Below are 72,089 nucleotides of genomic sequence, written 5' to 3' on the forward strand. Positions count from 1 at the left end.
CCTTTTAAAGAAGGAGTGAAGCATTCGCATTTGATCATCCATCTTGAGTTTCATTTGTTCTAGGCATCTAGGGTAATTCAAGCAGAACTGCGCTCTTCTTCCTGTCGAGATACAAAGTCAGTCTTATGCATAGTCATACGTTCACATGCTCTAATGATGGCCCCCAATCCTACCACTAACATTATCTTGTCCTGGGAGAGTAAGATTTGATGGTGTGTGTGTGTGTGTGTGTGTGTGTGTGTGTGTGTGTAGCAGGGGAGGGCAGGAGCCTTAAGAAGAAAGTCTTGAATGACTGCTAGACCTTTGGATAGGCTCATACAGGTGGGGCACCTTGAAAAGGACCCCTGCATGGATTCATTTTGTGCACTTGATTTGTTGCTGCTGTTGTTATTGTTGTTGTTGTTGTTGTGTGTGTGTTGTGTGTGTGTGTGTGTGTGTGTGTGTGTGTGTGTGTTCTAATGATGAGTTAGCAACGTCCCTGAGACTTGGGGTAGGAGGATCACAGAGACTGTCCAGCAGCTGGAGCAGAAATGCAGACATCTGGCATGAAATCCTTGAGTCGAATCTGATGTTTCCTGAGTGTCCGGGAGGATACAAGACAAAGAAACATGAGCAACATGACTTCTGCAGAAAACAAGTTAAAATGCCTTACTGGTAACGGTGCCATGACTTTCCCAAAAGTTATATTGCTTCAGAATGCATATGCATTCTGAGCATTTTCCTCAGAGGTCGTCTTGTGCTCTGTGGTTTGATATTTTTTTTAATCTCATTTTTTCCCATGAATTACAGTGGGTTCTTTGCATTTCAAGGTCTTCTAATTCTATCACGTCTTTCCTTGACTTTGTCCCCTGGTTACCCTTCTATGGAGTTCTCATCTTTAGAGGGAGTGGCAGAGTCATGGCCTGCTAGATTGTACCCCTTATCTTTACACACACTCCTTCCTGTTCCCTGCCCTTGCCAAGCTCCATTCTTCACTCTGCCCTTCAGCCTCTGAGCTACCTTTGAACAGAGTCTTCTGCTGTGCACCCTGTGTGTCTGTATCCATTTTCCAAACAACAGTGCCTGTGAGTGCTCTTTACCCTGCCCGATTCCTTCTCTGTCTCCCTATTACCCAACCTCCCATGTTGTTGTCTTTTTGGCCTACATTTGTGTATTTCCTTTTAAATTATCTGAAGGAGGCATTCTTTATCTGCACTGGAGTCAGGCTATCTTACAGATAGATATTAAGCAAATATCAAAAGATAAAGTATAAATCCACATTGTTCTCTTTACAGTTGAGAAGTAATTCATTTAGCCTCTTCCTGAATACAAATAAAAATAATTAAAAAACGTCTCCAAATAATTAACAAAAGTCAAATAAGGTTTATGAAAAGTAAATTTTCTTCACTTCCTGATCAGAGGAGATCAGAAGAGGTCACTTGACAGACAAAATGGCTCCAACCCACAGGGACGACTTAGGCAGGATCAATGTTTCACTCTTACAGGCACTCATTTTGCAACATATGGAAGAAATGGATTATTTCTCATCAGTCGCGTACAACCTCTGGATTCATCTAGCTCAGCTTTTCTAATCTGATGACCTGACACCTAGTGTTAACTCTGAGTACTGCTAAATGTTCACATAAGTTTCTGTTTTAAAACATCCATTTTATTTTACTTTATTTTTTTTTAATTATTCTGTTGAGTTTCTTGACTTGCGAGATTTATGCTGGCTGCAATATGTTCTCAGCTTATATTTAGCTGAAGTGAACAATAGGACTTAGAGTCAGGAAGCTGGGCTGCAACCTGGCTGAATTAGCTCCCATGACCTTGTGCACAGAATTTTCTTCTTTCAGTCTGATGCCATCCATGGTAAAATTGAATGCATGTTCATTAGACGGACAGCTGCTGCGTTACTGTGGACACCTTGGAAAGTAGAGTTCTGTTTGTTTGTTTTGCTTTGCTTTGAGCAAGGAGCGATAAGGTATTCTTCATAAATTTGAGGCTTATTTGCCAACGTACTTGAGTTTCTCTCTGTATGGCGTGACTTCGATGGTACCGTTTCAGACTCGTCACGTTTTGGAGTGAACTCACCGTGCAAGCATGTTGGGATTTTTCGTATGGTTGCAGTCTCTCATGGTTCAGTTGTGAGATCTGATTCAATTAGATTGGGATAAAGACATTCTCTTTTTCTAGCTTACAAGCAGAAATCGACGAGTGTAAAAACATGAAGATCTGTTGTAATCTTGGTGGAGGCGAATTTCTTTTTTTTTTTTTTTTATTATTAACTTGAGTTTTTCTTATATACATTTCGAATGTTATTCCCTTTCCCGGTTTCCGGGCAAACATCCCCCTCCCCCCTCCCCTTCCTTATGGGTGTTCCCCTCCCACCTCTCCCCCCATTGCTGCCCTCTCCCCAACAGTCTAGTTCACTAGGGGTTCAGTCTTAGCAGGACCCAGGGCTTCCCCTTCCACTGGTGCTCTTACTAGGATATTCATTGCAACCTACGAGGTCAGAGTCCAGGGTCAGTCCATGTATAGTCTTTGGGTAGTGGCTTAGTCCTGGAAGCTCTGGTTGGTTGGCATTGCTGTACATATGGGGTCTCAGCTCCTTCAAGCTCTTCCAGTTCTTTCTCTGATTCCTTCAACAGGGTCCCGTTCTCAGTTCAGTGGTTTCCTGCTGGCATCGCCTCTGTATTTGCTGTATTCTGGCTGTGTCTCTCAAAACATTTTGATCATCCGTCTTGATTTTCATTTTTTCTATTCATCTATTGTAACTCAAGCATTTGGGCTAATAGCCACTTATCAATGAGTACATACCATGTATGTCTTTCTGTGATTGGGTTAGCTCACTCAGGATGATATTTTCCAGTTCCAACCATTTGGTGGAGGCGAATTTCAAAGCTCGCTTCCTAATTCTTTTCTAAGGTAGTAAGTATTCTATGGGTTTTCATCCATGAAAAGGTATAAAACTACATTACTCTCCATTTGTTATGTGGCACAGTATAGATTTACAATAGTTTTTATTTACTATAGTCTGTAGAAGATAAAAACGCCTAGATAGGCATTATCAAGCACTCTTACAATCCAGACTTTCCACCTGGTGGAGAAGAAAGATGAAGTTGAGAGAAACCGGAAACTGTAAACCAAGCACTATACAATGAACATACACGGATAAAAATTTGCAAAAAGTCTATATAGGTAACAGTAAAGGATTCTGAATAGAAACTTGACCTGATTTTATTACCTATTCACCATTCCTTATTGTTTATCACTAGGTATATTTTATTCCAAGTATAGTATTTGAGCACTCCTGGCTGAAATTAAACCCAATCATCTCAATCTTTCCTTAGGATGTATTCTGTTCCAATTTATTTTGTTGGTTTCACCATATACACACAGCCACAATACAGACACATGCACACATCTTTACATATACAAACATATACCCCCCCACACACACTCATCCACATTCTCACACACACATACACAGAATCCCCGAAGATTTAAGGCTACTAGGAGTGAGTTTCCAGAAGGGTGTTGAGAGTGTCTCTCTGAGAAGGATGCTTATGCACAGCAATATTTATATCAAACTAAGCAAGTGCTATTTACAAAGTCTAGTTATAATATATGTAATTAATGTTATCATTTCTACAGCTAAGTCTACTCAACTCCAAACTTTCGCCTCACTGTAATTATTGTAAACCTCCCAAAGAATGCAAGGCCTATGTGGACATGTCAAATACCCTAGCTAGTCACTCTGCGTGACCTTCCTTCCATTCAAAGGATTGACTGCTGTATCTAGTGGTTGAAAAGCTCAACTTGTGATGATTTTGAGAGCATTATTCTAAATAATAATTAAAATGGTGACCACAAGGCATTGCACAGCCCTTCAGTGTTTCCTGAAATAAAGATAAGGTTTTCATTAGAAATTCAGTATGTGAATGAGCTAGAGTCCTTAGAAAGTACTGAGTTCCATTTACTGTGTATAATTGTACCAAGGTTTTTAATGTATACATTCATAATATGTGGTTAGAGTGAACACCATATCCTATTGCTATTTTTGGGGAAGATAATATTCTCATATCTGTTTTTGCTCTATCATGTGAAGTTATAGGCTGTCTCTGTTCTCTGGAACCACAACTTGAAAATCATTTCATTGTTATAGCTCCAGTGGCTCTGTACTTACCAGAGTATAAACATAGCAAGTGGAAATGCACTTTCCTTTACACATAACCACTTCAAAAATGGAATATTGTTGTGCTTACAGATTCCTACCTTTTTTTTTCCTGATTTATTCAGGTTGTTGCCTTTCTTAGGTTGGGACTGGAACTGGAGGGATGAGGTGGGAGTAGTCATGGCAGGAGTACTGGGAGAGACAATTGGAGTTGGGGACATCTTGGGGATCAACTAGAAACCTAGGACAATGGAAACTCCCAGGGATCTATGTGGATGACCCTAGCTAAGACTCCTAGCAATGGGGAATATGGAGCCCAAACCAGCCATCTCCTGTAACCAGGCAAGACTTCCAGTGGAGGGACTGGGACACTAACTTAACCACAAACCCTTCACTGTACAACTGACTGTCTGCAAAATGCGGTGGGGTAAAGGCGTCACAGAAATTGTGGGAGTGGTCAACCAATATTGCATTAGGTATCAAGCTACCAGAGGGAGTCCATCCCTGACCCTTCCTGGAAGGCCAGGAACCCAGAGGGTAGATAGCCTAGAAGCCTAGAATAGAAGGAAACACAACAGGTAACAAACAACAGGGGGGGGGGAAGCAAAAAGCAAACCCAAAAATTGAGGAGTAGAGACTGAAGGAAAGGCCATCTAGAGACTGCCCTACCTGAGGATCCATCCCATATGCAGTCACCAAACCCAGACACTATTGTGGATGCCAAGAAGTGCTTGCTGACAGGAGTTTGATATAGTCAACTGAAATGCTCTGCTGGAGCCTGCCGGATGCTTGCAGCCAACCATTGGACTGAGAACAGGGTCCCCATTGGAGGAGTTAGAGAAAGGACTGAAGGAGCTGAGGGGATTTGCAACCCCATAGGAAGAACAACAATATCAACCAACCAGACACCCCAGAGCTCCCAGGGACTAAACCACCATCCAAAGAATATGCATGGAATGACCACATATGTAGGGAGGATGGCCTTGTCTGGCATCAATGGGAGGAAAGGCCCTTGGTCCTGTGAAGGTTTGATGCTCCAGTGTGGGAATGGCAGAGTGGGGAGGCAGGAGGGAGTGAGTAGGTGAGCGGGAGCACCTCATAGAAGCAGGGGGAAGGAGAATGGGATAGGGGATTGTGGGGAAAAGGGATAACATTTGTAATGTAAATAAAGAAAATATCCAATAAAAGGAAAAAAAAACCAAACCTAACCAACCAACCAACAATCAATTCAATGAAATGACTCCCCACGATATTCTGATAGATTTGTAGAATGGAGCCTAGCATAATTGCCACCAGAGAGGCTTCAGCAAGCAACTGATGGAAACAGACGCAGAGACCTACAGTCAAACATTAGGAGGAGCTTAGGGATTCCTGCGGAAGAGGAAGGATGGTAGGAGACAAAGAGGTCAAGGGCTCTACAAGAAAACTTACAGAATCAACTAACCTGGGCTCATAGGGCCTCATGACAGAGACTGAAACAACAATCAGGGGCCCGCATAGGTCTAACCTAGGCCCTCCGCAAACACATTATGGTCGAGTAGCTTGGCTTCTTAGGGACTCCTAACAGTGGGAGCAGGGGCTGTCTCTGACTCTTTTGCCTGCTTTTGGGACCCTTTTCTCCTGCTGGGCTTCCTTGTCCTACCTTGATGTGAGGATGTTTGCCTAATCTTAGTGTAACTTGTAATGCCTTGGTTGAGATCCCTGGGAGGCCTGTTCTCTTCTGAAGAGAAATGGAGGAGGAGTGGATCTGGGTGAGAGGGGAGTTAGGGAAAGGGGAACTGGAAGGAGCAGAGAGAAGGGGAAACTGAGGTCCGGAAGAGTAGCACTATTTGGAGCATGCTTCCTGTTTATGGGAGACACGGTCAAGGTCCCAGGGCTGCTCATTAGTTAGTTTTCTAGTTGTCCAGTAGATGGCAGTCTACGCACTGGTTTTTCATTGACCAACTTGCGTGCAGTCTTCATCATAAAAGGAAACACGCATTTGTTCTTTTCTGTCATTGTTTTTGGAAAAGATTTTGGCACAATAAAGTAAATCAAATAATTTACTTAAAGTATCTAAGATACTAGAATAATAATAGCAACAAACAACTGGTTTTTGTTTTGTTTTTGTAAATTTTATTTGTTAGGTATGATTGGCAGCCAAGATGCTGCCCTTTAAAAGTGACTCGGACAAGCTAGATGATGCTTTGTTCTCCAGGAAGCTTTTCTTTTACATTGAAAGCATAACTTAGGGGCAGATATGAAGTTTGGCTCCCAAAGGTCCAAGTTTCAGACTTCGTCTTCGGCTTGGCCCTATTGGAAGGAGTTAGTAGAACCTTTCGAAAGGGATTGTGGGATCGAGCTCCTTTGAATTTTGTTTCTGGTTGCTGTGTTAGTGCTTTTGCTCTATTTTGCATTTTTTATCACCACATGCTGTCATCAGCCCAAAGCAACGGGCCATCTGATCACAGACGGAAATCTCTTAAACTGTGAGCCGAAAAATTATTATTCTGAAATACCGAGAGGGAAGCTCTTAAAGGGGCTTGAGAAATGATTTGGAAAAGGAAAGGGAAGATGGAGAGGGAAGGAAGAAGGAAGGGAAGGAAAGAGACAAAGAGAATGAGACACAGAGACACGCAGTGAAAGAGGAATATATATATATGCATGCAGAGACAAAGAGGTTAGATGCTTTTCCCTAAGGAAGAGGAGGGTGCAAGATTTTCACCTTCATGGTGGTCTCGTGTTTTTCAAAGATTTTATATGGTTATAAAAGAACTCATGCTCGATGAAGGACTAAGGAGGTACCAGGCAACGTCACTGACTGTCGGAGCATGTGGCCTTGGGTACCAAAGCCTGTACTGGGCTGGCTGGTGGCGGCAGTGGATGTCTTTAATCCAAGCACTCAGTTCGAGGCCAGCCTGGGAGAAGAGATTGACTGAACATTTCTTCATATGCGCTGCAACTCAATCTGAATGTTCTTTGTCATTTCCCCAAGGTCATTATCTTTTATTACCGTTCCAGTCTTTAGGTCTCAAGCCCATAGCAAACATTTCCTTAATAGATACATGAGTATTCGATAATGCAAAAAAAAAATTTCAAGCTTAAGCATTTGCAGAGACAAAGGAGATGAACTTCTACAGTGATAGGGATAATGGAATAGAGTAGCTTTTCCGTGGGGAGGTCAGCAAATACTCACCACTCTGAAAAATGCTGTACAGACAAGGCCAATTGCAAGAAGCCACAGAGGTCAGGGAGAAAACACATAGAGGAAATGGGTACAAGGCACTTACTGTGTGCTCAAATGAACTGATAATAGCATATTTGCACCTTCATGTTGAGAGCATTATTTTCTATTGAAATTTTTCATACAATATATTTTGATGGTGATTTTCCCCACCTTCCAACTTTTCCCAGAATCTCCCACTTCTCTGCCCACCCAAGTTTATGCTATTTTAAAAGTTTCTTTCGAAACCAAATAAAGACAAGAAACAAAAACAAAAGCCCCGAGAAACATAATCCTACACAAAAAGACAAAAATGAAAATTAAAATCAAAAATAAAGAAAAGGACTAATAAGGCACAGTGTTTAATGAACAAGCCTGTCTCAAAAGAACAAATAGGACATGACTCCACTTCCATGAAATACCTGAGTAGACAAACCTGAGGAAGCGAAGCAGAACTGTGGCTGTTCAGGGTTGGGTTAGGGAGCAATGTGTGGAGCTGTTTAATGAAGTCAGAGTTTCCGTTGTGCAAGGTAAGAAGAACTGCGAAGACTGGTTATCAAACCATGTGAATGTGCTTGCCACTACATTACAGGGATATACTTAACGCTAAGAATTGTTTACGTAAAATGACTTACAAGATAAAATTACGTCATGTGTATTTTACCCTAATTAGAAAGAATGGAAAAGGAAGGAAGAAAAAGTTAGATTATGCTGGGTACGCTTTAGGTGACATCTAGGCTTTTCTTTTCCTCAGGTCTGAGGGCACAGCAGCTTTGTTGAGATCTGAGGGATAGATTTAGTCATACTACCAATGCTAGCTGGGTCTTGAACTCACAACATTTCCATCCTCCATACCCACTTTGTTAACGGAAGGCGTAGGTATTAGGTGTGTGAAGGGCCCTGCATTCCTCAGTAGACACTGACCCGAGGCGTCTAGCACTGAGGTACTGATTGCCATCACTGTCTCTTCTGTAACTCATAGTTTTACTCCGATCAGGGCCTAACCCAGGATTTAGGACCACCACGCTGAAGACTGGGCTTCTGGTAGGTCCTTGATTCTATCTACTGTGGAGGTGGAGACGGCAGACAGAGAGACTGTAGGCCCTAAAAGCATGGATGCAAACAATGAGAACAGCTTCTCGGATGCTCAACGCGCTTCCTACCAACTCCTCCAGCAGTGCGAAAGACGGGTGAGGCATAGTCGGTCAGGACCTGGTCATGGGTCTTTTGATTGATTTGTGACCTCTTCCCCACATGTCAAGCCTTACATGTGCACATGAGCCCGGGTGTGCCTGCCTCTGTACTTGTCCTTCGTAACCAGGTTGGATCAAAATCAAGTACTAGCCACTTTCAGAATTCCTGTCATATAACATCCAGTTTGTCTTAGAACAGACAGAACAAAGGAAAGCACCCATACTGTAACAAAACAAAACAGGGCCTCCTGCCCCCACTTTTCATCTGACTCCATGCATTTCGCCTGTGGGAAAGAGCCAGGAAGATGATCTTAATGTTTAGCTTTTTCGTGGTGTGGTGAGCACATACCATCTCCTCAGAGAAATAACGTGTGTGTGTGTGTGTGTGTGTGTGTGTGTGTAGATGAGTTATTTATAAGCCCATTAGCATGTAGGATATCCCTTTTGTTATTTTCTCAAAGTGCATCAACTATATACCTTAAAAGTAAGGTATCTACCTTTCTGTGAGCCATTCAATGATTGATTCGTTAGTGCCCGCTGTCTAGGGAGGGAGTTACTGGGGGAGAACAAATGGCTTCTGTGAACAATTCCTCATACTTCTGGGTTCCAGTGTTCCTGGGACACACATCTTCTAATGTCCCTGGAACCTGGCCAGCCGACAGTCACAGAAACCAGGTGTAACAATAGCCTAACTTTACATAATTTGACTTAGACTCCAAGTCCCACAAATGCAAAAGCTTCTCTCTCACTTTGTATTCAACTGGAAAAAGAATTTGTCGTTTTCATAGGTAACTGTTTTCTACGAAGGTAGAACATGAGTTGGTAGTTTCCTGGTGCTGAAAGACAGAAGGAAATTGCCTGATCTTTTCTCACTTGCTTGGCGGCTAGGAGAGGGATGATTTGAGCAGTGCAGATATGAAATGGTTGCAGCTCAGATTGGTTGTTAGTTGTGCTTCCCGCTCATCACTGAGTCAAGGATCAGTGATGGGCATGTGCTTTGTTGACTACAGCCCAATTTTTCATCCCTGTGAAAGGGTTTTACTGATACACAGCTACTGCCGTTTATATGCCTGCTGGCTATGCTGCCTATGGCTACTTCATGGCTGACCCTGACACAAGTCCTTACGTCCGATGTAACTCCCAAAGACTATCTGGCTTTGAAACCTTCCTGAGGTTTCAGCCTGAAGACATCTATTTACAGAATTTGGAGAGAATGGGTGGAAAAACATTCACTATCTCTTTAACCTCTTTGGGGGCTGAAGACAAATGTCAAACGGGCCGCCACTTGACTTCCACGTGGTCTCTTGCCGGTTCAGTTCAGTTCTGCAAAGACTGTTGCCAGCGACACACTAAGTTGATCTCTGGTCAGCACTAAAGCGCTTCTCATTTTTTCAAACACTCGTTTAAAAAAAACAAAGAAAAAAAAACCCGAGAAAACCAAGCTTATGATTTTTAGAACGCGATGGAAATTATAAAATAGGATAGGGTACCATCTGGGCTTGTGTACTAGGAAAAGAGGGCTTGCTAGGGGTCTCCTAGGGAACTTTTCCAGGGCTCTTGTCCTTTTATTCAGTCTGTAGGCATGCTTGCTGCCCCACCCCCACCTCTTTCTTCTAATATTTTTTTGGGAACTCTGCTATCCCCTTGAGTCTTATTGTTCCCATGTATTTTTTTAAAGCTAGTGACTCAGAGCTTTGCTACAATGAGAAAAACGTTTGGCCTCACAGGGCCTTGCCAAGGCTAGTGACTGTGCCAAGGAGCAGAGTTGGTGCTCCCCCATGCTATACTAAGTGCGAGCCTAGTGGTACGTTTACTTTGGGCTTGGGCATTTCTCTATGGAGAGGCTTTTTATGCTGCATGGGCCTCCTCCTCTCTCTTTGCCCTGTGCCCTTTGCGCTTTTCTGAGGAATCCTTCTCCTTTGGGTAGGGCCGATGAAGCATTCCTGAATTCCCGGAGGGCAACCGAAGCAATCTAAACTCTTCTGGAGAAGACCTGGGCCCCTTAAGAGACCGTGTTAGAGTGTCTTTCCACTTCCCAGGTCTCAAACTAACTCGCTGTGGATCTGGATGGCAGAGGCTTAGCAGCTAAGTGCTGATCTCACAGGAAAAGGACGTTCAGTTCAATTCTGTGTAGACATAAGTTGGGCAATCCAGCTTAGGGACTAAATCACGGCAATGTGCGTTTCCAGTGACACGAAAATCATGATGGCTTAAAGTCATTTGGACAAAGGATGGAAACAATACTATATTTAAATCAAGAGAAGACCGTCCAGCTGCTTTTAACATTTCTCACTTGCCTGAAGCTGGTGTGATTTGCCTTCCCAATGGTCTCCAAGAGACCTAATCTCCGGACTGTTCTCATTATTTATCTTTCCACCATTACTCCAGAAGTGGACACAGATCCCCGTCCTAAAGGAGGACAGATGCCCCAACTGAGTAGGGAAAATGCTGGCTTAGCAGTGACTCATTGTGTGACCATGGAAAATTCTAGTTATAAAGCATGGAAAAGTTAGATTTTCCCTGGAGAAGCATCTCCTAACGGTGCCTCCCACTCATCTGCTCACCCTATATGTCCAGAACTGCCTCTGCAGGAAGGAAAGGGAAGCAGGAACATCCTTGACTGTGGTGAGGAGAGGCAAGCTAGCTACAAACAGCTGGGGTAATCCACTTGGGCATTGCCCATATTGTGTTTGTCATGGGAGACTGTTCCATAATGTAAGGCCAGCTGCTGTAACAGAAAAACCCTGAAATTTTTGTAGACCAGCTCAGTGGAAATTATTACTCATAGAGGAGGCATTCTTGATGGGCGGAGATGGAGGGTTACGGCGCAGGCCACTACAGTCTTCTGAGGGCCTGCACTAAGATAGACATTGCCATTTCAGCACCGAAGTTACATAGAGTCTCTTGATTTCTGTTTCTAGCCAAGAGGCAGAGGGCGAGTGGTAGGTCATAGATGAGGTGCTGTGGTTCACATCTAGAAGGAGAACCCATGGTTTCTGTTTAAGTACTAGATCTGAGGAACATGGACAATGAAAGACATGAGGGCATAGGAAGCACTAGTGCGTGCCCAGAAGGAGAGCAGGACATCACAGAGGAACTAGTTGACTGGTTTCTGGCATGGTGGCCAAAGTGCATTTCCCAGATCGACAGGTATTAATAGAAGGCCCATCATAGGTGCTGGTCGCTGAGGAGTGGATAGTCTGGAATTAACTTGGGAGAACCAAACAGTGATATGAAGGTCAGAGCCAAAGTACCTAAATGAGTCTAACCAGGGAAGGCCATAATGGTTTCAGGAACAATAGGGTAAAAGCTCAGATAAAGATTTATTCCTTGGCCGATCCAACCAAATGGAAGGAGTTGTAGTCTGGGAAAGATGTTCTGGATGTGATGTGTAAAGCACAATGCCATCTCATCTGAGAACAAGGAGTTCCTAAGCTGGGAGCCGAATAAGCTGGGTTCTTTCAAGTGAGCGAGATTGAGAAGTACAGAATTACGTACAGCACTTCCTTCCTTCATGAATCCAGGAAGCACAGAGCCATCTTGGAGGGTCCATCTCACTTTATTTTTCACTGGGAAACCTGGTAACCTGTGGACCATGAATCTGCTATAGTGTGGGTGATAAGCAAGTATATATAACACTGGCAGGACTCCTTGGTAGCCTTGTGGAATCACCTGGTTCTTCTAATACCCTCCAATAGTGGGGCACTTCCTAGCTGAGAATGTAGGAGTGCATTTGGTTTGGCTATGTCAGTTCAGAGAGTAGAAATGGTCATGAGGGCCTGTGACCCACCAAGCTATGACCAGTTTGGCTATATTCTTCATTGGGGTGTTAGTGCCCCGAGACTTTCGCGTGGTATTGCCCGGCATGCTGTTGCATTTATGCCTCAAGATACATTATTGTTTCAAAGCCCATGTTTAGCATTCAAACATGTGATGATTTTGATCTCAAATGTGCCATCAACATGACTCAGAGCTTTCTGGGGAGAAGGATTACAGTTCCCATGTGTTCCTAGCAACAGGAGATGATCGCTGCTTACTAGAGGAACACAAAACTCACAGATGACCACATTTTCTTACATCTGTTCCCCAATTACACTTACTTGATCTAAGAAACTCTTCACAAGTCAAAAGGAGCAGAAGTGAACACAGCCCAGGAAAAGAGTGCAACGAGAATTCATGTTGTATTCAGCTATCTTGGAGGGATGTGGGTGCTGTGTGACAAAGAATGAGTTAAAAAATCCATCTCACACTTGGTCTCTACAAGTGTGGAGTGGAAGGTAGCCCTGCTTTGAATCACGGTCATAAAGTGGTTAGCAATTTGATTTTATTTTAAAACACAGGATGTGAGTAATGTTGCATTCCTTTCCTTTCTCTGAATAAATTGAACATGGTCCAAGGTATTATTCTGCCCATCTGGTGGGAAGGTCAAATATGACCATGACAGTGTCCTTCATTGTGTCACAGGAAGGTCCTACAAACCACAGTTGATGCGTGGTCTACAGAGCTATGTCTTCTCTAAGGATGCAGGCTGAGCTGCTCTCCTATACCATTTAAGGCACCGTAAAGGCTCTTAGGAGCTCCAGCTGAATATTCCCCATTAGGGTCGTATTACATTGTGAGTGTTACAAGAAAACAGGTATAGGCTGTCTGTGCCTGGGGTATCCATGCACTCTTGTTGTCTTCTCAGCCTTGGAAGACACTCCCAACATTGCTCTCTTGTCTTGCTTTTCCATTCCTTCTGTGCCTCAGAGAATCCTCTCTTTCCACCCTCCCAAGATTCCTTCCAAACACGCCTGTTGGAATAGTGATTGGGAAAAAGCAAGTCTACACCAACTACAGATATTATCCCTGCGGTGCAATCAACTTGTGTTGACACAAGCCAGGAAATCAGTGCATAGGAGACGCTTCTAGCTCTACCTCTGAAAGCTGTATGTAGGGTGCAAGTTTACAGAGGGATTGTTTGTGTGCATTCATTCATTCATTCATTCACTCATTCAAAAACATTCAAATAGGAATCACTGTGTGGCAATCATCACCCTATAATCTATTCCTTCTTTGTCTAAAATGGTAACCATAAACCACACTAGTTGAGCCAAATACAAATTAGTACAAATAAACGAACTTAATTTTTTTCTTGTCTTAGTTGTATTTCTCACATACAATAACCACATTTGTCAATAGCACTGACTCATGACTCAAAGGCAGAGACATAAGAAGCCATTGTTCTAGAAATTTGAACGTAGCTATAGTCACTACACCTAGTCACAAGGCTATAAAGAGACTAGATGTAGTGCCACTTAGAAGGACTTGTAATTGTGGTGTACCAACAGAAAACCTTTGTCATGTTGCAAAGTACATTCTGTGTAGTAGCTTCTTCAACAGAAGCTCAGATTAAGCCATTATTTTGACAAGTATTTAATGTGCGAGTTACTAGGATGAATTCTGTAGATACAAAGAGGCCTAAACATTGGTCTCTACCACCCACTTTCCCTAGTTAACAGTTCAATAGAGATGAGAATAAATGTCTCATGATCTTCAGGGCCAGAATAACTTTCTCTGCTTGGGAAAATTATCAGAGAAAAGCACAATTATGTCAATGTCTTCTGTCTTCTCAATCAACACCAACACTCGTTTCTTGAACAACAGAGAATACTTTAATAACTGTATTATGTAATGAGCAATTATTTTAATTTTGTATTGACAATCTCAAAGTATTGGGCTCTCTTTGCTCCAGTTTCTAAATGAGGGTGGCCCACTGGGTGGGAACTGTGACAACACACAAATTTGCTTAACAACATCAATCATAGGGCAGGCAATTAGGCCTCAGGCCAAGGATGTCTCTCACTGTGTTCTGTTGAGCAAAGCTGAATCTCTTTTCCTAGTCTCACTCTCATCAGAGGTCAGATGGAGGGGACATTTAGGCTACCGAGCAGTGACTTTTTTGTGGAAACTTCTCCTGTTCGATCTTGTCTCCCCTTAGTATTTCTATTTTAACTGATAATGAAACTGTTGTGTCCTTTACAGTGAGATGGCTCACTTAGATTGTAGGCAGTGGCTTATGGGTACTGTGTTTTTAAGACTTGTTTGAATGAAAAAAAAATACCTCTTGAGTTGTGAGGAGAAGGGGAGCTCTCCATTGCCACTTGGGTCTGCCCAAGGATTCAATCCTCAGAAGTAAAAATGTGGCTTTTGAGATACATGGCTATATTAAGACATTTTCTCACTTTAGTGAGCTTTCATAGCTCTTCCTTCTCTGTGGGCCCGAGCCCGCTTCTGCTGTTGATACAGATACTATATTACTGTACTCGCATATGCTTTGAAATTAATATGCAGCATCAATTAATAAGGAGAGAACAGCCAGCCAAAGGTCTTAACTTCCTCTCAATCACGACTTGCACTTAAAAAGTGCTAGTGGGAAGGTCTTTAACCTTAGTAGTTGTGTCTTCCTCTTGTAAAATTGGGCCGTATGCCTTCTTTCCCATTTTCCAGATTCTGGGGATTCATATGGGGGAGGATTTAGAAGATTCGTGTCTTACGGATATGTAACCTGTTAAGAAAGGTGTCTTCTAGTTTTTTTCTGCTACATCTCAATTTCTAACAAGCTTCCTTATCATCTGAAACTCAATGTCTGCACTTCCATAACTGAATGGAGATAGGGGGACACTAAATATGAGGTGTGTGCTATAATCTAGCTTGAACCAATAAGATGTCACCCTCTGTGAGTGCAGGAACAGAAATAGTAACTAAACTGATAAGACCTTTAGGTTAAAGGGCCAGGTATAGTTGGGAAATTGTTGACTTGGATCATAATGCACAATACACAAAGCAATGTATTCTATGTAGAAAGACCAGAGAAAGGCTTGGCTATGATAAGAAAGTCAAGTAAGTGGACTCTAGGGTTCTAGAAAAAGGAATTTAAATTGAAGCAGTGAGGGGCTGCCCGAATCTTCCATATTCTCATGAGATCTGAGTCTGCTTTAAGGATTTTTCAGCTTCGAAAGGAGAGAAGTTATTCAGTTGCATGACTTATTCAAAGTCATGCTTGGTTTTGAAATTAGTTGAGGATTTGATGATAGGTTTCTGCCTCCAATTTCAAAGCCTTTCCTGCTACACCAGTGGCTTGTTTTCTTCCCCTATTGTTTAAGGTTGAAAGTCAGATAAGATCTAAATAAACCAGTCAAGTCCAATGTACAAATCAGAAGGAAGCTGATAGTTTATTTGCACTTTGCTTGGGCAATAGTTTACAGTGTGTCAGAAATTTGTCTGAATGTCCATAACCTTGTTTTATGTTTGTCTCCTTCCCAGGTATATGAAAAATACGACCACGTTGTCCTGTTGGTCCCAGTCCGGTCATTACTCACTTCTGTTACAACAAGGGTGTGAGAGTTTGCAAGGCCATCCCACATTTTAACTGATTTTGCTACATGTTTCCTGTGCTTGGTCATGTACTCTGTTAAGACTGCTTTGAAAGAACGTTACATCTCAGGGATGGAGTCGTAATCCATCAGCAGTCATGGTTCTGCAGTAGAGAACTTGTAATGTCCTTGGAGAGGGTCCAGTTCGCTTCTCAGAACCCACCTCAAAACTTCTGGTACTCTGACTCCAAGGGACCCAGAACTCTTTCCTATGTTCCATAGGCTCTTGCACCTCATACGTATACACACAAATACATAATTAAAATAAAAGAAATTAAAAAATACTACCACCCATAAACTTAAATGGTAATTGCAAAAGCAAATATTTCCCTTTCTAAGTTCTAAGTCGGTATAATATGCATTTATTTCACCAATTCATACAGTAGCTTTAAGATTTTTCTCTGTGCTGAAGTGATTTAATGAAAGAACGTAAGGCTGAAAATCAATACAAGAAGAAAATCAAGTAGAACTTATTAGTAGAGAAGTGTCAGACCATCCTTCCGTGCTGATCCCTTCTCTAGCCTGTGTTTCTCAGGGATCCTAGAGGGCATAGTTTTGATGTCACTGTATTAAGCTATAAAACTTATTATAAACAATTTTTGTTTTACAAAAGCTATTCGTTTGGCAGAAGACAGCAAGCTATGAACCCATCCCATCTTGCCATTGCTGGGGTTGGTGCTTCACTAAGCACTCCAAGACTGCTGTCAGACTTTGACATGGAGCTATGCTTCTGCACGCTCTCCCAAGATCATAGAAGCTTTTCCATAAAGAAAATCTATAAAGCTGACTTTCATGGGTCTTAAATTAACTATCCGACCCAAATTAACTTATTGACCTTCACTGAGCTTTGATTTTTCTAATCTGTAAAATAGATCAGTGGCATTGACTTGACCTAAATAATACAAAACATAGGGCTATTAGTGATTTAAAAATGTTTTAACTACTATTATTAATTGTTATTATTTTGGATTTTTTGAGACTGGATTTCTCTGCTTAGCCTTTCCCTATGGCCATCTTGGAACTCACTCTGTGGATCACGCTGTCCTTGAACTCGGAGATTAGCCTGCTTCTGCCCCCAAGAGCTGGAATTAAAAGAATGCAGCACTGCTGCTCCACAGTGATATTTATCAAATATTTAGGATTCCGTCTAGTTTATACCATGTACTTAATAAATAAAAACTGCTATTTAGAGCAATAGAAAGGGCAGCAAGGCAGAGGAAAAGGTCTTTGCTGAGCTTAAAAATGTCACCCATCAGTGTGCATTCTGTTGTGCACATCACAGAATGCTTCCTTGTGTTACACAGTCAGCCCAGCCCGTTGACTTTTTGTTGGCACATGGTCGCAAGTCACCTTTTCCAAGAGGCAAGGCAATGTGATACGGGATTTAAGAAATATATCCTCGGAAGGAGTGTTGACGAATGCCTGGAATAGCTATTAACTCATTAATAGTTGGCATAACAAATACAGCCAAAGGCAAGAAATCGGCATCTTTATTGGAAGTTCGTAGAATGGCTCAGACTGGCAGCTGTTGACATTCTTTGAAGAAAAAAAAAGACTCTGCAAAAGTCCTACCCTTTCTACAGTTTCCAGCCCCCCAGCTCAGTTGTTCCATTAAAACACTTGGTAGGCAACCCTCCTTTTTATTTTTTTTTTTGAAAAAATATACTAAGCTTCTATAGTGTGCAATCCTTCTTTCAATCTGATTATTTTTCATTTTCTCCATGCCCAACTCTTCCCACTCTTCTCATCATGATTTAAAAGAAAAACCCACACTTCCTTAGTTGTAACTGTGTAGCTCTAGAAGTTAAAATGACTCATTGCATAGTGGAATTGATGAAGTCAACAGCTGCTGGAAAATATTTCTCCTTAATAGCCCTATCAACATGTGTTTGCTATTATTCCACTAAGAAAAATAGATACATCAAACATCCATGCTAGCCTTTCACTAGAGAAATCCATGCTTCCCAAATAATTTCAGCTTTGATTTTAATTTCAAATTTTATGTGTATGGCTGTTTGGTCTGCGTATCTATTTGTCCAGCATTTGCATGCCTTGTGCCCACAGAGGCTAACAAAGGATGTTGGATCTCCTGGACCTGAGTTACAGATGTTGGTGAGTCACCATGCTTGTGCTGGTAATGAAACTTGGGTCCTCTGGAAGAGCAGTGAGTACTCTTAACTGCTGAGCCATCTCTCCAGCCTTGAAATTCACATTTGGACACAGAACATTTGAATGGGGACTCTAGAAGGAGTTCTGATGGAGAAAAGCAACACGGAGAAATGAATGAAATAAAAAAGAAAAGAAATGACAGAGATCTTGCTGAAAATGCTGTAATTCTTTTAACAGTTGTTTAGGAGATGCCATGACTTTGCTAGCAATAAGGAGTAAACCTGAGAGTTCATGCCTTCATAGGCCTCCAGACAGTTTGTGAAAAAAATGTATCCAACAACTATTAACCATTATGGCAAAATGACTGTCTTCTGAACAGTCAGATGAAATAATTGAAGTATGCTGTGGAAGAGACAGGGGAGAGGTCAAGATAGAAATTATGAAGGAAGACTTACTTCAGGTATAGAAGACATGCATGACCTCTCTGGTGACTTTGAGGCTGGGCGCTGAAGGATAGGAAGGGGTAAGAGAGGCAGAGGAAACAATGATGTTTGGTCTTGTGACCAGACAGGGAATACCGTACTCTTAGAACTGAAGGAACGTAGGTGTAGGCGTGTCTGGAGCAAAGGCAGTGAGGACTTGGTACAAGATGAGGCCAGAGGGATGAATGGTCAGTGCCTGGACCATATAAGACTATTCAGGTCTAGGTAAAGGATTCCATTTTTATATAGAACATAATAAGAAACCATAGGAGACTGTGTGGTGTGTGAGAGATACACTGTGAGTGTGTGTGAGAGAGTGTGTGTGTGTGTGTGTGTGTGAGAGAGAGAGAGAGAGAGAGAGAGAGAGAGAGAGAGAGAGAGAGAGAGAGAGAACTTGGTAGTTAAACAACAGACTGTCAGTTCCAACTCTGCTTTTTCTAAAAGACATAATGTATGAGACCATAGAAGCCTTCCCTATGTACTACTCATGGGGTGCTGTCAATAGGGCAGTCTCTCTGAAGGACACTCCATTGTGTAACATGTAGCATGGAGAACTGTACTGTGAATATGACCATGCACAGCAGCCACAAAGGGAAAGACTGGAAATGAATTCTTCAGGCAAGAATGGTAATGCCATGTAAATATCTAGCAGAGGAAACTTTAAACTATGCAGATAACTCATCAAGTCTGTCTATCTATCTATCTATCTATCTATCTATCTATCTATCTATCTATCCATCCATCCATCTAACATTTATCATCTATCTATAGAATCTTCTATAGTTATGCACTGAGTCTTTCGAATTAATTGTTTAATTCGAAATTCTATTTTTCCAGAGCCCTATGCAAAAAACTACAGAGCTCAACCCTATACAAAGTATTACAGGCAGCTAAGGAATGCTGTGAGCAGGGGAAATAGCCTTCCCTGGAGAAGAGCTCATGAATTGGTTATCCAATACAAAATGGTCAGCCCCAAAACAAAATATGCAAGTAACATTATGTGGTGCCTCTCCTCCAACAGTGTCTGGGTGCTGCTGATATGGCATCTGGGAGGGAGAGGTGAGGAGAGAGAAGGCTTTCTTCTAGAGCCTTAGTGTTTTGGCTCCTTTAGGCAAAGGCCTTTCTGGATGATCTCTAATGAAGTAGCTTTCTGGATGTTCTTAGTTTCTTTGTATTTATTTATTGGGGATGGGCTTGAATCCCACCCTTTATTTGGGGTGTTATTTTGGGGAAGGGCATGGGAATATCCAGGAAGGAAAGCCTCATTAGCATGAAGAGGTATTCCAGGTACTGGGTACATAACTGACTGTGATCACCTAGTTGGAGGTCATGGTTATGTGCCCCAAAGCAAGTGTGGAAATAGGGAGAGAGTTAGTTCTATTCATGCTGGTCTCAAATCTCTGAGATTTCCAGGGTCTGAGTATGCTCCACCTCACCAGTCCCATACCCATTCCTCTGGTGGCACAGAGTTTTTTTGTTTGTTTGTTTGTTTGTTTTGTTTTGTTTTGTTTTGTGTGTGTATTTAATATATATGAATATATATTCTTAAATGCATATGTATGCTTATTGTTTTGAGAGAGAGTGTTTGGAGAGAGAAAAGTAAAGGGGAAATATAATTATAATCTCAAAAACCAGTAAAAATAAAATATAGATGGAACCTGGGTTATGTAGTACAGAGTTTAGAACCCAGAGCCTTGTACATGCTATCCCCGCACCTTGGTTATTTGAGATAGAGTCTCACTTTATACCCTGGGATGCCCCTGTATTCTAGATCTTTTTGTCTCAGTCTCCTGAGGTCTAAAGACTGTGCAAATCATGCAGGACAAAATGCCATATTTTTAAATAAGTATGTTCTGAGTAGAACATCTTCAATGTTTAATAGCCAACCTGAACTCCATATTTAATGCAGTCACTGTTCTAGACCTGGGTTTGGTGATGACTTCATAGATGGATGATAACTAAGCAACAAAATAAGAAATGTCAGGTGAACTGACATCTGAACTCAAAAGGAAAGCTAAAAGCCTATTCAGCTTAAATATACAGTGTGACTGGGGCTAATTTTAATGCTATTTGAATAATGTCCAAAGGTATTTCTTTGAGAAATTTAGCTGTAAAGAAAGTAGATAGAACAGTTAATAGGTGCAAGTGGCTTTCAACCCTCCTAACGCTATGACCCTTTAATACAGTTCCTCATGCTGTAGTAACCCCTTTCCATAAAATTATTTAAATTGCTACTTCACAACTGTAATTTGATACTGCTATGAATCACAATGCAAATATTTTTGGAGACATGTTTGCTAAAGGGGTCATGATCCACAGGTTGAAAACTACTGGGTTAGAGCAAGACCTGAGTTCAAGGGAGGTTTTGAAGTGAGAAGAATATATGATGAGAACAGTCTAGAAAAAAATATAGTGGAATTCAAGGAGACAGGTCGTTAAGGAACTAAGATTCTGAGAATCTAAACTAAGCTGTATGGCAAGGTAGATAGCATTGTGAACTCTTTTTTTTAATTGCATTTTTATTTTACATTTTAAATGTTATCCCATTTCCTTATTTTCCTTCCAGAAACCCACTATCCCCACCCCTGCTTCTATGAGGGTGCTGCCTCACTCGCCCACCTACTCACTCCCACTGCCCCGCTGTGGCATTCCCCTATACTGCAGCATTGAGCCTTGACAGGACCAAGGGCCTCTCCTCCCATTAATTTCTGACAAGGCTATCCCACATATACAGATGGAGCCATAGGTCCATTCTTGTGTTCTCCTGGGATGGTGGTTTAGTCCCTGGGAGCTTTGGGGGGGGTGGTCTGGATGCTTGATACTGTGTTCTTCTTTTGGAGTTGCAAACCCAAGTGTCTTTTTTTTTTTTTTTTATTTTTTTTATTTAATTTTTTTCTTTTTTTTTTTAATTTCTCTCTTCCTTCCTTTCTTTTTTCAGATAGGTTTCTCTGTGTAGGCCTGGCTGTCCTGGAACTTTCAGTAGACCAGGTTGGCCTCAAACTCAGAGAGCTCCCTTTCTCTGCCTCTCCAGTGCTGGAATGAAAGGTATGATTTAGCTCAGTGGTAGAACACTTACGTAGCAATAGCAAGGCAAGAGACTCAGGCCCAGCTCTTTAAAAAAGCAAGCAAGCAAACAAACAAACAAACGAACAAACAAACAAAAATTGAATCAAACAAACAAAAATCAAGATAGCTGGTGAAAACTTATTTTTAAGACCTTATGATACCTAAAAAAAATTCACAGATCATGTAAAGCCCAAGAAGAAGGAAGACCAAAATGTGGATGATTCATTCCTTCTTAGAAGGGAGAACAAAATACTCACAGGAGGAAATACAGGGACGAAGAGTGGAGCAGGGACAGAAGAAAAGGTCATCCTGCGACTGCCTCACTTGGGGATCTATCCCATATGCAGCCACCAAACATAGTCACTATTGCTGATGACAAGTAGTGCTTGCTGACAGGAGCATGATATGGGTGTCTCCTGAGAGGCTCTGCTAGAGCCCTACTGATACAGATGAGGATGCTTGAAGGTACGCATTGGACTGAACAAGGGGACCCAAATGGAGGAGTTAGAGAAAAGACTGAAGGAGCTGAAGGGGTTTGCAACACCATAGGAAGAACAACAATATCAACCAACCAGACCTCACCAGAGCTCCCAAGGACTAAACCACCAACCAATAAGTATACATGGAAGAACCCATGATCCCAGCCACATAGGTAGCAGAGGATGCCATTGTCCAGCATCAATAGGAGGAAAAGCACTTGGTCCCGTGAAGACTAATTTCCCCACTGCAGGGTAATGCCAGGGCGTTGAGGTGGGAGTGAGTGGGTAGGAGTGGGAGCATCCTCAGAGAAGCAGGAGTAGTGGGGAGGAGGTATGGGAGAGGGGAAAAGGGGATAGCATTTAAAATGTAAATACATAAAATATACAAGAAAGAAAAAAGACCTTATGGTGAGACTTAGGCTCTATCTACTGATTTTAAGCCCTTAAAAATGATTTTGATAGATTTATAGGCTCAGTTTTACTTTTATATTTAGATGCAAAGTACTTTATTTGTATTTTGTTGAAGCCTGAAGTGTTAACCAGTACTTGTTCTTCACGTAGATCCACCTTACTTTCAGTTTCTCACCATTATCAGTTGCTACCTGTGTGAATTCATGTCATTGTTTAGTGAGCAGCTCTGGGAGATCCATGTGTTCATAATCTTGACTTTGTAAGTTACTAGCTGCGTGAATCTGGATCAATTGCTTGACTCTTCAGAGTCACATCTCAAAGTCTCTATAATTGAGATGATATGATAGAACGCACTGTGGAAGGCTGTTAGAAGTGTGCAAACGAATGCAATTGAAGTATATAGATGTGATACATAGGGATCATTGTATTTTTAACTACTGTTTACTTGAACTCTACTCATTTGATAAATTCTTTTAAAACTATATTCAAAATAGACAGAAAGATTCTTCAAGATCATGGGAGCAGGAAGCCTTAGGCCTCTGACAGCACAGAGCAGGAAGGAGGACTGGAGGGAACAGAAGTTTGTTGGGTGAACACAGGGTAGGAGCAATATTACAGGACATTAGCTATGGAGACTATAGACGCACCATACTTTGTAGATCTTATTATAAAATGGAAACAGTTTTATAGACTGTTCTAGTTTCCAATATTTTATGTATGTAATAAAAATAAGTATCCGATAGAAATCAAAAGTAATATAATATTTTAATTAAATGCTCCCTTTCTGTTTTTAATTCAAAATTACCAGAAAACTTCACAAAATAATTAAATATACCTTGTACATTTTAAGTTTTATTATTATCATGTGTATGTAAATTTTTATGCCTTTAAAATTGTCATGTTCATAATCTTAATTTAGGAAATTATATTGAATTTATATTTCAAGTATATTATAATCTAAGGACTGCATATTTTAAATATGCAACAAATCTCTTTGCCATTTATTTTGAATGTTTCTGATATATAGAAATTTAATGCTGTATATATTTAGTACCTCATGCATTCATAAAGCAAATCTTTCCTTTTGTGGCCTTACTCCTTTGTCATATTAAGGCTATAGTCCTTCATTTCTTATACCCTCAAAATATGGACAATTTGAAAGATAAAATATTTGAAAATCAGTACTTATGTCAGGGAAGGTATGAGTGAGCTATTCAGATTGAGCCCAAGTTCCCTGCATCAAACTGTATTTCTAGATATGGAAATGTATAAATGTGTGATATATGAATCTGCTTATTGTCAATATGGACCCAAAATCTTCCAAGCTGTGTAGCTGTGTGTATACTCAGTGATTGACCTGTTTCATGGCTGTGGCTGAACCAAGCTACAGTGTGATTTTCTCATATGTAAAGAATGAGACATTCATATCATAAACAGAAAGACACTGTCTAAGGACACTTCACTTGTTCTCCTTTAAGTGAAGTCTCACTTCTGCCTGGATCAAATGGTGATGATCAGGGTGTGTGCATGGAAACAAATAGATGCGTAAATTTATTTTCTATGCAGAACTGGCAGCTGAGAAGCTCCCATGCTTTCTGAGAAAAGAGAGGAACCAGGTAATGTTCATGCATTTTTCTTAACTGAAAGAAATTAGAGATTTTTAAAAACTAGATTGAATTTGGAAGCTAGCTGTACTGGTTCATTTCATTTGTCAAATTGACTGTACCTTGAAATGTCCGGATATCTGGTCAACCATTATGTCATGGTTCCTTCAAGAACAGTTTGAATGGCATTGCTATTTCAATTGCTAGACTGAATAAAGCAAATTGCCCTCCTTCACATGAGTAGACCTCATTCAATCAGCTGAAAGTCTGAATAGAACAAGAAGTTGACATTTCCTCAAGTCAGATGGAGATCTTCCTGCTTGAATCCTTCTAAATGGTACATCAGTTCCTCCCACTATTTTCAATGGAAACCAGACAGTAGTTTTCAAGAAAACCAGACACTAGCTTTTCTTGAGCCTGGGTCTCATAGGCCCCTGAACTGGATCCATAGCTCACCTTCTAGAAATTGCCAGTATCCCAAATATAAAGCTAAGTTCTTTTGATAAATGCTTTCTCCATCTTTATCATTTCTATCTCTATCCTGTGGGCTTGAGTCTTTAGAACACTTTAATACAGAATTACAAATGTAAATTTAGGTGGAACCAGATGACAATATTAATATCCATGACATATGATTATTGGGACTCAGAGTAATAGATAATAAATCATTGTATAAATTACTAAGATGGCTTTAAATAGTTACCAGTTAAAACTAAACTATTTGACGTAATCCATGAATAGCAATCAATGACTTTTAGGAGAAGTATCCCACTTAAATTAATTTTTAATATTATGTTTGCTATCCCCAAACATAATACAAACATGCAAATACTCATTGTACACATACTTACTACGTACAGAGAGACAGACACACACACTAAAACTGCTTTACTGTTAAACAATTTTATTGTGCAGATTTGAAATCTTTATAGGACATGCAGCATAAAAAAGTGTAAAATATCAGTAAGCATATAAAATTTCAGTAACCTTTTGGATCAGCAATTGACTTGCATAAGACTGAGTATCTAGGAAGAACAGACATGTCTTGGAACACACAGTTTAAAGACTGAAATCGTAGAACCATTTCCCAAGTGATTTTCCTTATATAAAGATAAAGAATATCTCTACATTTAAACAGGTATACAATCTAGTACATTTTCAGTTGTGTACACAGTTTAAAAAGTCAAACTGTGGCCATGCCAGTGTCTGTTTCAAATGGGAACAATCAAAGTAGGTAGCGGGTTGGTAAAGTGTCAGCAAAACTGAAGGAGTACACAAGTCAAGCAGAGTTCCAATAAATGTATGAAAGTGAAAACAAAGGCCTATCTGGAATCTTAAAAATATCCCCAAGGGCAGAGCTGTCATGTGAGCAGGGGGAGTAAAAGCCTTTTGGGTGTCCCAGGCAGGCAGGATTCTGGAGACTCAGGTATACAGGTGAAATTCCTCAGTTTGGGTTCAGAAAGACTTGAACTTATTCCAGCAAGAACATTACCTCAAGCTTTTGTTACCACCCCTCCCCCATCTTCTCTCTGAACAAAATGGTGCTTGAGTTAGGCCAAAGGCTCCTGGCAGGGGGAGAGGTCAGGCTTCACAGCGTTACAGACTATTAGGAGTGCTATGCCTAGAAGGGGTTGCGTTTGCAACAGGTTTGGCAATCTTGCTTTGGCAGACTCCTTTTTGACACCCCTCCCTGAAGGCTCACTCATCAGCTGAAAAGGGAGCACAGGGTTGAGTCCCTAAACCATCCTGGTTGGTCACTAAGCCATCCTGGTTGGTCACTAAACCATCCTGGTGAGGGGTTAGCGTAAGAGTTGGGAATGTGTGATTATTCTTGAAAATAAGTGAAACTGAATAGACCCGAGGGCCTCATTCAGTGCTGAGTGACCAGGAAAGTTGGCTTCTATTTCTTCCAGGGAGGTCTCAGCCCCGTTTGTCTGCTTCGAATCATTTCACTGGGTTAATGTTGACCGGGCTTAGTATAGAGAAAGACGCTACAAAACCAAGCGCAGAGATCAACTTCAACAGGTTCTGTATCTCGGAGTCAGAAACAAGTACAGAGAAATAGCAAGTAGATTTTTGTGTGCTTTGTTTTCAGGAGAGCTTCTGGCAAAATGCAAGGAGATGACTTAGACCCTGTTTGAAAAGAAATCATGAGAAATCAGAAGGCACTTAGGTCTAATTCTAGGTATAACAAGTATTCGGTCACACAGAATAACAAGTTAAAATGTCAGGATGAATACATGAGCATGAAGATTAGAGTCTCCAAACTGATGTTGATCACTAGATCCCACTGGATTGTTAAGAGTGAGGACAGCAACCAACTCCTCAGACAGCTGGGATATATTTGTTTATAACCTGCCTTCATGCCCCCTACGCACATAGCCATATCCTGAAACTCTTCCCTTTCTATAACCTTATCGCCTAGAGCAGGCAGTCGAGGATGTTGGCACTCATCCTCCGCCTCCCAGTCTTCCTATTTTTTCTCAAAGTATCTTTCAACAACATGTTTATATTTTAGCCAATGAAACAATGATCCACATAGGAAAGGGAGAGCAGGAATGGGTTTAAACATTCCAGACTGTCAAAAATAGATGCAGTAGCTCAGGAGAGACAAGCAGTATACATGGAAATGGAGGGAATGAATTCTTTGTTCTTGACCAAGACAAACCATTCAGAAATCACGGCTGTGATAGCAACTTGGAATTGGCACCAAGGGAATAGTAAGGGGGAGAAAAGCCTTCCATCCCTGAAATGTCACTCATATCTCTTTCTGCGTGCTGATGCGGATATTGCTGAATATCTTGCCGATCGCTTCGAAGAGTGGATCACAGAAGGTGTGGACGTAGATGGAATAGACACGGCTGATGCACTGAATCTCAATCAGGAAGCTCTTGATGCACGGCACAACTGCCCAGATGTGCAGGAAAGAGAGGATGGCAAAGTAGATGCCCCAGATGAGCGCCATAGGGATGCCGAAGATGGTAGACAGCAAGCGGTAAAACCAATATTTTGTCACAGTGAAGGTGGTGAAGCTGGCCTTCCAGATGCCGTCGAAACTGTGTGTCCCTTCTGGTTCCGCAATCACATCTTCAAAGTCAATCTGAAAGAAAGAAGGGGCAAACCGTGAGTGCGAACAGAAGAAAAGGGAAAATATCACGTGACATGGTGACTTGTGTGCCAGCCCTGTGCAAGGCCTCTGCCTCCTTGGGCCTCACTGGGGACATGAACACATGGGTTCTCAGATCTGATCATTCTAGGCTGGAGCTGAGAAGCATTTTAACATACATGTCAGATACTTCTTGACTATGTCTTCAGTTGAGGATTACAGCTTTCAGGACAAATGGATGTGAGGTAAAGCGAAACTCAGAAACATGAGTAAGGACACCCAACACTCAGTAAGAGGTAAAGAGTGTGACCTAAGTTTTTACTGCCCTCAAAGACAATCATAATCCAGCGTTAAGTACGAGACACATTTCCAATCAGACAAATCCATTAATGACTTCTGTAACAGGATTAACAGAATCCTTTCAGGGAGTTAGGACACTATGGGCTGAGGCACGGAGATGACTGTAGGTGGTAAAGCAGAGCTTTGGAAATGTATGCGATGGGGAAAGGAAGGTACGTGGCAATGCTGGCAGTCAAGCCTCAGGAACAAGCAAGAATGAGACTCAGGAGTGTCCCAGGCAGAGGAGACCAGAGTGAACACATCAGAGAGACAGGTTGAGGCTAGAATGGGTATTGTTTTCCATATAGTGAGGGTCTATGAAGATGTTAGAGTAGGAAAGAGCAACTACGGTTACAGAGTTTCTTCAGATCAATGTGACAATGCATGTGATTATGTAAGAGTGTGTGTTTGTGTGTCTGAGTTATGTGCATGCCTGAGCTGTTTGTGTGTGTGTGTCTAAGGTGTGTATGAATGTGTGTATGTGTGTGTTTGAGAGGTGTGTGTGTGTGTGTCTGAGTTATATGCGTGCCTGAGTTGTTTGTGTGTGTGTGAATGTTTGTATGTATGTGTTTGAGAGGTGTGTGTGTGTGTCTGAGTTATATGTGTACTGAGTTGTTTGTGTGTGTCTGAGGTGTGTGTGAATGTGTGTATGTGTATGTTTGAGAGGTGTGTGTGTGTGTGTGTGTTTGAGAGGTATGTGTGTGTGTGTGTGTGTCTGAGTTATATGTGTGCTGAGTTGTTTGTGTGTGTGTGTGTCTAAGGTGTGTGTGAATGTGTGTATGTGTATGTTTGAGAGGGGTGTGTGTGTGTGTGTGTGTGTGTGTGTGTGTGTGTGTGTGTGTGTTGTGTGTTGGACTAAAGGGAAAGGAAACCAACAAGGAGACTGTGGCACAACCCAAGTGAAGATGGCACAGTCAAGATGAGAAAGTGGTTATTGCAAAAAAGGAAGAAAGAAAGAAGGGAGGAAGTGAGAAAGGAGAAAAATGGTGGAAAGGAAATAAGAGATCAAAGAGAAACTAATTCCTGGAGATTATGACAAAAACTCTTAGGACTTGGTTATTTCCAAGAGAGGAACGAAGGATGACCTCTGAACTCCAGATCAAACTGTTACGGAGAACACACATGACATTAGAGCAAGGAGAACATTAGAGAGAAAAAAATTTAACAGGACAGAACCTCACTTTAGAATTAGATAAATTGAGAATATAGATTTTGGTAACGATCACGACAAATACCAATGCCCCAAGAATCATATATACTTCAGAAGTCCCTTTTAGGAAGCCACTGGGAAACAATCAGCCAAACTTGCAGTCACATAGCACTCACAAGTGCTTCTTTGCATTGGTGACCTGGAACAGTAGGTCAAAACAAAAGACAAATGGCAACTTTCTAAAGACAGAAGCAGGCACAGCAATAGGGAATCCTAGTTAGATTCAGTCCTTTTCACCTTCTCACTTGCAGTTACTTCTTAGGCTTTAGATAAACTAAATGAAGCACAAGAATAAAGGCAACTTTCATCAGGAAGGCAGAGAAAGCAACTGCTATGTGAGGGGCTCTAGCATAGTTCGAAATCCACAGAAACTGATGCTGACCAGCTGCAGCCCGGCAGAGCCCAGAGTCTAGGCTAGAGCTTAGGTTCCTTCAGTCTGCGACTCAGTGCCAAAGAGCACCTTTGATTTAGCACACCAGAATATCTTTGGAAAAAGTACATGATGCTTACCAGTCTTAAAGTTTGTTTTCTAGAACATTCTGTTTCTTTCTCTATTGCCCAATGTCCTAATAGTATAATATGCAAAATGGTTTCGTTGCAATTTTGTAAATGAAGTTAAATAGATTTATTTTTATTGTATTTTTCCTCAGCTCATTTAGAACTAGATTGAGGTAAATATTTACGTGTGTGTGTGTGTGTGTGTGTGTGTGTGTGTGTGTGTGTGTGTTTAACAGATTGTAGAATCCAGATAGCTCAGGTGCAAGCACAAAGGCATGAGTTTGGTCTTCAGAACACACTAAAAACTAAGAGTAAACAAGCAAGCAAGCAAACGAACAAACCAAAGCCCACACCAGACATAGGGCTCAGCAAGCCAGCCACACTAGTCTAATTGGGGAGTTTAAGACAGTGAGAGAGTTTGTCCTTAATAAAAATAGATGGGTGGGTTTGGAGAAACAACCTCTGATATGTCCTCTAACACACAGATACACAGACACACAGACACACAGACACACGCACTCACATAGTGAAAAGTGGTGGGGTATAAGGGAAATTGGACCAATACTTGAACGACGTTTCTGTCCAACTTATTTATCATTGTCTATTTGCAAGGTTATAATAATAAATTCTTCCCAAAGCAATGAAAGCGAGAAATTAAAAGTTTTCCTTCAATTCCTTTAAAATCTATCTTTTTTTAATTTCTTAAAAATGTCATTATTTTAAGAGCAAAAGTCAAAAATGCAAAATTATCAGTAAAATTGAAATCTGGGTTCAAAAGATACACAATGCATAGTGATTTACAAATATCCTGGGAGCACATAACTGTTTGATTGTACAAAGTGTACAAAGTGAACAAAATATGCAAAGTGTACAAAGAGTACAACGGCCCATTGCGTTCAGTACAGGGAAGATCTATTACCGATTATCCCAGAAATGACAACCAATTGTCCATGTGAACAAGAGACTGGTTTGAGGCTCAAATCTGGTCTAAAAGGAGTTGATGGTTTCTTTAATACTGAACCATTTTATGTTCTGAAAATGAACAGAGTATTTAACCATTAAAAGGCATAGTAATAGATTTAAAAGCTTGATGAGTTTAACTCTTCTGGTAACTAATAAGTTCCCTAGCATGACCTCAGAGGCAGCGAAAAAAGTGTGTGTGAATGTGTGCATGTGTGTGAATATGTCTGTGGGTACACACACACGCACATGCCTATATACTTATATATAATTGACTCATATTAACGAAGTATATTTAGTTAGAGAAGATATCTACGAACATGTGTTTCTATGAAAAATTTCTTGATAACTTTACATCTAAAGTACTTTTTCAGTAAGCATATTGGAAATTCTTTTTTCTCTCTTTAGGTACTTTTGAAAGTCTCTACATAGCTACATTTTCAATGCCTGCCCAAAATGGGTAGTGGGCACCAGCATTCAATATCCCAGTGGATTTTGTGCGACTTTTCTGTGACAAGACGGTGAAACGAAATCATAAATGTAATCAGTTTGTTTCTAATTTAGTCCTAAGAATTTACCATGGAGGCGCTCATCTGGCATCAGTGGGAGGAGAGACACTTGGTCCTGTGAAGACTTGCTGCCCCAGAGAAGGGGGATGCTAGAGGGATGAGATGGGACTCGGTGGGTGGGTTGGGGAGCACCCTCTTAGACGCAAAGGAGAGCGGTTTTGGGGTGGGGTGGTCGAGGAGGGATGACCAGGAAGGGAATAACATTTGAAATATAAACAAATAAAATGATTAATTAAAAAAAAACAATTTACGGTGGCTTAAAAGAATGAAACAGTACGGCCAAATTAGCTATAGCAGAAGGCAGGAGCAGGGCGGGCTGATGTAGCATTAAAGCCAGACCGGATGCTTCCTTCTCCCTACCATATTCTTCAGAGATGTCCGCTACTGCAAAGAGTGCTTACTGAGAGTGCAAAGCCTTGGAACGGAGCACGTGCTCAATAAGCAACGGCGGTAACAGATTCCTCGATCAGATGAGCAAGGTTTTGAATAGATAAGCGACTATGATTGACACAGCCTATCAGGCTGTGAATTCGGCACCTACTGCTGACTCAAGAGGACTAACTTGTATTTGTGTCGCTTTCCTCAAAAGCCTCTGAGATGCCCACTCCTACTCCTTTCCGAAGATGAGGGTATTGAGGGAAGTTAATAAATTGCTCCAGGTCACCCAGATGTTAGCGAGAAAAAGCTGGAACGTGTCACTTTTCGGGTGTATGCTCCTTTGCTTATGCACTGCTGGGAAGCCAAACTCTTACAAAAGCCCTGGTGCTTAACCTTTGGTGAGATACATGGGCGCCCCAAAGCACGCACGCGGTGGTTGTCAAAGGCACAGCTCTCGCTAATATTACCACTTTAAGCCAGGACATCTGGTAAGGAGGATATTTTTGAGTTTTGTGTACTGATTATTTTTATACCACTCTTGAACACTATGTGCTCACAATCCTGGGAATTCAGCCAGGGACTGTCAAGCCAAATGGTAGATGTGGAAACTGAGGCAGACAATCTCACAGTCCTGAATGAACAGGAAAGAAAAGCTAAAATAGAATGCTAATTTCAAAGATCCCTAGTGCATGAATAGCTCAAGGCCCCATGATGTTTCTATTTTTTCCTGTACCTGTTCTAACTCTAGGAAGCTACATATGTTCTTTGCCTTCTAAGACATTGGCTTGGCAGTATGTCTGCATAGGCTTTAGAGAGATGTCTTCTTCCTACTGTGACCATGGAATTTTATACTTTAGTCAGGGAATGAATACTTTAAATGGTGGTCTGTCTGTCTGTCTGTCTGTCTGTGTATGCGCACACCTGTGTGTGGGGTTCTGGGGTCTAAACTTTGTTGCTCTTGAGTGCACACAGGGACTTTTAACCACTAAGCTACCTCTTCAATCCCAAGAAATACTTCAAAAAATATCTTTAGTGTATATGTTGACTTTCAGAATATACAAAGTGCCAAGTGAGTAGTCATATAGCCAATGGCTGGGCAAGATTCCACTTGAAGCAAGGTAAATCTAGTTAATGGATCCAGGGAAATATAAAGCAAAAGATTCTTGAAGAACTGGAGTCCAGTATAAAGTACAGGAATCAGTGACCACCATGGTGAGACCAAGTCCATCTTCTCACCAACTGTTAGGCACAGGATGGGAACTTGGGCTTGGGAACCCTCCTGGCCTCTGCCACCATTGTCTGCCATCACCACACTAAGACTATATCTTAGTCCATCTTGTGGCTCTGCTCTGAGACCAGCAAGAATGACATCGAGTCCTTTGCTTGAGTTTAAATATCTTGATCTCCAGAGGCCCTGCAGGTCCAACTGTTAGACAAACTATGGTGCTTTTGTCTGCCAGTCCTCTGGTGTTCAGTGTTTGCACAGAGCGTCAGACTGGTCAGCCTTCCATCCAAACAGCCACCCTTGAATCCCCTTTCCCAGGAGGCTTATCCCACTTACCCCTCTCCATTGTAACTGTACCTTGTAGGCATGGAATTTCGCCTCGCCATTGGCTAGATGACCATTCACTTAGCAGAACTATGTTCAGTTTGGTGTTTCTGGCCTCACCTAAAGAAATACTTGGTATGCTTGCTCAGATTTAGATTGGCATAGGAATTTGGAATTTGCTTTTCTTAAAAGAAAAGACAACAAACCCAAATGGTGTAGGCACCCTGTGGCTTTTAAAATGAGATGCCTCAGATGAAGCAAGTTATTCCACCAAAGAATTGCTTTTCCCGTTCTGCGACTGAAGGAACACGTTTGCCGTTTTAGTAGTGCCTGTTATGCCGGCCAACAGATCAAAGTCACGGATGTACTTCAGTAATATTTCTGTGTCTCAGTGGATGCTTTCTCAGGAGTGGACAGTTTATATTACTAGATCTTTATAAATGATGCTAAAATACCTTTGCACAGCATTGGCTGTTTCTGAAACGTAACAAAATCTAGCCACAGATGTCAAGGAAAACAGTCGTCTTGCTATGTTTTGATAATGCTTGGTTAATGCAATAAATCTCAGAAGATCCTATCCTGTTATATGTATCTTAAGGTAATATTTTAAAGGCAGTTTGCAGGTATATAGGAATGAAAGAACCACAATCATATTTTTTTTTCTCCAAATGTGGACCATTTTTTTTTTCTGAACAAGAGACAGTCAAGACGAATTTAAGTACCTTTGTGGTTTTATGTACAACAATGTTTTCACATTTGATTTTAGTGGGGAAAATATAGTTTTATACTGTTAGTGAAAACTGTGATTGTATTAGAACATATTAAATGTATATCACTACATTATTAGCATGATTAGATGTATGTGTAGGGCATAATGCTAACTAAGCAGCTGCTGAGATGTTCACTGAAGATCCATCTGCTGTCTGTCCAACACAGTGACACTGCTGTCCCAAAAGAATCTTAAGCACTTAGGTAATTAAAAATGTCTCATCACAGACAGAATATATCAAATACAGAGGCGAATGCCAGCAGCAAACTACTGACCTGAGAACGGGACCCATGTTGGAGGAATCAGAGAAAGGACTGAAAGAGCTGAAGGGGCTTGAGACCCCATATGAACAACAATGCCAACCAACCAGAGCTTCCAGGAACTAAGCCACTACCTAAAGACTATACATGGACTGACCCTGGGCTCCAACCTCATAGGTAGCAATGAATAGCCTAGTAGGAGCACCAGTGGAAGGGGAAGCTCTTGGTCCTGCCAAGGCTGAACCCCCAGTGAATGTGATTGTTGGGGGGTCAGTAATGGGAGGTGGATGAGGAGGGGAACAACCGTATAGAAGGGGAGGGGGAGGGGCTGGGGAATAATGGCGTAGAAACCAGGAAAGGGAATAACATTTAAAATGTAAATAAGAAATACCCAATTTAATAAAAATAGAAGAAAGAAAAGAAAAGAAAATGTCTTCTGATCTCAGAGTTATGTCATGGTTAATTTATACCTGGCATTGTCACAGTAGTACATTGGTGAGTGGTTTGTTGAGAATATACATGTGATTCAGTTCTGACCAATAAGATTTAAGTTAGTCTGCTGGGCAGAAATGTCAAGAGAGCTTTTCTTTTAAGGAGTATTTGTTTACTTTTTATTTGCTTGTTTATTTGTGTGTGTATGCGTGCCTGCGAGTGTGCACATGTTAACTTGTTTGTGCATGCTAGCATGTGTACAGATGTTGGCAGAGTCCAGGATAGGAAATCAGATTCACCGAAGCTGAACTTATAGGCAGTTTCAAGCCACCATATGTGGGTGGCAGAGTCTAGCTCCGGTCCTCTGTGAGAACAGTGACCATTTTCAAATTGTCAGCCATCATTCCAGGCCTTAGGAAAGCTTCATATGCCTTAAGATACCAGTGCTTATGAGGAGACCCCTTTCATCCTGCTTAGGATACTATGTGCTGACTACATAAAGTGATGTCATCTCATCACCATGAGGTGACATGAAATGAGTGAAGGGACACAGGGATAGAAAAGATGCTCCTTTTGCCATTGACCAGATATGGAAACAATGCCAGAGATATCAACCACTTAGCTTCTCCCATGGATGTGTTCACACCATCAGTGTAAACCACCGCTCTAGGTTTCATTCCCAGAACACGCTTCTCTGTTGCTAGGCATAGTACGTGCACATTTAGAAACATGTCTGGCCTCTACCTTTCCTTCCCACACTGCCACAAATTCCCACAGATTGTAGCCAAGCTTTAGTCAGGAGATGTTTACTTTACATTAATATCAGAATGACAAGTTAGCTATGAATGAAGCAGCCCAATCAGTTTTTCATTTATAGAAATGAAGTTAAAATATAATAGTGTTTAAAGTGGATCTCACGGGTTTCTTTCCAGATTGTCCTTCAAATGTGCTGGGGGGCGGGGTCTCTGAAGAATTTAGAAAGCACCATAATGTTTTGTCTCGTGTGCTATTCTTGCTCTCTGGCTTTCTCTGTTGGAAGTTAGCTGCCGAGATTGGGTTGCCTTCTCAGGGGATGGCATGGGCCAGATCTAGAGGAGGCCCCGGTTAGCAACTCTTGAGACACTGGAAAGCTCAGTCCAGCAGCTTAAGAGGAAAGGATGAGTCACCAACCATGTTGATAAGTCGGATGTGACACCTCCCCCGGCTTGGCTTTGTGGGGATTTAAGACTGACAGCTGGATTGCGCCTGGTGAGAGACCCTGAGCTAAGTCACACCACACAGAAAATGTAAAATGATGGATAATTGTTGCTATACATTTCTAAATTTGAAGATAACTGGATATGAAGAGATAGACAATGAATCCAATTCTAATGCAAGCCCCTTTCATGTTCTTTTTTACTTTATGTCCTTTATATTAGACAACTCAACTTCCGTACCTATATAGAAACATGTAGAGTGGATAGATACACAATTTCTTAAATTTTTGTGCTGAGGCTAAAGTATTTAAGTATATGAGAAGGAAATACATTATCTTAAACTTTCTACAATCCACATAATCTCAGAAAAATAATTAGACCGTGTTCAGTGTTTGTGTAACACTGTCCACCCACATGCCTCAAATGGCTTGAGCTTATAACTAAATCTGATCGTGGATCTTAATTGTTACCTTAACAGGATTTACAATTAACCTAAGGTTTATAATCCAACACACACCTTAGGCAGAGAGGATTAACTGGCTCAAGCTGGGTGGTTCCATCCAATGGTGATTGAGACATAAATAGATCTGAAGGAAAAGCAACATTGGTGCTAGCATTTTCTCCTTCCTGAGTATACCCAACTCCAGTTTCTTAGGCCTTCCAATGTGGACAGGATACTACAGCGCTCCAGAAATCTTCCTGCTCCTTTAGCACCTGTTTGACTACTGAGGCATCCAGTTTTCTGCATTGAGAAGCAACTGGATTCTCAGCCTTTCCAGTGGGCAGATTCTTGTAGTAAGACACCCAGCTCCTGTAGTGTAAGTCAGTCTAGTAAATCTCTTATATACATTGCATTGGTTCTGTTTTTCTGGGGAATCCTGCCTAAAGGTCAGAAATGCAGAAAAGCACCCAGACAACCAAATCTAGACCTTTAAATCTAATACTCCAAAATGCACTACTTGTGCAAGAACTTGTGTTTCTTGATTTTCAGAAGTTCTCAACATGAGTAACAAGGCAAGAGGATCTTCAAAGAAAAAAAAATTGTTAGAACTTATATTCTCAGGTAGCACTCCGATCAGACTTTCTGGAGTGGGGCCTGGGGTCTGCACTTTTCTTATTTCAGACAGAATCTCCCTATGTGCCTCAGGCTCATCTTGAAGTTAAAATCCTCCTGCCTCAGTCTTCTGAGTGCTAAGACTAAAAGCCTGTCTGTCTGTTTGTATGTCAGTATATACATGACTTCAGGAAGCTGCAGAGTTAGAAAGGGTACGGTATGCTCTGGCATTAGAGTTACAAGTGGTTGTGAGGCATCCGACAAGGATGCTGGGTACTGAACTTGTATCCTCTGAAAGAGCTTTACGCTCGCTCTCTTAACCCCTGAGCTATTTCTCCATCTCACCAAGGGCTTTCACTTTAAACAAGACTTTCTCTCTTCAGGGATGAATTTTATTGGAGCATGTCATGACTCCTTACAGTTAAAGAGAGCCCTGTTGTATCTATGTTGTACTCTCTGGGCTTTGTGGCTCCAACTTCCTTCTTTCTTCTTTCTGTGAGTTCCTCTTCTGCTGGATGGCTCCTGGATGCTAATGAATAAATGAATGGAAACACTCTCAGAAAAGCTTTTCCTAATTTCAACCTACAGACATGGATTATTGTTCAAAATAAATGCCCATGCTCATTATTAAAAAAAAAAGTCAGTAGAAATCGTAGTGTAACTATCACTCTATATCCAATAAAAACCAATGCATGTTTATTTTAATTAAATACACATTTTAAAAATTCTAATGTGTGTACCAAATCTAGTCACACAGAGAGAGCGGGTATTCTAACTCCAACTCGCTTCTCTGTTCCCACATAAATTTCCAACATGTTGAGAGGTCTTTGAAGCCAATGGAATAATACCATGTGGGCATGGTGGAGTATGAGAAAGAGCACAGTTAAATGCTACCAGCACACAGGAACTTTACTGTGATTCCCATGTGTTTTCTCAGAAGCAGATTTTACTGGGCAAAGCTGGCAGCGCCAGGCAAGAGGCTGAGGTGCTCTCACAGCCAGTGCTGAAGGCAGAGGGTCTGGATTATGTTATAAATGCCCACAATCATGTGAACTCCTCGGTGACCCACCCAGACTTTAGAGGAATGTAAAACTGGCATAGGAACATTGCTTCATGTTCTTGGCGTGGAGGCCTGCTGCTTTTCACTGGAAGATGTGAGAAACTTCATCTTTCAGAGGTCCCCAGGACTGTGTCTTGGGGAGCAGGGGAAAGAATGCATCCACCAGCAGAGCTTCAGCACAAGAGGATGAGCGTGAGCAAGTGAAGTATTTCGGAGAGTAGATTACAGGGCAGGATAAGGTCTGCAGTGAGAAGCCTGAACTTTAGCTTGGCTATCATCTCCCCTCCTCCTGTTCTGTCTTCAGCAACCTCATTCTTTTCTGACCAGAACCTCAGTGATTGGGGGGGGAGGGGTTGAGTTGCCATTCCTTTCTGTTCTCCCTGTGTCCCTCTCCCCGCCTCTCTCCCCGCACCATTCTATTTCTCCCTTATTCCTGAGGTACAGTTTCTCAAACACTAATAAAAGACTTCAGAATTTTCAAGAGCTATTGTGAAAGTACAAACTTCTGGGTCTCGAATCAGAATTAGTAGTCTGTGAGTGGCGGGCAGGTATCTATAGTAGTCTGTGCGCGGGGGGATGAGAAAGACAGAACAAAGCTGTTAGTAGAGAGGATGGCAAATCCTCAGTGTGCAGATGGGAGTGAATGCAATAGGATGCAGTGTACTGTTTTTGAAATGAGATACTTTGTTCAGGTCAACCACACAAAGGCTGTATTTGCCTCCTTTCATGGTATGGTCACATCACATAAACTGCTCATCTACACCTGCCTTGGTTCCTTCCTTCAAATAAGCAGGTACCATGGTGTCAGCTCCACAGGGTTGGTCATAGTATTTGATAGTTAGCTTATGGAAGATGCCTAGGATGGGACCAACTGTCTGAGGAGCACTGGTCTTCCTGTCTGAGGAGCACTGGCCCTCCTGTCCAAGGAGCATTGGTCTTCCTCTCTGAGGAGCACTGGTCCTTCCGTATGAGGGACAATAGTCCAGTTGTCATGGTCATGAAGGAGTAAGATATACTCTGAAGTCTTCATCACATTTCAACACTGTAGACTGAATGTCCCTGGTCTGAGAACATGGGTGTTTATATTTTGCCATGCATTGAACTGTGTCCTAATTATAAGATAAATTAAGGCCCTAATTTCGAGTAAACACAGGGAGAAGACAAGTGATGATGGAGCCTAGGATGAGGTTAAGCAGCGGCTATCCAAAGACTGCCAAGAATGTTCAGCAATTCATAAGAAACAAGGAAAAGACAAAGATAAACAGGAGGTTTCACAGAGAGCATGGCCTTGCTATCATCTTGATTTTGGACCCCTCACCTTCAGTCCAGGGGACAGTGGATATCTATTGCTTTAAAGTCATCCTGCTTGTAATGGTTTGATGGGGTGGGGGGGAACTCCTAGAAAATGCATCAGGGATTGGGGATTTCCACTTCCACATGTCTTCATATAGGTATCCCACTCTTATTACAGTGATCCTAGAACCATACTGTGTAATTGAGGTTAGTTGGCTAGGAGTCTTCTCAAGTAACCCATACACCTCAGTTTCCTTATCACAAAGTGTCTAGTTGCAGATGTCTCTACAAAGCAGGCTGAGCGTCTCTTGATTCCTTTTATTTTCCACAGACTTCTGGTGTCCATTTGATGCCACTTGTTGATGCCGAGTGTCATCAAACCGGTGACAGAGAACAGACAACAGTGTAAAAATAGACCAGGAAAGGGCTGGAGTAGGAGACTAGAAAGTGGGTGTTAGTGAACTTGGGCAGAGAAGAATGATTGTTTGGGGCACTTGTGTTGGCCATGCCAGAGGAGAAATAACTATAGCATTCATGGCAAATGCTGTCCCCAAGAGAGAAGGCCTTCCTCATTAAATGGATGGAGATCTTATTTTGTGCAAACACCCAATTAGAAGGCTCATCTGGAGGACTGGCTTGCTCACTGGATTCTGTGTTTATACTTTGGTGTTTATTATTCTTTAAGCTTCTGGGTATGTCATGGGACAGATATGAATAATTACCATACTTAAAAAAAGTCTTTTTATATTTTATCAACATACAACAAGCAGAAATGTCTTTGCCATTTTCAGGATGCTCCTTTAGTCCCTAAATGTGTTTGAGTCACAGCCTTTTAAAGAGTATGAACTCCTTTTTCAGGTGCTACTGGGCCCTGCCTGACATCAGATGTTGCTTCCTACCGCTCAGCTCAGTCAAAGGAGCGTTACAAAGAACATTAATTTTTTACCTCACTGCAGGAATATTTTCCCTCCACTGCTTTTAGTCTGTTTATTAAACAAATAGAAAATGATTGAAATAAATCTCTGTAGGCCTGAACACTACTTGGCAAACAGGGGAAAAGATACATACAAGTGTCCTTGCAAGGAGAATCACAATTCATTGTACAGAACTAACACTACCTAAGAACCCCTGACCTTTACAATGGGTTTTCCACATGGATATTATTGGCAGATTGGTATTTAGGTCTAGATGAGCTATTATTGTTGGAAGTGCACCATAGTATGATTATCAGTGTCCTTAAAGTCTACTCTCTAGATGCCAGTAACATCCTCCCAATTGCGACAAGTAACACTGTCTCTAGACATTCCCAGATGTCCTCTTGGAAGGGAAGCAAAATTGCACCTGGCTGAGAATCCTGCCCTAAAAGGTCATAATCTGATGTGATATGATCTATAGTCTGGAATGCTGTCTGTTTATCTCAGGGATGTTTGCTTTGCTCTGCTGTGGCCTTCTGGACCCATTTATTTATCCATTTAACGTTGGGGAAGCATTTACTTTTCGAGGATGGAATAAATGAGGAATGGAAGCCAGGTCAGGGTCAAAGGGCTGGCTCTGTGTCATTGAAAGGGGGCAGTATAAATAGACGTGAGTTTTGGTTTTGCAGACTCACTGCAAGGGAGGGCGGTGTTCTGGGATGGATTCATTTACTTTTAGGTAAGAGAGGAAGGCATTCTTCCTCCTCATTCCAGATCACGAGCTTCTAGAATCTGGAGAAAAGAAGGATAAATGTCTACCAGGCCCAGGCCTATTCCTGCTACAGAGCCTGAGGGATGCTTGGCTTGTTTCTCTCTTCACTCTCAGCCAGCTACTTCTCTGTGTCTTATCCCACCTCAAAGGTTTCATCCTAGCCTTACACTGGTTTCTTACTTGACCCTTTCCCTCTACCTAGGTGATCACTCTTTGTGTGTGTGTGTGTGTGTGTGTGTGTGTGTGTGTGTGTGTGTGTGTGTGCCTGTTTGTGTGTGTGTGTTTGTGTTTGTGTGGTTATGGTTTCTGCTAGCAGACTCTATATTTCTGAGATATGGTAGACCATAAGTCAGTTGATTGGTGAAATCAGCTATCTTAACTACTCTTCTATTGCTCTAATGGGACACTATGACCAAGGGAACCGATAAAACAAAGCAGCTGATTGGTGACTTGCTTATGATTTCTGCGGTTAGTCCATGACCATCATGGGGATGGGGAGAGCATGGTATCAGGCAGGCACAGCTCAGGAGCATCAGCTGAGCTTGCAACCTGATCTGAGGGTAGAACACACACACACACACACACACACACACACACACGCGCGCGCGCGCGCGCGCGCAGGGAGAGAGAGAGAGAGAGAGAGAGAGAGAGAGAGAGAGAGAGAGTAGGCCTAGCATGGGCTTTGAAAGCTCAAGCCCAGCCCCAATGACTCCCTCCCTCCAACAAGGACTTGCTGCTTAATTCCTCTTGAATTGTTCCACTAACATGGAAACAAACATTTAAATACATGAGCCTATGGGTGCCATTCTCATTCCAGCTGTTGTAACAGGCATCTGTACATTGTAGCTCCTCTTCCTTACAGCAGTCACTGTGCTGATAGAATCCCCTTTAAGAGACAGTTCTGAGTGTGTTATTTATCTGGCTCTCGGTTTAGAAACCGATTTCACTGATAATAGTCATGTTTTTCAATCCAGGGATAATTTTGGTGAAAGTATGAACATAGTCTGAGTAATGGCGAGGAGGAGGGCTTATTTAGCTCTGTGTATTATGAAACTTTGGATTCAGACCTACGGGTCTTGGTGTAGCTTTGCTTGTGAGTCCCCTAGGACGGATCAGTTGGTCTAGAACTCCAGAGACTCCATGTTTACCTTCGGAGTCACACAGCTGGGGTGCTAAGTGATGGGATTAAAATATTGTGGGCCTTTAAATGCTAAACTTTATGTCAGTTGGAGAGAAACAAACTTTACAACTCCCTGACAGGAAAATATGACTCAAAGTAAGGCTGCCTTTTCTTTGCCTCTTAGTCATCCGGTCCTATTGCTCACAGATGGGCCTTAAACGAACTCCAGAAATGGGGCCACAGGAACTAGGTGAATTTGACAACTGTTGGCTTCATAAAGTCCATGAATTTTCTATTTGGCTAGGCCCATTAGACACTGCTCTAACTGAAGGTACAATTATGCCCTCTCTGCTTCATGAATTTAGATGAGCTGGCTAGCTACAAATGAGGAAAAAGAAATCTTGAAGGTTTGGAGCCAACTTGGGAATGGAATGCTGGTTCATTTTGGAACGAAAGCAGCCAATTTGGAGACAAGTGCAATAAAAGAGAAGCTTGCAAACTATAGAGTGGAGATCGGAAAGTGAAATGACCTCAGATCTAGAGTGTCTTCAGAACCCAATGTGTATTATGGAACACATGGGATTAGCAGGCCACCCGAGAGCTCAGTCTTCAATGATAATTTAATTAAGCACCATGGATGCAGTATTAAGTGCAAGGAAGCAAGTTGGAAAAATTTAGGAAGTGCATAATAAAAATGCTATTGGTTATTTGCTGGGAATGGTGGCACAAGCTTTTTATCCTAGCACTCAGGAAACAAAGAAACAAACAAACATATACTATTTATCAATGAGAAGTCTTCCAACATTCTTTCTCTGTCAGCTGTACTTTTGGGCTTCTATTGTGTAAATGTTGGTCTACTTGAATTATAAATCGTTAAAAATAAAAGAGACTTAGGAATTTTCTACTTCTAAATTTTGATTATTATAAACACAGGAAGTAGATAGTACTTAGCCAAGGTCCAAAGGAACATTAGAGATGTGTGTCCAAAAGAGGACCGTAATTAAAATTTACCTTGGGAATAAGTTTCCCCATGTGCTCTGAGGAATGTCTGTCAATGACTTGGAGTCTCTTCTCTGTAAGACAGTGGAGAACTTAGAGGTACCTGCCTGGTTTGGATTCTCTGAAGCTCCCCATGACTACTGACACTGCAGGAGTTTCACAACACTTTTAGGAGAAAAAAAGAATGTGAGTTGTAAACTCCAATGCAGTCAAGTAAACGGGCTGGACATAGCATTTTGGTGCTCTGAACAACAGGCTGTGATCTTGTGGAAGAACAGACAAGTGTAATCCAAAAGAATGGAGGTAGCCCATAGCTGGATTTTATAAGTGACAGAAACTCCACTCTGCAGGCAAAGTAAATCTCATACAGTTGCTACAGCAGAAAACATTATATTTCAGTAAGATGGCTAAGACCCTCCTGCCCACCATCAGTAAGAAGCTAGTAAAGCAATATTTACCGTAATACCTCTATGCTTATGAAAATCTTTACTGTGGTGCATTTTTTATTAATGAGTTCTGAGAGTCTAAACCAGTCTGAACTTAATTCTGAGTGTATCAGCTGCATCTAGGAGCTATAAAGTAAGAGTCCATGGAGCCTGGGCCCTACCACAGAATAACTGCACCAGATTTTCTACATATCAACATGCAGCAGTGTTTTAAAATGTTCTCCAGATGATCCGAGGTCAGGTGAAGAACCTCTCTGTGCAAGCCACACCCTTTCATGAGGTTACATCTCAAGGCTCTATCACAATGGGGTTTATACAAGCCACAAGCACTGTGAATATGTGCGTGTAGGAGGGAGTGGGGGGCGGGTCTGCCATACACATAATGTTTCATGCTGACCTTTTGGTCACTACAATGCATGCATTTTCCAGTGTTTCGCTTTTGGGTGTTCTCCATCGCCAACTAAAGCAAAGCTACCCCAATTCTTTACTCAAAGCAAATCAGGCATTCTGCTGAAATAGATAAAGGTGCTCATATATGCCTACGATAGCGCGTGCGTGTGTGTGTGTGTGTGTGTGTGTGTGTGTGTGTGTGTGTGTGTTGTCATATACTATGCTGTAATTGTAGAGCAATGGAGAAAGATTTGAGGAGTTGAATGGATAAGTAAGGACACACATGATCTTTCCCAAAACACCATTCAGTCCGAACAGCCTCTCTCCACTGGGGATTTCTCTTTCCTCCTGAACACCTGCCTTTTGCTCCCCTCTAAGGTTTCCCCAGAAAACACCCTTTCAAGATCAAAATAGGAGCCCATGCCCTAGAAGTGTGTAACATAGTAAGGAAAAGAATCTTGGAGGTGACGTTCTTTTTAAGACATCAAATCATGCTTGCCTTGAAACGTCATTTAATTATGGAGATGTTCAATGTTCTGGAACAACTGACGGAGTTAGTTTGTGTCTCCCATCGCTTAAGGGACTTTGTCTTCATCCATTAAGGGCATGTTTATACTAGTGTCCAAAAAGGTCTTGGTCCCAAGGGCGGTGGGAACAATATGGCAGAGAGTTCTAGTCTAATATGCTCAAAAGGTATATCAGCTTTGCACATCACGTTTCCTTGAAAAAAAATGACAAAAATGTTATTTTTATGTTTAATTATCTGCTTGTCATTATGTATTTTATTTCTAATCCTTTCACACAATTGTGCTTTGTACTTGTCATTATTTTTACAGGCTACCTGTAATGTATCAAAAGCACCTTGGTTTTATTTTTATCACAGATGTCAAGAAGGTCATCCTAATTGGCGTTATCTGTGAGGTGAACGTCCTTTGAACTTGTCCACTCCAGTCTCTGACGGAGCATCCTATGTGCCAAGATTGTGATTTTTGCCTTGCATGTTTGGTACAAAGTCACGTGTCTAACGTTCTCATTACATTTCAACACACTTTCTTGATGGCTCTTATTCTTCCTATGTAATTTTAACTGACGTAGTGCACACATCCTGTTGCTGCTGATTCTTAGAGACATACAGGGGGCAAGATTGGGTCAAATATCTGAGATAAAAGCCCATCTTTCAGTGCATGTGGCATAGACACCAGTAATGAAGCAGTAACAGCTGACCCCAGAGTTCTATGTTCTGCCTTTTCTGCGTGTGTGTGTGATAGTTAGTTAGGTTTTTTTTTTTTTTTTATTTACTTACTCATTTTTACCTTTTCTCTGAGGAGAAATCTCTGAACTGTAAGAGATCAGGTTAGTGTAGAGGGAACCTTCTCTGCTGCTAGAATGGTGGTTGGCCATTCCAATCCTCTAAGCTAGTAAAGCTTCAAGTTCTGTATGCTTATTATCTCAAAGTGATAAAGCGAATGTGAAGGAAGAAATGGGGAAGCCAAATGGCAGCGAATGGCATCCTGGGAATATGCCTGGGATATGATGGGGCTTAGCCTTGATCTGTGGAGCCCCAGGAGGTCAACACAAGAAGGCCTAAGGAAGATGTAGTTACATTTGTGTTCATCTAATACTGGAGTTAAAAGAATTTTTAAAATAACATTGAAAAATATTTGTTAGAATGCTCACAAGTATTGCAGATACTTGCAGATATGTGTGTGTATAAGCACGTATACAGGTAGAAGACATTTTTCTTCTCTTGATAGACTGATTTTTTGGGGGACCTTTTTATTACTTTTTTCAGATGTTTGTTTTCTTGCAAGGTTTCAAACTGTATTCAGTGTAGATAAAAGGCACAAAGGAAGCCAGGTGACAATGCCATTCGACTGTGTTTTCATGAAAACAAAACAAAACAACCAAAAATGTAATTAGCTAAGGAAGTTGAGTCATTGGCCTTGGTTCAATTTAGCCCCTTGTGGCTGACTCAGTGCTGGGCTCCGGGGTCTACCTGGAAGTTTTGGGCAACTATAGGTGAGGGTTAGGGGGAGAGAGAGAGAGAGAGAGAGAGAGAGAGAGAGAGAGAGAGAGAGGAGAGAGAGAGAGAGTTAGAGTTGGGTGGAGGGAGAAGGAGGGGGAGGGAAGAGGAGGGGAGAGAAGAGGGAGGGAGAGGAGAGGTGGGGGGGGAGAGAGAAGAGTCTTCTCAAAAAAAAAAAAAAGGAGCCCACTCCTCTCTTAGTGAACAGTGAGATGAAAAGCTATAAAGTCTCCAGCCGTGAGCACACAGCCACTAAGGAGCAGACTTTGCTGATGCTCATGAGGCCGGAGCATCTGAGGCTGCTACTGCAGGAGGCCTGGAGCTCTGTACAGGGTCCTGGTGTTCTGGGACTCCAGGTTCTCTGGGTCCTGTGGGGAGTTGGTTTTCCTAAGTATTGCTTGTGCATGTTTTATGGGAACAACTCATTCTCATACTATTTAACTACAGAAATGGAAGGGGTTTATCCAAAAATAATCTGGGAGGTTGGTTGTAACCATTTTCAATGATGCCCTCTCCAACCCTCACTTCCCTCCCCCACAAAAACAAAAAACAAAACAAAACCAAAACAAAACAAAAAAAAAACCCTGAACCAAACAAAACCCTGGCTCTTTGAGAAACAAACAAGAAAAGAGTCTCTGTCAAATTAACAAAAATAATCAGGGATGACCGTAACAAATGTAGTCCCTTGCCTTGACATATCCTGGAGTGCCCACTTCCAACCATATGCCACTGCTAACAATCTTGGGAAGGCAAGCAGTGGGGCCTGACTGATGCAACCTTCTAGACGCTCTAAGGGATTAAGGCTGCCTTGGAAAAGTGCACTGGTTAAGTCTGTCTTTGTTTCTGGCATTTGTTTCTGAGAACAAATATGGATTGCCCAGCAGGAAGTCTCCGAGAAACTCCCTGCAGAACTCAATGGGCCTCTCTCCCACCCGCATCTAACTTAGGTTATTCTTCGTAGCTTCCTGTTTCCACAACGTATGGCTCCCTGGCACGTATGTCTACACCGACTGAGTAGGCAAACCGAGAATGTTCAGAAACGTTGTTTTGTACTTGTTGGGGCCTGCCTCGCTGTTCTCTCATGTTTACCCCACCCTTCACATCCAGCAGAGGCAGCCCCACCCCAGGTGCCCTTCTCAGCAGCCTGGGTGATCCCTGCTCTTTACACGTTCTTCAGTCAACGCCTTTGCTTCTGCTTCCTCTCACTGAGATGCCCCAGGAGTTTGTGCTCGCCTCTGGTCTTTGCAACTTAGTGCCCTCTACCTCCTTGGGAACCTGTATGTCTGGGGATTTATATCCGTTTGTACATCTAGTTTTCTTCTTTCCCATCAATCTGCCAGGATCTGGAGTCGGGTTCGACAGTGATATACATGCCTGCTACCCCCAAGGTAGAAGACCACATCGAGATCCCTGTGTGCTCATGGGAGGCTGCCATCACCTATTTCAGCTGTTTCATAACACTACTGGGTGGGACCTGTTATAAAGGGGTATGGGATAACAGTGGTTAGGAGCCTACACTTTTGAGTTTCACTGTTCATATTCTAACCCTGTCAAACCTAATTTCTATTTGCACAATTCTGAGCAACCTGTATAATGGTGGTAGTAGCAACAATATGGATCTCACAGGACCACTGGAAGAGAAAGTCAAATAAACATCACTGAGCTGAGCTATAGGGAAGGCCGAGGGAGACTCTATTCCACACTAGGGTGCTTGTAACCAGTCTTTGAAAGGGCATGTACCATCAGGTGACTCTGTGCCCCCAAGGCCCTTTGTGGATCACTGACACCTACAAAGATACAAATACAGTGGCTGAGGGAAGATGGCCCTGCTGAACTGGCTGGTTTTACCTGTGGCTCTGGCTACACCAAATTGCTGCTGACACCAGGCGCCTTCACCTCCCTGGCTGCTCTTGGTGGGAATCCTTTCTGTGCAAACATGCACTTGACTTTGTAGACTGCCAAGAACTCTCTACTTTGCGCCTGATTGTTGCCTGCCCTTTAGTTATACACTCTTCCTTAGAATTGGCTATGTGCATAACCCTGCCCTACAGCCTGGCAGATGGGTGCTGTGACTCAGCTACTCAGGTAATGCCTGACAGCTCTTTACAAGGAGAAGTAAATGTGGGTGAAGTTGGAGCTGGGGTGTATGCAGCCCAGCCTAGCACAGAACACGTGGGCCAGCCAGGGACATTTACATTTTTTGTTTGTTTGCCTTCAGTCACCTTGTTTTTCACTATTCGTTCTCAGTGTCTTAAATGATTCACAGTAAAGGGGAAAATGTACCTGTGTTTGATATCTGCACCCTATATAACCCAGTATAATCTCTAGATGCAAACATCTAGGGTTGAATCTGTCAATCTCTAGCTATACTATGATGTTGTTCCTGGGCTTGGAACTGGGCTGTATACTTAATACAGCTTTAAACTTTTAACTTTTACATTACTCTTGGATATACTCCACTGGAACCTATGTATCTCCTCAAAGTTAAAAATGCCTAGGTTTTAATTACCAGAGCAGGCAACAATGGTTAAGAGGAAACATGCTTGTATCTTTAAGAACATGTACTTCCCTTTCCATGAAGTAATGACCACCAAGAGACACCTTTGTGAGGCTCAATAAAGAAATCAAGATGTATTTTCTATCTGAACCATCAGCACAGTTTCCGTGAGAGGCAGGAAATATGTAGTCTCTGCAGGTGAAACTCTGTTCTATTGGCTAAATCCCTTGGTACTCGCCCAGTACATGGATCATGCAGATTTCCTTTAAGACAGAATTCAAAAAAACATTTCCCCCTCCCTAAACAATGGTTCATGTGAAAGTATGCTGGTTTATGTTTCCTGGACTAACTGAAAAATAGTTAAGTGATTTTAAACATTTTAATCTTTTGATTGAGTCACTGACAAAATATGTGATGGAGCAATGGCATTTAACCCTGTGATGCGTGGAAAGAATTCGATGGGTTACACAGGGTAGATTGAGTTTAGAAACTGTTCATCAAGATGATGGGGCAGCTTGCTGGTTATGACAGGGTTATGACACTGACCCTAGAAAGTGGGGAGGAGGGAGGCAGTGCACACCTCAGTGTGAAAATGTTTCATCCATTAGGTAAGGGAGTAGAGAGAGCTCTAATGTGTCTCAGGCATAAGAAGCAGTAACAAATGATGGCCAATGCATTTTTATGCTTTCTCTTCCAAATTGAGGCACTTGGGGGTATGAAATGGGGAGCATTATTAATAGTTGCTCAAGGTTAAAAAAATCCTGGTTACTCAAGACTGAGCAGTGTTATCTGAGGTAGGGCCACAAAGAACTTATGGTTGCCCCACTCCGGTTACCCTGGGGCTTTGGGATTCCAGTTGGCTCTAAACTCAAATGACCTCCAAAGATCGAAAGCCATTGAGCAAGGGTAACTTGGGAGTACTCCGTGCCATTTCAAAATTCTCTGCTTTAAGATGTCCAGACCCTCAAATAATGTGCTGTCATGGAAAAATGTGAAAAACAAAACAAACAAAACAAAAACAAGCAAACAATCTCTAACACATGACTCATCTGTTCTCATAGGGTAGAAGAAAGAGTATGTACCTCTAAGCCCACTTGGGCAGAACTATTTCTAAACCTATCTGCGTGTTTAGAATCAACCAAGTTGAGGAATGATCATGTGAAGTTCTGAAAATGTCGATGCCCAGGCCTTCCATCTATAACAGACCTGCGTAGGCCAAACATCTATATTTTTTAAGATTTCCTCTAGTGACACTCTGATGCCTTAACAAAATCTGTGAAACCTCTTTGGTTTGGAGAGAAACTATCCATTTTTTTAAAGAGTCCAGATATCAAATGTTCAATACAAAAAAAATGGAAAGTCAATGTGTGAAGAGAGGAGATTAAATATTAACTGCAATGTTTCCTGCAATTCAATCATAATTTTATAGAGTTCAAAAAGGATATCATTTAAAAATATTTTATTAGCATGGCAGCCTTTCCACTACGCCAGGACATCTCTGAATTCCTCTATATTAGGCCACTTTGTAAGAGAGGGGAGCTCTTCTACCAATTATTTTCAAAGACATATATATCTTCCAAAGCAATATATCCTTGCAAAGATATTTCATTGACATCATAGAAGCTTTATATAAATGCATATACCATCTTATACACAATGCACATCACATACAAACAATTCCCAAGAATGCATATGAATACATGTATGCATATCCATGCAAGTTCTCCAGAGCAGAAAAAGGGCGCATGCATCTTGGCATAAACTATGCCAAGACATATAGGCATTCATTCTCCCTACTGCAAATAGAGTGTCTTAGAAGCATCCAGAGTCCCACAGGTCAGTGGACACAGGTCCCTCTCTTTAGCAATCAGCTCTATCTGGGAATTCAATCATAGAGAACTGCTGTTTCAAAGTAGGGCAAACTAAGAAGACCTAGAAAGTACCTGCCATTGTATACACTTGAGTGGACAGGAGGCATAAGCAGGTGGCTTTTGAAATTTCTGGACCCTTTGGATCCTGTTCCCTACTGCAGCTGTTCATAACTCAACCCTCTAGAAAATGAGGCCTGCACTGCTGCTAATGGAAAAATATCCCACATCATGGGCCCTTCATAATTCAAGGATATATAGGATACACTGTCATAATAAGAAATACAGATTTTTATTCTGTTAAAGTCAGAGTTTAGACAAACAACTCCTCACTCTTTTTTGACCTTATTAAGGAGATGGATATAAAAAAAAGCAACTTTTAAAGAATCATTTAAAATATAATATGTGTAACATACATAATACATATAATATAGTATATATAGACATTAATATATAAATATAAAATATTACACTGGTATATAGTTGTTGGCTTAAAATCACTCATATGCTTAGGAATAATGTCTCCCATTGTAGTATCTTGCTTTGCTCAGCAATATGTAAAAACTCGCAATCAAGAATACAAGCTTTATAAACTGGACATCCTGTATTCTAGGTATGATTTCAGATGTGGCAGAATATTAACTTAAGAAGCACCTTAAATGAACAAACAAGTAAATGCCTATCAACTCCAACAGCAAAGGTTGCCACCATGGTATTGGAAGCGTGCTTTGATTATATGTACATTAAAGTGGCTTAATTTTATAGGTAATCCTTATTTGACATTAATCACAACTTCTTCTAGACTTTTTCTCACATAAAAGGATCATAGAGGCATGAGAAAACCTCACTGATATTGTTCCACACACATGCCTTTGCTCTGTGATTAATGAAAAGCAAGATTATACGTATGTAACTATGTTCATGTTTTAGGAAAGAAAGTTACAAGCAAATATTTTTTACTTTTGACCAATGACCTTTTCCCAGATGTTCTGATTGGTCTCAGTGCTAATCCCAAGATGATCACTAAACCCATTTCTTCCCCATGACAATAATCTGTGACAAAATCATGTAATCTTGTCTATTCTTCTTTAGTGGTACATATCAAAATATCTGTCTCGAGCACCTTTTGAAACTATGGAAAAATTTTTAGATTTCATTAACCCTTAATTTTCTTTAATGTCTAAAGGGGGAAGTAGAAATTAAGTTGCTAACTATTATGGTCCCATAACTTATGCTGCTTTGTGCTTTGATTCTGTCCTTAGTGTATGTACCATTCATTTCATATCATGTCTGGATCATGCTCCCCACAATCCTGTGGGACTGCAGGATTAAGTCCAATATAAGTTGAAAATATTTCAAGTCAAAGGTGCATTTAACCGATGTGACCTACTGAACACCATAGATCAGCCATGTGGTACACTGTAGTGCTGGTGGCTGTTTCTCCTTGTGATTATGTGGTCAACTGGGAGCTGTGGCTCACTGCTACCGCCCAGCATCACAAGAGACCATTGTGCCACATGTCACTAGAGTAGGAAAAGGTCAAGATTCAAATTTTTGAAGAACAGTTCCTACTGAATTTGTTTTATTTTTGTAGCCTCGAAAATTGAATAATCAGGTTGAATTTGTAGACTACTCGTATTTCAGCCCTTTCATGCTTAGCTAGCATGGCTACATCATGGCTGTGCTTTCACCCCAGTCTTTTCCAAAACCCCAGCATCTCATATCAATTCCATAATTCAATTGTGAAACAACTTCCCACTGCTGGTTTGGGAACCTACAATCTTAAATTGAGTATGAGATTCAGGATTCTGCTGCTTGGTGATAATCTCTCATTTCATTTTTGCTGTCTTTCACTCTGCCACACGAACCCTTAGATTCCAATCAAAGTGGGATATTAAAACTTGTACGGTACAACTGCACCTAATGCTAAGGGGTTGTTGTGGAAGAGGGGGTGGAAAGATGAGAAGAGTTAGAGGAACAGAGAGTTTGCTGTGACACTGTCTTCTGGAAATGTCAGAGTCACAACACCCATGAAGTCTCACCAACATGGCTGCCTAAACAAGACCCCAGCAAGGATGACATCAACAGATATGCTAAGGCATAGGGAATGCTCACAAGGCCTCAACCCTGACAAAAACTGTAGGCAGCTGAGGAATGCCGAGAGTGGGAGAAACAGTCTCTCCCAGGTAAAAGCACACCAGTTAGTCATCTGATACCAAATGGTCATACCTGAGAACATACACAGACGGATAGCACTATATAGACTGAGCAGGCTATATTAATATATTTAGAAATATATATGCACATATATATGTAAGGGCATTTAAAGAAGCAGCAGCCAGGAATCTGAGAAAAAGCCAAGGGTTACAATGGGAGGGGCTGGGAGGAGGAAACGGAAATGGGAGGGGAATCTAATTATAATCTCAAAAACTAAAATTTGTAATCAAACTTTAAATTAAAGTAAGAATGTAGAAGTGTTCACGGGAACAAGGAAGACAATTGGGAAGGGAGGGGTAAGAAGATAGAGGGTAAGAAGGTATGGAAGAGAATAGTCTCAAAATATAATATGTAAATATATCTGTACAAAAATATTTTTAAGGGTATCTGTGTGAGACACTCTTGTCTCCTTCCTTGCATCTTCCTGCCCTCCTTGCACTCAGACTGTGCTCTCCTACCCGGGTCAGATTGGATGCTTCTCTGACCCTCTAGATTAAAGTATTTTTAATGAATCTTCTACCCACCTGCTGCTCTTCCTGCAAATCTTCCTGACAGTATCAGTGACAATCTTAAGAACATTTTTATTCTGCAATACTCGGTACTACTTACTTTGACTTATTATAGCATATATTTAGTCTATTTCTAAAATGAATATGCGTTTACAATGGAGCTTCATATTACTGTATGCCGAGAGAGAGAGAGAGAGAGAGAGAGAGAGAGAGAGAGAGAGAGAGAGAGAGAGAGAAAAGAGAACAAAGCCACATGTGGGAGAGAGTAAATAAACTGTGCTAATAAACAAAGAATTGAGCATGTGTCCTGGTAGTCAAGGCAAAACTAAACGACCCATTGTGGCTGAGTGTGTGTTCAAGATTAAGATTTTAATAATATGTACATACAGTTTTTGTCTTATTAACAGTAATACTTTTATCTGCCAGGTTTATATTTATTTAAGAATTAAATAGCAAGAATCCAGACTAACACATTGCAAAAATGTAATAAGTTGGATGATAAAGAATAAAAATCATATATTTTAATGCATTTTTTACTTTTGAATTCTAATCACATGTAATAATAGATGAACATTAGAAATGTCAGAGGAAGAATCCAAGGTTTAACTACCTGAGTAAAAGAAGTTCAAGAAGACATTCAAATAATAACATTTTGTATATATGTAGATACACCGTTATGTGGAGTGGCAAGTCCCTATATGAAAACGGTTATATCGGCAATCGATTCTGCGTTTAAATTGACATGCTTGTTGCTGAGGGCTGGGTGACCACACTCTGTTACTGAAGTGCAAGTGTAGAGCACACAGTCTGTGGAGCCTTTCTGTGCCTCCACACTTGATGCTTAGGACTGAAAGGATTTAGACAATGAACCATGCTCTTCTTTTCACTCTAAACCTGGGCCTCATTTCTTCTCTACATAGAGGGTTTGTTTAGTTGTGTTTTTTCAACTGGATACGAAGGTATCGGTGAGGAGGGGACACACTAGCCAGACACTGTCCAGCAGAGATTTCTAAGATGGAAATTTTCTAGCTAGCACTGTGGGGTGAGGGGAGGAGCCTAATGAGCAGGGGTAGCCTGGGTCTCTCTCTCTGCAAAACAAGTGTTTTCAGAAGATATTCTCCTGGGCAGGACATCTCCCTAAATCCTGCCAGATTCTTTTCTCAAGGTTGGATTGTTCTTGTCTGCCTGACTTTCTGGATTTGCTCCTAGTCCTGTGAGCAAGCAGGCAGGTATTCCTGTAGCTCCTCTGATTTCTCTAATTTGAGGATCCCCACACTCACTCTTGACATGATATTCTGTAACCTGGCATCCCCTCCGAGCCCGTTATGCCTTTTTTCCATCTGTGTCGAAGTTTCTTTTCCCAGTGGGGCCTTATTTCTCCACTTAGTCATGCTCTGTGTGGAGACCCACATCCACACTGCTGGCCTTTCTGACTCATCCCCGGAGGCTGGCTGGCTCCTGGGAATCCACATTGCAACAACAGGGAGGCTACATCGAAGGGAGCCAATCTGAAATCCCGCCTTGGAGTCTCCCTCTTCGACCAACACGGCACAAGAAGGGGGAAAAGCAAGCTGCTCTTTCCCCTTTAAGGAAGTGTGGCTAATAAACGGATTTTTAGCAATCTTAACTTCCAATTTATGAGGTGCCTTTTCATTGCTGGTTTTAAATATTCCACAATGTGGCCAGGAGAAAATGGTCCAATTTTCCTTTCCCTCTCCCAGAAAAGCAAGAGAGTCAATTTTGACAGGTACCCTTTCCCTGCAGTTGTAGATGAAAACCATTTCTCTTTCTGAAATATATTATTCATGAAGGTGAAACTCTATTGGAGCTCCTCCCATCCTTAGACAGGAGACTGTGGGTGGGAGCCGCATCCCTCCTCAGTGGTGAATTAGGGGCTGGGCAGGACAGCATCTTCCCACTGGAACCCCCGAAGCTAGGATTTTCCTTGGCCCTCCAGGCCACTCAGAGGAAACCCTCTGCCAAGGACAGCTCAAGTCCAGGATTTCTCAACCCAGTCAGATTCAGACAATAAATTCCTTGAGCCAGAATTGTTGAAAGGGTCAAAGTTGAATAACGAACTGATAATGAAAGTCAGACCACTGTGTCAGGTCTACATGGGTCAACATCTCAGGAAAGTAATGTATTTTAAATCCCAGCAAGTACATCTTAAAAGTGTAAGAGAACACCAACCTGTGTTCTCTTAGCCCAGGGCAGGCTGACCTTGGCTGTCACCACAGATGCACACATTTAACTAGAGGGATCCAGAAGTCAAGAGGTGGAAATGATTTTCAGTTTGGTAAATTGGCTTGCCCATGCACGTGTGCTATGTTTTTAGAGTTAAAACACACACACACACACACACACACACACACACACAGCATACAAAAGTTGTACATATATCTGCATATGTTAACGGTTGGAAGCATTTCCACTCATTTACTATTTTTAGGCTAATCATTTAGATTATTTAGCTGAAGGGATATGCTCATTCTGTGTCCTAATATTCAGCAGTGGCACAAAGTCTCACACAATTGTTTCACCCACAAGTAAAAGACCTGTAACTGGACTTTTAACCTGCCAATGGACCATAATCATCGTCTGTTCCGAAATAATGTGCATGTGTGGGGCTGAGGGTCCATGGATCCCCCCACAACAACTGGCTAAATTCCTACTGAACTAGCCAGCAGGAGGAGGCTGGCAGATGCGACATTTCTGACACTGGACCCGCAGGGGCTCACCCACTGCTAAGCTCAAAAGACAGTGCCAGTCTGTTAAAGCTTAGGAGACTACATTGAGGGACGCAAACAGCAACCAGTGTTTACCTTGACCACGTCGTCGTTGAGATGCTTGGGGTCGCGGTTGACCAGGTCAATCTCCTTGGTGTGCGCGTCGTACACTTGCTTCTCATTCACCTCGTCTGCCATGGCCTTGTTGTTGGGCTTGTAGATGTTGCCCTGTTCCCGGATGGGAACAGTGTAGAGATGTCCCTGTGAGGGCAACCGGCCAAGCCAGGGGAGGGCGGCAACAGCGGTGGGAAGAAGTGTTCAGAAAGAAAAACAAGAGTCAAGAGTCAGCCTGGCTGTTGGTGGGGGGAGCCTGGAGCTCCCACTTTTGCTAGCTTCAACTTCCAAGGAGAAAGGCTTTGCACACAGAAAACTCCAGCGCTGCAAGCTTTTTAAGAGGACGGAGCGGAGGACACCACACCCCTCGGTACCAGGCAGGGAGCGCCTGCCTCCCGCGCCCGCCGCCAGGGGTCAGGGCGAAGCCCCATGCGCCCTCCTACTCCCCGCGACTCCCGACTGTAGCTCCCTAGCCCAGGGGCTGGGGTTCGCTTTCTGCCTCCTCTGTATCCCTTCTCTCCTCCAGGCCTCCGGTGTCCCTCAACCTCACCTGCTCCTCTGTCCCTCTCTGAACCGTTAACCCCGTCCTACGATCCCTTCCAACATTATCAAGATCCCTCTGGAGCCTGCTGACAGACTTAATGATCCCATCTTCTCTGTCCCTCAGTGCTTCTCCCTTGCACCTGTTGCAGCCCCTACCCTTTTTTACCTCCCCACCCCACTCCGTGCTCCACGGTTTTCCTTAGGCCGTGGGGGTGAATAAGTGGGTCACAATCTAAGACACCTCTTTAAACAGAGGCATGCACCAAGACCCCTCACCCCCGCCCCCATGCCCCAGAAGGAAATGTCACCTGAAGGACTCCCTCACCCACCCTTACTTAGATCACCCCCAGGCTGTCTACTCCAGGCTGAACCGTAGTCATATTGGGGAACCCAGGTCGCCACATTCAGGCCACCAGAGTGCCAAGAAGCAGTTGACAATGGCGGTGGTACTCGTGAGGAAAGAGGCTCCCCCACCTCGGACCTCCTCCGGGCCTCTCAGGGGCAGAATTATTGAAGTTCTCGAGAACTTCGCTAAGTGCTATACACGTATGCCGCCGCCCATGCCAGCCACTTTAGGCTCCTGCGGGGGACTGTCCTCAGGACTGCGGGCAAATGAATCTCCTTACCTGAACACACACACACACACACACACACACACACACACACACACACACACACACACACACACGCACACATGCACACACACACACACACACACACACACACACACACACACACACACACACACACACACACACACACACACACCACCAGCTCTAAGCCTCCTAGTAGGTAGGGGCTGCCCCGCCGCAGGGGGGTCTCGCGAACAGTGTCATCTGGAAAACTTTTCTAAGTCTGGCAGACTCAGACTCATAAAACAGTACCCGGGGGTTCTTCTTTTCTCCGTTGGCTCCATTGGTCCCCCTCTCCAAAAGGAAGCCCTAAGACATTCCTAGCCTTTCACCTCCCCACCCAGCCCATTCCTCCCTCCGCGGTACCAGCTCGAGTGCTGTGAAGGTGGAGAGCGGGCTGGGGCTAGGAAAGCAGCCCGAGCATTTGGAGTGCGAGATAGCCAAAGCAGGCACTTTGGAGCCGGCGCGCCCTCACCCAAGCCTACCTCGGAGTCTACGTATTTACCCCCAGACATGCTGGCGCGTGGCTGGCTGCAGGCTCTGAGGAGGTTTCCCTGGGCTGTGATTTAAGAGAACTGAGGAAGGAAGATCTTGTATTGTATAGAGGGGGAAAGGCGCTGGCGGGGGGCGGTGGCTGGGAGGGAGCCTCTTGGCTGTTGGCCAGGGGTTTGTTCTGCTCTCAGTTGGCTGCGACGTGCTCTGCGCCGGGTCTAGGCACATCCCCAAGGTTCTGGCAGCGGAGGGCGGGGAGCGCCCGCCGGGAGCTGAGAGCCTGTGAGAAAGCCTTCATCAGAGCTAGGCTGTCTGTTTGGGCAGATATTTTAGACCCGCGGCAACGTTTTCCCAGCTATAAACCAACAGAGAGGCATCCAGGGGAGAGCGCGTGTTTTCCCAGTGCATCATCTCAGCAGGGGTGGACGGAGCACAAGAGTTTGCTGAGATGCCCAGTATGGGCATCCGGCTCCGCGGAAAGAACTCTGCCCTATCCTAAGCCGCTTCCCTTCCCGCTTCGCCCACGTTCCATTCCCCCCTAGGACTGATCTCTCTTCTTGTTTCACAGAGAAAGATAGAGAAGAGAGATGGCTGGGAACCTGAGGGAACATTTTTTATATAAACACAGCGAAGGAATCTGTGTGGGCGCCTCTGCAATAAAGAAAATGAAGTTCCTACCAACAGGTTATACCGTAATCATAAAGCACTTTGAATATTTTCAACTGCAGAAAATTTTACTTGGAGGTTCAAGCTTGTTACCAGAGAGGATTTTTCCCTCCTTGGCTTGAGACCAAACCCAGGGCTTTGTGCATTTTACCTAGAGATAAACACTCTGTCACTGAACTACATCCTCTGCCGCAGAGAATACTGGCCCAGGAATATGTGCTTGGCTGTGAGAGAATATGTTGTTGTTGTTGTTGTCTGACAAAAATTTTTTATGTTAACAACTAAATATCAGTTTCAAAAGCTGACCAACCTCCTTTTGTTTTATTGTAAAGAGGAATAATATAAATCATGGTTGCGTTTTACTAATTAGAGACAGTAACTCAGCCGTTCACCACCCCCAGTAAGGATAAAAGGGATGTTTTACCTAAGCGTTCCTATGCAAATACTTCCGTAGTACTCTGAATGGGACAGAGAGTACATTTTAAAATGGCCACCAAGAAGCAGGAGCATGGGGTCTTGAAGACAAAACCTGGGGCCTGAAAATAGATAAAAGAACTCATCATCTGGGTCCCGCTTAGAGGGAAAAGAGACAATCTATCCTTTGAATTAATTGCTAATTAATTAATTATCAATGTATGAGGAATTATAAATTATAAATATTATTTGTAAGTAATTTAATTATTGTTTTATTAGCATGTGATATTAGCGTAATGTTAGGGGATGCAGTGTGCTATTTCAACACTTGCGTATGTCATACTGATCAAATGAGGGTGGTTAGCAGTACAGTGTTAGAAATAAAAGGATGGATTTTAATTAGGAATGGCAGGGGGAAAGTCAGTGTGGTAAACAATAGGTAACATGTGCTGGCTGTTCACCATGAGATTATAGATCTTCCAAAAGGCTCATTTCCTCAGTTTTACTTCTATTAAATTACTCTTCCAAAGCCTTTGATTAACTTGGGTGACAACATACATGGTAAGCCAGAAAAGGCCTTCTGGATCCATGTATCCTGCCTTAGCTACCTCTGAAGATCTCTTAGGACACTGCTTGTCTACTATACACATTGTCTTTCAGAGATATTTGCTGTGAGGCAATTAGGGAAAAATGTAGAAGCTGGTTCCCACCTATTGTTTTAAGTTGCCGCTGAGTAATTCTGACTGTGAAGAAGTCAACAGGAATGGGGAGAGCCTGCCTTGTGTGCCAGGCAGAAAGAAGTTCTAGAAAGGTCTTTCAGTGAGTGCCTAAAACAGTCCTGAGGGAAAGCCACCTCCGGGGGAAAGCCTACATTCAAGTCAAATCATCAGTGGCTCTGGAATCATAAAGACCAGGGGAGTGTTCTCAAGGCCAAGATGCATTTGTAATGAATGGAAAAACCATACGCTGTTTAGGTGAACCACCTCAACAAGACACAGGCGCCACAGAGAAGCAGTTCTTATGCTCTTGTGACAGAGAAAGGCTCTTGCTGACTGGGAGAAATGACTCCCACCCCATTAGAAGTAAAGACGCAGGGCTCTGCTCACTTAGATAGGGGATTTAAGTGAATAGATGATGCAAACAATTCTTCCCTTTGATATCCGAACATGTAACTTTCGGCTTGAGGGAAAGTCAATAACTGTCTCTAAATCACTTACTAGAAATGAGTAGATTGAAGTTTGTTGATTTGCTTTTTTTCTCCTGTCAGATGCAACATTAAAGGCGTGCCTGAGGATTTTGTGTTAGTAGAGATACTCAACTAAATAGGGCATTGGTCATCCAACCCCACTACCTTAAAGATGAAGAAACTGAAGTCTACATACACTGGAACTCCTTCTGAGGAAATGTCGTTGGCTAACAAACCATTTGAAGCTGACAACTAGCTGCACCTGTTACGTTCCCTGACACAGGGTCTGCTCTGGCTAAATAACAATTAGCTGCCTTTTGTGTTTGCTCTGCCTTTCTTCTAGGCTCATCTTCCTACTGTGCTTTCTCTTTCCCGCTTATAACACAGAGGCATTTCCTCTTCTCATCTAGTTTGATCTCTATCTTATTTCTACACTGTGCTGACTTAGAGGTGAGGAGGGTTATGAGAGCTTGCTGCTCTTGCAGAGGACCTGGGTTAGGGTCCCAAATGGTTGGTCACCTTGTCCACAACCCTTGTAGGGGATCGTCTGCCCTCTTCTGGCTCCCACAGGCTCTGACATGGTGCTCATAAATGCATGCAGGCAAACACTCCTACAGATTTTACATGCATCTTTTAAAAAAGAAAGAAAAAATCAGTTCTTTCCAATAGTTCCCAATAATGATGCCTAGATCACCCAAGTATGTCTTTGTTAATCAGCTTAGAAAAGACATTTGGGAACGGGTTATAAATGTCCGTGTGTGTGTGTGTGTATGTGTACTCACGCGCGTGCGCGCGCACCTGTCTCTCTCTGTCTCTGTCTCTCTGTCTCTGTCTCTGTCTCTGTGTGTGTGTGTGTATCTGTCTGTCTCTCTCTCTTACTCTCTCTCTGTGTCTGTCTCTGTGTGTGTGTATCTGTGCGTCTGTCTGTCTGTCTGCCTCTCTGTGTGTCTGTGTGTCTATGTGTGTGTCTGTCTGTCTCTCCCCCCCACCCCCCGTGTGTAAGTATGGCAAAGTCACTTACCACTCATTCCAGGCTTGAGCTATGACACTGAGGCTTTCCTCCTGGCACTGCTAGTTTGCTGATGGCCCTCTGGGAAAAGGGTGCATCTCAGGGGATTTACTCCTTACATGTAGGTTCATAAACATGCCAGCATTTTAGCAATTGCTGGGCCTAGCTGAATAGTCATTAGTTTTTCAACATTACCACCTCATACGCTTTCCTCTTCTTACCCACATTCCATGGAGGCCTTCTTCCTGTATTTCATGACTTTCACTTGGAAAATAACAGCATTCCGAATGAAGACTTGTTACATTGCTGTTTCCTTTCTTATCCTTGTCTGACTGGAAGCCTAGCTGCAACTTCTTTGATTGAACATCATCATCATCACCATCATCATCATAAAATTGTCATTGTCATCATCAGTGAAGCTTCCTATGTATATGAGAAGGCTGGCCTTGAACTTCTGATCTCCTGCCTCCACCTATCAAATACTGGACATCCCATAAGCTGACACAGTTAAAATATTGGTGCAACTACCTAACTTATGATGGATGCCACTAACCCTCAGAGACTGAGTTTAGCCCACAAATTCAATAATGGGATGGACACATTTTACTTCACAAAATGTCTTAGTCATTGTTCTATTAATGTGAAGAGACACCGTGGCCATGGGGACTCTTCTAAAAGAAAGCATTTAATTGGGACTTGCTGACAGTTTCAAAAGTTTAATCCATCATCCTCATGATGGGAATCCCAGACACATGCAGGTTGACATGATGCTAGAGAAGTAGCTAAGAGTGAGAAAGAAAGTGGGTCTGGCTGGAGCATTGAAACCCCAAAGCTCACACCCGGTGACACACTTCCTCCCACAAGGCCACATCTCCTATTCTCTTTCAGGTAGGACTACTCCCTATTAACCCAGCATTCAAATCCATGGGCATGGGGGCCATTCTTGTTCAAACTACCACATAATCTGCTTACTGTAAAACAATCCAACCATCCAAAGTAAACATTTAATATGAATGGGCCCCATCAAGCTTGATGGTAAATCATTCTGTCTTATTCGCCTTAGAATTTTAGTGGAAAACATTGTAGACACTGTTAAAGTGATCTGTAAACCACAACAACCTTTTCTATGGTTGGACTTCAGCTCCCTCACAAACTCCAGTTCTTGTAGGTAGCAGAAACTTCACTGGGGACAGTTTGCACTTTCCTCCATTCCTCTGTTGTGTGTTTAGAAGAGAGCTCGCGAATTGCTGAGGAATTCAATTTTCAGGCATGGACACGGAGGAGTCTCTTGGGATGCTTTTCAGCCCAACGCTGCTGAAGTCACCTTTCTGTCCTCAGGCAGTGGATGCCCCTACATTGTTCTTCATGGTCCTTCCATGCACCTCTTAGGAGATACTCTGATTTGCATCTTGACTGTCCTCCAAAGTCCCCGGAGTGGTACTGTTGGGAGGTTGTGGAGACACTGTGAGGTGAGATCATTAGGTCACTGAAGGCAAATTTAAAAGAGCACTTTGGACTCCAGCTTATTTGTTAGCCTCTCTTACACATCTCCACCATAAAGCAAACAGTTTTTTTCTGCTCAATGCTCCCATCATGTGCTGTTTTAAAACTGACAGCAAAGCCAGAGGGACATCTGACCATGACTACAGTCAAATGTGAGTTAGAACAATTCTTTATTCCTTACAATTAGACTAGCTCAGGTACTTGTTCCAGTGATGGGGGACCAACTAGCTTAGGACCAGTAACACTTTCTTATTATTTCAGTGCTGTCCCAAGGACTCTGTGGAAATATTATAAACTGGACAGACAGGAGTGATACAAGAGTATCCATCCATCCCAAGTGAGGTAAGTCACTCCCGAGCCTTGTCATGGTTCATTGAAACATGTTGGAGGTTGCTACCAACATGAGCTCTACCTAGAACCAAAAGCTTATTATCTTTGCTCTCTGAACCTTGTATATTATCTGCTTATGAGCATTTTGTTTTCTAACTTCTGTTCTCTTGGGCGGGCAGCCTATCCCTGTGTCACCCAGTAATACTTCTATGTTCTGCCTCCCTTAGGAACAAGGTTGTGGGGATGAAGAGCATCTACCCTGTTTCCTTTTTAATTTTTTTTTTTTGTATCGTAGTCCTGCTTTGGGAAGCATCTCTCAACAGTTCCAAAAAACTAAAACCAAACTAAATCAACCACCCCCATAAACCAACCAGTAAACAAACACACAAGCAAAAACTGAAGGAAGAGACACCACAACCAAAGCAACTGTCATAAGGGACAACATTTCATTGGGGCTGGCTTACAAGTTCAGAGGTTTAGTCCATTACCATCATGGCAGGGACCATAGCATGACACAGTCCTGGATAAGTAGCCAAGAGTTCTCCATCTTGATCTGGATACAGTCAGAAGATTGCCATCCTCAGGCAGCTAGGAGGAAACTCTCAAAGCCTACCCACACAGTGATACACTTCCTCCAACAAGTCCACACCTACCACAATAAGGCCATACCTGCTATTAGTGCCACTTCCTAGGACAAGCATATTCAAACCACCACAAATCAAAAATTGCTGAAAGCTTGGTCACCTTGTGGTTGTTAGGCTCCGGTCCATTGTGGCTTTATGGCTCTGTCTAAGTGGTTACCACAATAGCTAACTGAAAGTGAAAGTTGAAGGGAACCAACAGGATTTTGTTATTATATACTTGATAAATATTTAAAAACTAAACTTTAGGACATAGCAATCAATTATTTCTACAGCATGTCTGTATAGACAAACTATTATAAAATCTAGTAGTTTTAAAGGCTAAGGAGACAAGGACTCAAGCCTTAGAAAGTTGCAATTGGACACTATGGTGGTTTGAATTTGCTTGTCCCAGGGAGTGGCATTAGTAGGAGGTATGGCTTTGTGTATTAGGTGTGGCTGGGAATTGACCCTGTCTGACCTCAGGACAAGGGAGGAACTATCCCCAGTGAGAAAGCCATGTTAAGTCTGTGAATAAAGGGAAGCCAGAGGAGGCTCAGAGATCGGCTTTTTACTGATTTTCTAAATTTTCATCTAAGCTTTGACATATATTCTATTGCCATCCTTTGTCTCATTCTCAGAAGGCATTATGCAGCATATTAACAATACCCCAGGGTAGAGAGATATGCTTGACACTCATGTAAAATTCTCAATTCGAGGAATTGTCTTATCATGATGACATAGAATAAATCAAATCAGCTGCCATGAAGATGAGTTATCTCTTTATGTTGATAACTGAATCATAACTGTCCTTCCACTCTTCAAGACAAAAAAAACTTAATCCAAGTTTATAGCTAATAGTAGCATGATCTAAGGATTATATATTCTGAAAGCATGAGGTTGAAAATAAATAAATATTTGTTTGATTCTTTCACCTGAGTAGATTTATCAATAATGAAAACAAATACGATTCTATTGAATTCAAACTAGAAACTATTCACTGTAAATAAGTCTCAGGTGTAGAAGTTTTCAGAAAAAAATGAAGTTAAGTGTTGAAGAAAATTAAATCTAGTTGAGAGATATTGGGTAATGGAATAATGGCTGCATTTCCTTCTGCTCAAGCTAAGTAAATTGGGACTCCCTTTTGGACACGTGACTATCTCATGAATGCAATCCGGAACTGACTACCAAATGGGGCTATAATATAGAATATAATGCAATCTAGTGTACTTTGATATAATAAAACAAAACCAATATACTATTTTGAAGAATATCTGCATACTGGTTTTTGTATTATTTTGCAAAACTACACACTATTACTTTTAATAATGATGGGTCAAAACATACATTTTGACCCTGATGTAGTGATAAATAGTAAAGAATTTACTTTAGATATCACGAAATCATAAAGTGGAGACACGACACTGACACTTTTCTTGAGCAAATGTAGGTAAATATCTGGGTGGAGTCGTCCACAAAAGCCCTCTGACTACAAATCTATGGCTTTAAGTCAATGCTTCATTATTTAACAAAGGGAACTCTCCTTCCTTTGATGCTTTCCCTAGTAAATAAACTGTTCACTAGAAATTGCTTTTACTTGGGCAAATGGCTCTGCACACCACTTCCTTCAAGGCAATGACACTTATTGGTAAATATATAACGCTTTAAATGTGTGTGTGTGTGTGTGTGTGTGTGTGTGTGTGTGTGTGTAATTTTATATTAGTCATTAAATGGTCTGGTCTTCACATCATCACACTATTTTTCTACAGCCATATAAAGTTTATTATTTTCTTTTCCAAAGAAAGTACAACATTGCAATCTCGCTTTTATATGGCTTCTGACTGGATTTAATTCTGTACTGCCAGTTTTGAGAAGGCAAATGTGTTTTGATGTGGGTAGAGAAGATTCTAATATTTAAATTACCCGTTGTCCCTTTTCAGAGGGCTGAACACATAGGCATCATTGCTGTCTCCTTTGTTTGCAGCTCTTTCATTGGTCTCTCCTTCTGTGCCTTATTAAAAGTGGCTTTAGATCACTTAGAGCCACACCACTCTGAGGGTGGTCTAGAAAGTCAGTGTCACAGTAGCGAGTGACCCTAGAAATGCAGAATCCCAGGTTCTAGCACTGTCACAGAGACAGAATTACATTTTACCAAAATCCCCAGGCAATCCACAGTCTTCTGGTCTTTAATAAGCACTGATTTAGAAGAAACTGGAAAAACTTTAAACCTTAAGGCATTTAAAATAAGCAGACGCCATGCCAGTAAATATTACTAACCCATATAGGCAGCATGAACAAAATAAACAAACAAGAGAAACACACAACAAACTAACTAACTAACAAACTAACTAACTAGCTAGCTAACTAACTAACTAACTAACTAAACGTTACAATAAAGGAAGAGCTTTGGAACTATAGCCTGGTGACTAAAAGGTAATCTCAATTCAGCAAAAGGAAGTGATGTATGACTAAAGAAATGTTTGTAAGCAAATAGCAGGAAGCATCATTGAAGGGGAACCCCACAATTATATTGTCTAAGGTGCTTGTAGGGAAATGACAATATTTTTTCTCTAGAAACGGAAGTCTCCTTGGAATGTGAAATCAGAAATTATGCACTAGGCAGAAACCAGGATGCCTTTTTTTTATTATTATTAAGGGAAGACTGAGTACATTAAGTACACCAATGAAAGTATACCTATGAGTGATGAGTTGAGGCACAGGACCTACTGATCATATCAGAGGATACCCTATTTAGGACACTTTATTTGTAGACTTTAGGCAGAAGGATTTTTGTTTTCTGATGTTGAACCTTTTCTTATGAAGGTTTTGAATAAACTTCTGGTTTGGTTCATCATGGAGCAGAGAGCATTGTCCCTTTCATACCGGCCTCTTGTAGAAGGTGATGATGACCATTACCAAAGTCCTTCCAGACAAGTTGTTTCACAGTCCTCTTTTTGTCTCTGTTCTTATCTGAATATCTTTATGGTTGTAGTATTCAGTGTGAGTTGGTATGCAAGTGTCACGTGCATGTCTCTTGTGTCCTTTCTAATAAAGATAACTTTATTTAGACTTTCAGGATCAAAAAGTTATGTTATAAGAATCACCCCTTCCAAAACAAATTGCATGTTGTAGGTAACCTCTGGAACAAATCATACAGAAAGATTGTTGTGTCCTTTAAAGGATCTTGTTTTTAATAGTTTGACCAATATGATTCAATTGATGGCTTACTTGATAATAATATTTATCACCACTACCACCATCATCATCATCATGCTTTGACCATGGCCCTAGCTCCTGAATTTTACGCATTTCTGCATGGTCTGATGTGGTGAGTGTGGCATTGATACTGAGAGAATTTGCTCTAGCTCTCTGGAGAGCCTTCATCTTGTTTCTGTCATCTAGTCCTGTGAGATTTCTGCGACTACATAGGAGTTGAAGAAGAGAGTGGGGTTGTGTCTTAGGCTTCTCTGCATGTATCACAGTGTCAAAGTTTCCTGTGTTCATGATTACTACTATGTTTGAGTCTACAACTATTACTTTGTAAGTATATATATGTATGTAAGAACTATTAGCTATTTAAACACATTCATTTGGTGATTTTCTTATTTTGGTGTATTATACCTAACCCCAGCAGTTCTCAAACTGTGGGTCATGACTTCTCTGGGTGGTCACAGGGGTCGCCTAAGGTGATCAGAAAGCACAGATTTACATTATGATTTATAACAGAAGACAGTCATGAAGTAGTAATAAAAATAATTTTATGATTGGCGGTCACCACAACATGAGTCACTGTATTAAAGGGTGGCAGCATTGGGAAGGTTGAGGACCACTGCCAACATATTTTAATCAGAAAAAACATTGTCTTGTTAGGTCAGTTAAAACAATGTTATAAATAAACTAATATCATATTGCGTAGTCCACTTTATTTTTGTCCTTCACCGAAATTCTTTACCCTTTAGAACTATATAAAATGTTCAGGTCACAGGATTGAATGAGAACGGGAAGGTGGGACAAAGTAGAGGATGAGAGGATGAACAGACTTGAACTGTCTATCAGTCACAGTTAAGACTGAGCAATAGAGTTTCCCTTGCCCTCTGACAGGAGTCCTAATCTCAATTATTCTGCTTCCTACATGTGGTCACACAAGCAAGGCGACCAGAATTCAAATCTCTAGAACCAACAGAAGTGCTGAGAGAATGTGGGGACTCACCAGCCAGCTTCACATGGTAGAGATGTGACACCTGGGGAATCTGGTTAGCACGAATAACCATGTTGGTGAGTTCTGTTTTTAGTTTGTTTATTTGTTTGTTTTTGAGAGACTTTAACTTAAGAGATTGAGATAGAAGTTCATATAGGAAGATTCCCATGATCAGCCTTTGACTACCACACCTATGTGCACATAACATTATATCTACTCCCAATATACACGCAACCTCATGCAAACACACACACACACACACACACACACACACACACACACGAAGAAAGAATGTACAAATCATACTGAGTTACAAATATACATAGTACAAAAGAATATTGCACAAATCTCTAACAAGGAAAGTGACCTGAGGAAACAATGTATTTGGTAAAAAGTGCACAACCAAAACTGCCCTAGCAAGCAGTCCTCACGGTCAAGATGGCCTCTGCCTTTTATCCTTCATTCGAGGGGAATCTTGGCTGATCATCCCTTTTGCTAAAGTTCAACCTCACAGTCTATTCCTGATTGGTTAATTTGGAAAGTGGCCTGAAGGAAAGGGGGAAGGAAGTGGGTGTCAAGGGTCATTAACTTCTTGTAATGTAGCAGAGCCTTTGAGAGGAGATGAAAAGATTTGCACAGGGAGCTATACAGATGGATTAATCGGTTTGGTTTCCACCACCTACATGGTGACTTACAGTTGTTCATAACTAATTTGGGGGATCTAGCACATTATTCCAGCCTTCCTGAAGTACATATACATACATGTAGGCAAAACACTCATATATATATATATAAAGTAAAGTAAAGATTAAAAATGTGATTTTTTGAAAGATTTTCATAAATGTTTTATAAGGTAGGAGAGATTGCGAAATTTGATTAAAAGTTTTCACAAGATTTGTGGAATATTGGTCTTTGGAGAGCTAGTCACTTTTGATAGCAAAGCCTAATTTCTCACAACACCAATCAGTACTGATAACAAGATTGTAATATATGGCCTGGCATGGTGGCATACACCTTTAATACTATCACTTGGGGAGCAGAGAGGCAGGCTGATGTCTGTGAGTTCAAAGTTAGTCTGTTCTACATAGTGAGACTACAAATTAAGACTCAGTCTCAAAAATAAAATCATAATACACTACTGTTGGAATTATGCATTATACACATATATTGAACATCTTCGTGGCATTATAGAACTAAACTGTTAACATTATCATATACTTTCATGATGCTCTACTTCTGAACAATTATAAAATCTTCAATGATAGGAAAACAAACAAATATATGTTTCCCTTGGGATTTCAAAAACAGAATGTCAGACAAAGGCGTGTAGCAACCAAAGGCTGGACACATTGAAAAGGGATTTTTAAACAAATAAAGACACCCAATGTGGTCTGCTTAGAGAACTGATTAACCTAAACTGAAATTGATGCCATTGTTAATGTGTGTCGATGTGCCTGGTGTTTAGATAAATCACTGTGCTTGAGACAGATTGTAGAGAAACTTGTGAAGAACTCGAACTTCTATCTGTGAATAATGTCATTTGGAAAATAATTTTCTGACACTGGACAGGATTTAAGATCGTAAAAGGAAAGAAAGGCCATGACCAGAGAAGTGGAAGATTGAACTGTATTAGGAGACATGGCTGGGGGACAGCTCTCAGGTTGGGAGAGGACCTGCTTCTGAAGTCACCAGCCTGCCTCCATGGTAGGAGAACACAGACACTTGCTTCTGGGAGGATATATAACAGAAAGGACAGGAGAAGCCATGCATAAAAATCCTAGGGAAAGTAGACATCTCTTTGGAGAGCAAGCTTAAACATTGGTGTATAAACTTGGGTTTCAGAATGTCTTGGCTCATATTATAATTTTAATTACAAACTCGAGTGAATTCTTTAGCTTCCAGGCATCATTTTTATCATTAAAAGAAAATGGTGACAATAGAATTCATGTCATAAGGTACAGAAGTTCCCAGCTCCTGAGTGTTTAACCAATGTGCACATTCCTGTAGTTGATTATACTGGGAGCTCTGAGTCATATATACATGCAGAATTACAATAAACATGCTAATCTTTGCCACTTGCCTCCCTGATAAACACCCTAGTTCTGCCCTACAACATCCCAAACAACTCCTTGTTCTGCTGTCCCAGTTAGACGAGACAGCAGTTGCCTGGAACTGATCTACCATTCAGCTGCAACGGGGACTGATTACTGCCCTTCTCTCCCCTTTTGTGACTGGACGGTGCTCAGTGACAAGTGGCTGAGAGGCAGGGAAAGAAAAGAATGCTCCACGGATGACCTGTTGCTCTCATCTCTTCCGGATTCATTTATATCGACGGGCAATATTTACCCTTGGCGACATGCCGTTTCCCACCGAGTCACGTCTCTTCCTTCCTCTCATCCTCCTCCACCTCTACCTCTTCCCATAATGGCAAAATGACTTCTCCAGCCGTGCAGCCACGCTGGGTAACATAACACGCGCAAGTACAGGCAGATAGGTGTCCCTGTCCTATTTTGGGGTAATTGTTGGAGTGGTGTCCTCTGATTTCTCTGACTGCTCTGTGGCATCCTTTCTCTGTCACAGACACTGAGGCTGGGGTCAACAGTGGATCAGGGCCGAGTGAAAGAGACACAAGTGGTCACAGCTATACTTCAATTTTCATCTTCAGTTTTGCTCACTGGACAGTCTTTAGGGTATATGGTTCCTGCAGAGCCTCCAGGCTTTCCCCAGGCCCCCTTTCATTCAATAAGACAAAAGCAATTCTTTGTGGAGAAAAAGAAGTCTCTTTTGTAGGCTGAATTCTCTCCACTCCTATTCAGTTTCCACTGAACCCTGCTTAGGAATATGAAGCAGAGGTCTCCGAAGCAAGCTGGGGAGGGTTAAGGTCAGTGCCATTGTAGCTGCCTGTCTTTGCGTCTCTAACCTGGCTTTCTTTTTGCTCTGTGTATGCGCACCATACAGTACTCATGGCTCTTCCTGGACACGTCCCTTCTGCAGTGTTCAATATCCCCTTTAGACCACCCATTCATACTAAAGTTTAAAATATAAAGCTGCTAATCAATTGAAACCTGACCCCGCTCAAGGTTATTTTCCACCTAAAAGGCATCAGAGGTCAGATACTTGTGGTAGCTTTCAGATGTTACCCCGAGAAAGGATAGAGGGCACAAAGGTGTTTTTAAACTATGGCGAGGGGAGCCTTCGTTTGCTCATTTTACTGCTTAGAAGTGAAGAGGGAAGACACTGGGTGAGTCGACCTCAAATAATTCTTATTCCTTGAATCCATAGCCTATCTAGTACCTTTGCCTGCTCCTTTGTCTGTTTTTTCAGAGGAAATATCCTGTATCCCCATTTGTGATGACCTCCATCAGCTGTACTAAGGTGTCTTTGCAGCACGACCCAGTGACTTCCCTTGGCTGCTTCCCATCACCATACAAAACCTCTGGAGACTCCTGTTATCTAATGAAAACATTTTGTAGTAATGAAGTTGCATCCACAGATATGGGGCAATTTGTATGGTCTCTTACCATACAAAGTCATTTAATTTGTCCTCACGTTCAAATGACACAACGTACAGAATGTGTTTTGTGACACGCAACATTGTGACCATGCTTCCATTTAGTTCAGTGGGAAATGGGGTAGGGAAAGAAACTACCATCCTGAAAAACACACAAGCAAGTCTACAAGCACATTTCCAAGTTGTACAGAACCTTGTTCTTGACAATTTGAAAGCAGGTTTGGAGAGAGGCAACACAGAATTCGACAGGCATGTCTTGAGTGAGGAATATTGCATATTTGAACATTTGGTTCCCAGCTGATAGAGCTGGAGGGGTTTACAGACCTTTAGGAGGTGGAGCCTGACTGAGGAAATACGGTGTCTGGGGAGGGTCTAAAGTTTCTAGCTGAGCCTTCCTGTCTGTTCTCTGCTTCCTGACTGTAATAGAACTAAGTACCTCACACTCTTGTTCTATGCCTTTCCTACAACGACCAAGTGTTTTTCTTCCTAAAGCACAAGTCAAAATAAACCCCTTAAATTCTATTTGTCTGGTATTTTGTTACAGCAATGATGCGTGTAACCAGCACAACTGGTATTTCCCCAAAGGAAGGAATGAACTTCATATGTCTTATGTAAGGTCTAGTTTTCCCTTAGTGATTTATGAGCACGAAAATCACACATATGAAACTTTTACCAAAATCAGTCTGTCTACACTCCTTTTAAATGTGACACTCCTAACTCTACAAGCACTTCAGATTTTCCTTAATCATTTATTCCTCTAGCTACTCATTTAGAAAACATTTCCCAAATTCATTTGGCTGCCACTATTGCAGGGTCTTAGGAATCAAACATGGAGTCATACTTTGGGCCTCTAAGCAGCTATATAATGGGGTTAGTTAACATTGTAAGTGACAATAGCAAGAGTCTTTAATGGTGGCAATGTGATAAGCTTTGTGCATGTCACTCAAGAGTTTGATCATTAAAAGGGTGATCACTTACAGCCAACATTTTAAATCAAGGAAATGGCATCGCTTTGATAGGGCAACATTTTTCAGAGAAGGATATTTGGAGAACATATTGACAGCAGAGGATACAGCCAGCTCAGAGTCCTGGATGACAACCAGGCTCAGAATAAAGATGATAACGACAATGGTGGTTCTCAATAGATTTCCATTGCTGGGCCAAACAGCTGAGATAACTTTGAGATGGAAAGAATTATTTGGGGATCATATTTTCTTCTAAATATTTCAATTGGTTGGCCCTATTGACTTTGTGCTGTAGGGAGAACATATGTAGTAAAGTAAACTGCTTACTGCATGGTACCCAGGAAGTGAGAGGAGAGAGACAGCAAAGGGCTAAGATCCCATAATTGTCTTCTACACTTCCAAAGACATGGCGTGTTCTATCTAGACCCACACTACTAAAGGTTTCACCAGCTCCCAATAGCACCACTGGCAAGTTACCGAGCCTTTAAGATCTGAGCCTTTTGGGGGATCACTTAAAATCCAAACCATAATACCAATTAAAACATCAATTTTGTTAGTAAGTCTTCAAATTAATCTGAATTAATTTAAAATGTGCCAGAACATTTTTAGGGGATAGAATGATAATATTTGACCTT

General features: G+C 41.8%; 1 protein-coding gene across 2 annotated transcripts; it reads right to left on the reverse strand.

Moving 5' to 3' along the window:
* Positions 1–25,001: 25,001 nt before the first annotated feature.
* Positions 25,002–57,225, reverse strand: Cav1 (caveolin 1). 2 transcript variants are annotated; one of them, XM_032906921.1, is made up of 3 exons: positions 57,046–57,225; positions 55,368–55,532; positions 25,002–27,217 (listed from the first exon to the last, which is right to left on the reverse strand). In XM_032906921.1, exons 1-3 carry the CDS (start codon positions 57,073–57,075, stop codon positions 26,876–26,878), a joined length of 537 nt encoding a protein of 178 aa, XP_032762812.1. In that variant the 5' UTR covers positions 57,076–57,225; the 3' UTR covers positions 25,002–26,875. The 2 variants fall into 2 exon arrangements, with proteins under 2 accessions (XP_032762812.1, XP_032762813.1); XM_032906922.1 differs by lacking the exon at positions 57,046–57,225 and adding an exon at positions 56,927–56,988.
* Between the last annotated feature and the right edge of the window lie 14,864 nt (positions 57,226–72,089).

This window comes from Rattus rattus, chromosome 6 (genome assembly GCF_011064425.1).
Source record: "Rattus rattus isolate New Zealand chromosome 6, Rrattus_CSIRO_v1, whole genome shotgun sequence".
Classification (NCBI taxonomy): domain Eukaryota; kingdom Metazoa; phylum Chordata; class Mammalia; order Rodentia; family Muridae; genus Rattus; species Rattus rattus.

Excerpts from the sequence above, each read along its gene's own strand:
- Cav1 (XM_032906921.1), bottom strand. The coding sequence starts at position 57,075 with ATGTCTGGGGGTAAATACGTAGACTCCGAG. Across the intron at positions 55,533-57,045 it reads GTAAATACGTAGACTCCGAG|GGACATCTCTACACTGTTCC; the intron begins GTAGGCTTGGGT and ends TTGCCCTCACAG. Across the intron at positions 27,218-55,367 it reads TCAACGACGACGTGGTCAAG|ATTGACTTTGAAGATGTGAT; the intron begins GTAAACACTGGT and ends TCTTTCTTTCAG.